The following is a 71147-nucleotide window of genomic DNA, read 5'->3' as shown; positions in this document are numbered from 1 at the left end:
ACAAACCACATGAGGTGTACGTCAACCATGTGAATATTCTGTGGGAAAAGTTCAAATAAAGGAGCTGAAAAATTAATTATTAATCATGCTGATCCTTCTCAGAAAACAAAATTTATGAGTAAAAAATTGTCATAGAACAACCAATAAATAAATAAGATAGTGTATTACAGTGTGCAAATCTAAAGCAGAAAACAAAACAATAAAAAAAAATGTCAGCAAAATATGGCTGGTAATCAAATTATGCAAAAAAAAAATATTATGTTAAATAAATAAATAAATAAATACATAAATAAATAAATGAATAAATAAATTATAAATAAAGTGAGAAAATCATCAGAAATGGGTGACAAAAACAAGTAATTGAGCAAAATCAGCAATTCACCTTGACTCAAGTGAGAAAAGAAAATCTCAAAAGCAACTCTGTGATAAAAACAACTCAGAATTCTGGATAATGATATTGGGAGCATAAGCAAGTGATCAGAATAGGGACCATTTATTGAAATAAGACAAGTTTTTTGGAATAAGGATGCTTGTTACAAAGTAGCTTAGTCTAAAGGCATTTAATTAATTGGGGTTACACTTGGGCTTGAGGATTCTGAATCGAATCATTGTGATTGTAAGATCTTGCATTTATTGTGACACCAGGTTATAACAGAAGTTATCAGCAAGAGTCCAGATGTCTACAATTTCTATTAAGTCTGTAAGTGCTATTGGTTGACACTTCAGCCATTATTTTGAAAATATGTTTGATAGCCAGCATCAATGTGGAAGTGAGATTCAAACCAACTAGAACCAAATCAAGAGGTTTTCTTCTCTTGCTCAACTCTGACTGCTTTGAAAGCTTTTTCACTTTGACAGTAGCAGAAGAAGAGCAAAAATCTATGTGACCAGGGTACAAAATGTGTAGACTTTTTTATAATAAATATAATATCAGTGATCAAGGCTCAATGAAGGCAGTAACCTGTAACACCTGTTATCACTGAGTATGTTTGATGACCTTTCAAGATGTGGATGAACTCGCCTGTTGTTGATATAATCAACCTCAAGCAACAAATTGGTTACTGCAGGGCTTTCAGCAACGTTTTCAACAGGAGGGCAGAGGGCAACTAGTTTTCAAAGGTGGGCAGGACTTTTTGAGCTGAACATCTTTATGAGAAAACTTTTCTCTACACGGTCCAACCAGGGAGGCAAAATGTCAGATCCTAACGGCCAGTCAATTTGTCCGGTGCCTGGCTCTCAATGAAACACTTGTTCGTTTGTTCATTCAAAAGCTTTATTGGGTTTCAATTATCTTATACATAATAACGTAAAAAAAAGAAAACACCACCCTAAGGGAAAAAAAGAATAATAAACAAAAGAAAAGATATAATACCCAAAGGGGCAAGCATGAACGAGACTAAAGTACCTATGCAAGGTGCGGCCTAAGCAGAAAATTTAGTTAAAAAAGCTATAAATTACACAATTATATCCAGCATATATGAATAGCAAAAGGAAAAATTTAGTGTGCACTATGAACGATGGCGTACACGGGATCTTACAAGTGACCAAGTGTATGGGCATTCCAGTCAAATTTTGTCATTGAGATTACTGAGGCATGAAGATCAGTGAAACAGGTGACTCAAATAGCTGCCCTGAAAACAGGGATAGAAACTGAAGGTGGTAAATTGGTGAGGAAACTGATAAAAATTCAGTTTACTGTAGTTAAGTTTTGCATTCCTACTTGCTGCTTTTATCTAGTAAACAACACAAAACAGTAACAAGATGGTAAAATAAAAAGACCTGTAATAACTATTTTGCAAAGTGCAACACTGCAAACAAAATTACATTTATTTCTGCACACAGATTGCCTATCATTTGTTAAGCATATGGTTATTACAACCCACACACCACCCCCACTCCCCACCCCCACCCCCTATCTAACCAAGCAAAGTATTTTTTTAAGTAATTAAACCCAATAGGTGTATTAATTACTGACTGAATTACTTAGTTCCAAGCACTGATCATATAAATTTTAAAATTAAAAATCATTTTTAAAATTGTTCAAATTTAAGACATCTTCCTGATCCATTACCTTTTCTAGAAAATACAATATTTGTAGATGGATATGCAATTTGTGATAATAATAATAAAGAAAATTGTATTTTTCAGGGAAACATTATCCATGATTTACATCTTGTGATGATCATCTCTTGCAAAACCATTCTTGCCATCTCAGCGGGGGACATGTAAACAACATTGGCCTGAATTTCAGGCCAACAGATAGTAACAGCTGGCATATGTCCTGACGTTTGTCACCAAAAAAAAAATATAGGACGAGTTTTACTCAGTACAGACCCGTCCATAATTGAAATGAATTTTCAAATTTAGTGCATTGAAATATTGGCTTTTCATATGTAAAGGGCTGATTCACCACGTATGTACAGAAATGAACTTACTTTTTTCAGAAAAGAAAAGAACAATGAAGAGTTGTTTTCATGAAAACTACTCGATAATTAACATCACAATTCATTTCCGCACTAAATGCCAACTGAGAAACGTACATAAATTCGAGATGGTAGTGATAATTAATTCTGATGAGGAAAAAAATTGAGACACGACTCGATGACGAATATACATCCTTGTCACGAAAATTTGGGCCCCTAAAATCTAGTCAAGCAACGTGAGGTTACTGAGCAGTTTTGTAAAGTTAATATTTATATTTAACCTTAATAATCAATGAATTGGAACACCCGGTATACTGAGTTTAAAGATAATCAATTTTGTAAACTCTGCGAACATGGCACGATAGCAGAATAATTATACGGACCTCGCTCTCTTTTGACAGTCAATCAATTTTTATGGATAGCAATCGGTTAAAAAGTGCACGTTCGTTTATCTAACGACCAGAATAAAATTTAGCCAAAATAAGACAAGCACCCACCGTTTTGTAGATATTGACATGTTGAAGTACAAGAGCGCTGACAAGATAGCAAAGGAATAGGACTTCGAAACCCATTGAGGTAAACACAGGCAAATTTGGATGAGGGTAGTGGTACAATGGAGGTATTGTCAATAATGAAGAAATCGAATGTATTCCACCACTAGATGGAGGAGATCCGTTCCTGTTGAAAAGAAATGAATCGAAACTGATAGTTAGCTTCTATTAGTGTGAATAACGCGCATTTGTGACTGAGGTTCTTTGAATTCTTATTCGCGCGCTCACTGAAAAGTGCAATATTCTTTTCAATTTGTGCTTAACTTATAACTTTAACCAACCAATGGAAGATTTCTTTTATATTTACCACGGTTAGCCACGAAGTGAACAAAGATGCGCTTAAAGATTTCACTCACCGATAACCTCGCACGGCGTTCTGAAGACTTCGAATACTCGGCGGGCAACTAGCCTTTAAAGTGGCAAATTTTCTCCCTCCCGGCATCAAACGACACAGCCAGAAGAAAATATGATCCAGAATGGAAGAGCTGGCGACCAGATAGAAGATGAACGGCCAAAGAAGCGTTCCAAACATCTACATTAGCGATTTCACTCCTTATAATGTTTCTTTATACTAACCACAAAGTCAGCCACCGTCTGCTCGAACTCTCTGGGGGCTACCCGCTGCTCAAACTAAATGCGGTTTCGCACAATTCTTGGAAATGCGGAATTCGCAAAAACCCCGAAGTAAGTAAAGTATCAGTAGGATCTGCAAGCGGAAATATTTTCAGGACATCTACCCTTGAAGGTCCTCGAGGGCAGAAAGTTATAATCAAGCTTAAGCGCATTTACAACCGAGTATTTCACGAGATTGCATTGAACGAGCTTTATTTTGGGAGGCAAGCCACAATCCCGGACAAAAAAGTTGGGACAGCAAGCAAGTTCTCCCCTCCCCCCACTTACAATGTTGATAATCGGGTGATTTTTTTCCTTTTTGTTGGAAAAAAACGCGATATTTTCCAACATTGATTAGGGGGGGTGGGGGATACGTGATCTAGCTCAAGTGTCCCAACTACTTTTGGCCGGGATTGCAGTTGGTGCATGAACGTAACAGAACTGTGATGCTCACAAACATAGTTAGTAGAGTCTAGTCTTAGTCTCCTCTACTAACTATGTCACAAAGTAGTACAAAATTTCAGTCGAGATGAAATTATGAACTACCCACCCATATGTCAGTAACTATCAGGAAGGCATGTTTAAAATATGAAATGGCGAAATTACGAAATGGCGCTTAACAATGTGGGATATGGTTAACCCGTGCAATTACTGAGAGCTTACCACCTTCAAGCCAGTGATATCAGGCCTTTCTAAGCAAGAGGGTAGGGGGTAGGGCGGGGGGGGGGGGGTGGAATTGAAGAGAAAGGCCTTGTAACGTCTGCAGCGACTGGCAAATTCCAAAACGAGACGAAACAAAACGAGCTCCAGGCGTGTCGCGACAAACTAGTGGGTGGGACTACTTTACAGGTCGTCTTCAAGGGTAGACAAGTAAACCACGGAAAACCAAAGTTGACGGTTACCGGCGATTTATTGCATCAACATAAACGATCGTAAACTGAAATAACAATATGTAACGAATTTCTATCAATTTAGCGGAAAAGTTGTGTAACAAATAGTCAAAACTTACACGAGACAAACTAACGATTTGGAATCGATAACATAACGAAATTGAATAACAATACATCAAAAAATAGCCAGCGTAAATACTACGCTAAGATACTAAATAAGATTCGATCACAGAAGTACACAATAAAAGGAACTAATTAACAGCTCAATGCTTTCGAGCCTAAAAGGTGGGCGTTCACTCTAGTAACGTTCAGAACACTTTCTAATTTAGACGATTATAAATCAATCAACATTGTACAAATGTTCCTTTGTATTCCTTCGCCCATAGCTATAAAAAACGTAACCTAATCAAAATGACAAAGTACTCACATATCGGTCCCGCTTGAGCCAAGGGTTAGGAAATCAAAAAACATCAAGAGTTCAAGGTTGACAAGACCACGCGAGATGGAAAGAAAAACTACTTTAAAGGGACGCTAAATCAGCTTTTATACGCGCGTGGTGACGCTTAAAGGTCCGATTACAAAACCAGTAAAAAAGAAGTAAACATTGTAACTACGTTCGTAACTAAGATAAAGAGACAATTATTAACTAATCAAAATTGACCTTTGTCTAGCGTCCTTAACAGGCCTGACACAAACGTTTTAATTGGCTTATGTCGAACATCCAAAATCTAGATGTTACGCTGATTGGATACACAACTGATGCAACATAATGTCACACTACCGGAAGTGAAAGCATTTCGATTGGTGGTAAATTCTCTCTATCGGGATATTCATCAGGCTTGTTATTTCATCGTCGAACTCACAATATTGGTCAGAAAACAGAGCTCTCTTTGTTGAAGGTCTTCGCTGAACTCCTTCAGCTTAATTTTTACAAGGGCTTTTTTTGTCGCTTCGCCTTTGGATTCACTTCAGTTGGGGATCGCTATCCTCGAACAGGAATTGAACCTATTGAACTGGTTCTCGAAGGAGGTCGTGGAGCGCTTTCCTTCGCCTCGTCGAGTGCCCTACCACCCGCCAATGCCTCCCGTAATTCCGTGAACATTCTGTAGCAATTCACTATTTTCCTAGCGCATTTTTTTGCCAACAGACCTTTTGCCTTCTTCACTATCTTGAATGACAACAATTCTCAACTCGAGCAATAATTTCACAAAAATGACAGGTTTTTCACACAAAACATTAGAAAACTCTTTGTTAGAAGTTTCAGAAAACAGCGGTACTGTGGCGACACACTTTCCATACTCTGTGTGAAAATTTCCGACGCAAATTGTGCAAATATTCTCGGAAACCATTACAAACATGGACGAAACTTGCTCAAATTCCCGCCGTTGTGATCTGTGACACATGCAGGTAAACATGACAGCCAGAAATGATTCTGATTGGTTAATACGTACACTGACGCTTGTCACGCTTTGTGTCAGGCTTTTCTTTGCCGGGTGGCGCGAGTAAGAAAGGCTAGTGATATTTAGGCTAACATGAGTGCAACTGTAGGCTAACCTGTAGTCACCGTAGTGACATTTCGTCATTTTGCCATTTCGTGTTTAAACACTGATCCCCTTTCAGGACATTAGACAAGGCTACCAATTGGCTAATTGCATCAGTATTTGGGTACGGTAATATCATGCCGGTAACAGTCGCTTCCCATCCGTGAGCGAGGGACTGGGGACTTAAGCTTGGACGGGGCGCACTTTATAATACGGCACGTCCGAGCTGCCGAGCAAACGATGATTGCTTTGGCTGCATGCATCTTTATTGATGAGTTTTGTTACTTCTTCTCCGCAACGTTAAAATACTAACATAGCGACGTGTCTTTCGTAGCGTTTGCCCGAAGAAAACTTGAAAATGCAAAATGAAGGCGACAGTCCCGGGGACCGGGGGAGGGGGACTACAATGAAAGAAAAGAGGCTGTAGTTCTAAAAAGAAAATCCACCATCTTCTTCGGAAGTATTAACAGTAGCCCAGGACTTCTGAATAACATGTTGAAATTATTACTCGGAGTGCTGCCTTTACTGATCGCGAAAAATTTCAATTTCACACACAAAAGAGGGAACTGGGAATGAGCCTCCTGTGGAGTCCCCTCGTCGCGCTACGTCATAATGCTTACTGTGACGTCAAACTTGCGCGTCTTTCTTTTACGTGCAACGGTACAACGAACAAACTGTACGTGCGTTTTTCGTGAGAAGAAAAACAGTTTTTCGGTGATTACGCTCATTGCGCTTTCATTCTTCTTGCTGTTATCGATATCAAACAAACTGCTCAAGCGACAAAAATTTCCTAAAGTTTACAAAATATTTTGAGTCCATTCGCTTTTGTCGCACTCAAACGTTAAGCTGCATAAGCTTGTAAGAAATATTATAGTTTCATTCTCGTTGTCAAGTATTTCACTTTTCACCACAAATCATGGGCTTTTTAAAATTAGTTCGCTTAAGGGATAAGAGTAGTAAACCCCAGCGTCTAATGAACAAGTATTTCTAAACTGATAGTAAACTTTTACAAACTCTCTTCAAATGAATTTTTAGCTTTTCGTAAGCCGAGGAAGTTTTCGGTTACCATGGCGATTTCAACGAATTAGAGCGCCTATTTTTGTTTTGAAGCGAATGCTAATTCATTGATCAGTTTTGGTCAAGATACTCGTCACAATTCATGTTACTTAGAATGGTAATTGAACTGAATGGAGTCTAATTTGGTCTGAAATCATACAGTGATTTCAAAATTGAACGATCGCCTAGCGCGAGTTCGACTTGAAATTACAAGTATGATTTCAGGCTGAAATTGCACGACACGAAGTTCAGTTATCATTCTAAATAACATCAATTGTGATGAGTATCTTGACCAAAGCCGGTTTGTTGAAAGCAGAACCAGGAACGCTTTTACATCTCATTTTGTGTGCAAAACAGAAAAAAGATGCAATTTAGGGCACAAAATAGTGTGATTCGTGAATACTGGTTGCTCTGGTTTTCCTATAATTTCATTTCTAGCCTTGAAATCTCACTGTTTTTTAAGTGTTCCATTCTCATTGGCTGGGAAAAACGATGTGATTTAGAGCACAAAAATAATGCGACTCTAGAATAAATCGCACTGCTGAAAGCCAATCAGATTGCAAGGATCACCAGTGATTTCAAAATGGATGTAATAAAGAGGAAAATCGCGACAGGTGCCAGACGAAGTGCAGAATTAGACTAAGACAACGTATAAAGAACAGAAGACTAACAGAATTTTTTAAAGACCAACAAAACTACTGGTGTTTAATGTAAAATAACTTAAATGCGTACAACTGTACAAGTAGTCTTGCTTTATTTTGTATTCAATGACATTTACTAGTAATTATTTTACGTTTGTGCTCGTGTAAGAGTGTACGTTTGGTCGTGTTTGCAATCTGTGAGATCGGAGCTCATTTCTGTCTCATCAGAAAACTGGATGTTCAGGGTATCTAGAAAATAGAGCGAAACGGGCTTAGAAAACGGTTACTGATAAAAACTCCTTCAGAAGCCACAAAGGCAAAGGAGTTAACTGAATGGCAAATAAAAGGATGAAGAGTCAGGTTTCATGATGGCATTGTTTGGAATTGAGAAGAATGCCTTACCAGGGGGAGAAAACGAGGTGAAAAAAGTACTCACGGCCACTCTTTTCCATAGCGTTTCGTCGGTTTGGGTGAATTATTAGGACCAAGGAGTGAGAATTCTTAAATTAAGGACAATGCCCTCTTTTGTCAGTCCACTCATCTGCGTATCACGGGCTTTTCAGCTCCCGTAAAGAACCTTGTTTATGTTTGTTTTTCCGTGATTTCAAATAAATAAATAAATGAATAAATATAACATTATTCTTTTAAATGCGTTATTTTACCTTAAACGACATGCTTTCGGAAATGTAATGTAAACTCTGAAAATCTATGTGATTGAACAGAATAAACGATATCAAGAAAGCTCAAGAACTCGGGTTTCTCGCGGGATCATCTCGAGGTGCGCAGAACGTGTGCGCAGTGATAAGAGGAGCCAGGTTCCTTGACAGAGTACCACATTAAGAGTTGTTGTTGAACTTTGTTATTAAACAGTTTTAGTTTAATTTTTGCAGCTGTTTAAGATAGAGGGAAATTTCGGTTCCTTTCCAAGAAGACTATGGTTACGTTGTCACTGCAGGATGAAGTTTGTTCGTTCTAATGCGTGAGAAGAACGTCCGAGTACTTGCCCACATAGTTTTAAATTCTCGTTTTATAATTCTATTTAAATATCCGTATAAATATGGATTTATAACTCCGGTGGCGTAGTAAAGCCCTGACACTATGGACTGAAGTAATTCAGATGCGTTTTGTCCTGAATGAAAAGACCAGAGATTCACTACCATGTATGGCGTCCAGGAAATAAACAGTGCTCCGACAATGGCAGCCATTGTCAAAGCAGTCTTGATGTCCGCGCGTAGAGCAGAATGGGGTTTGCGCATGCAATATTGTCCCGATATGACCGCCGCTGACACTTGTCCTGTCAGCTCGGGCTCAAGTACTGCAGTCATTTCTCTTTGGCGCAGCGCTTTGACTTCGCGCGCAATCTGTCTGGAATGACGCAAGGCAACACGCAGTATGCTGATGTAAATAAAAATGATCGAAACCAGCGGAAGGAAGAACATCGTGGCTAGTTTAAAGTACGTAAAACTGACGGAAATGTGATAGTCGGACTCGCACAACCAGAGACCAGGGATGTTCTGGTAACGACTCCAACCTATGAGCGGGTAACAAGCTGAAAACAAGGCGTAGAACCAGATAGCAAGGATACTTAAGACAGTCTTATTTTGAGTCACCCAGCCTTTGTATTTGAGCGGCATAAGAATGGCTAGATATCTGTCTATGCTGACTGACAACAGCGTCAATACTGATACGGTGCTTGTGGCGTGTTGAAAGAACCCAATAATGTTGCATCCAGTCCCACCCACAACACGGAAATCATGAATTATCGATACAATGCTGAAAGGCAACAGAAAAATTGCGACCACAATGTCATTTATGGCCAAATTGACCAAGAAAAGGCACGAAGGGCAGTGAAGTCGCCTCACGCGATAAATAATATAACAGATCGTGGTATTGCCAACTACTGTAAACACAATCATAAACACAATAACAACAACCAGCGCGGTAACCATGGTGACAGTGCTCCTTATGACAATGTCAGGTTGTATATTCCTTCATCAGTAATCCATTAGCGAAAATTTCAGCAAAGCTTTATTTTCTGTTGAGCTTGTTGGAGACCTGCTGAAATACAAAGAAGTGTCAACTAAACCAACGCAATAATTATCACCATACAGATAGTGAAATAGAATGATGAGCCATGTTTACTTTGCTTATGATAGAGTTTGGAAATTTTTAAGTTTTTATTAAGTCGAGCCGTAGGCGAGGCTGTACGTAAATTAATAGGAAATTAAGGTAATTAGTTAAGTCCTTAACTAAGAGGTTTCTGTATTACGGGAGTGTCTGTTAGGAGGGCTTTGACTGTATAATTAAAAATGTACGAGTGGAATCGAATAAAGAGCTACTATAGTACTGTAAGTGGCAAATGGATTGTATGCACTTTCTCTAGCGGCTCTGATAAATTTTTTCTTTGATCAGGGACACAAACTGTGAGGAAATCGATAAATGTGGAGAACTGGCTTTAGTGTCCTTATATTATTTCGCAGAGTAATTTATCTAAGGAGTTTTTACCACTCTTGAGGTAAATTACTTTTTGAAATAGTTTACGCTAAAACTTCGCCAGAGAGCACTAAAATTTCGCCAGGTTTACCAAAATTTTAAAAAAATTGTAAACTAAATATACCCAGCAAAGGAGATATGTGTAGGTCTGACCATAGCGAGAAATCAGCCTGTTCAGTCGTTAGTTAAACTGTTACTAACTCCGCGAGAAAATTTTAACAAAATTTCTCCAATTCCAAGAGACAATTTGATTATTAGAAAGGAGAGTTATGTAGATAAATTAAAGTAAATACACACTCCGTAAGTTGTGTTGCAGAATCAGTGGTGAATTTTGCTGACACATCTATTATCTATTCCGTTTGTCGAATTGAAAGGAAAAGTATAAAATAGCATTAAGCACCTCGAGAAAGCCGCGAAAAAAAAAGCTACAAATTCGAGTTACCTGCAAACACACTCTTGCCCAAATGTCGTCTTTTGCAGTCGAATGTATCGTAAAACTACCGCCAGAAATTGTTTCAAGATTTAATACCGTTTTCATTCCGCGAAAATCGTGCTGCGAGAGATCATAAGCCCTACTGAAAATTCCTTCTTGGAGCTAAACGATTTGTAAAGCACTCGGTGGAACATTAGAATGCGGACGTGGGAATCAAGCAGCCATAAACAGCTTTCAATAGCTTTTATCCCGCATCTACTTCCCAATAAATAAGGTTAAGCTTGTTTCATTTGCGCAACCTCGTTTCCAGGGTACCTCATCTTCCCAGGTTGTCGTTTGCGTCACTTCCACAATAAATTGGACTTTTAAGGTTTGATGTTATCAGCGATTCAAGGAAAGTAGTAATACGGTATAAACGAGAATATGGCTGCATAATCTTGCTAAATAAGCCTTTTTCCCAATAGGACCATTACAAAACTGACCACCAAAGAAAATCACATTGTATTTATTCGATTCTAGCTTTCGATAACTTCCAGCTGTTCTTTACGATTGCTCAATTCAAGAGCGCGATTGTTGCAGTTTTAATATCTTAATCAGTGCGATGGATCTTTGTAAAACCACGCTCATCCGGTCATGTGCAAATGAGAGCTTGTCACATACGGTGTAAAGTTTCTAGAAGGAAAATTTTTATTAGTTTAATTAGCCGACATACGTCAGACGGGTTCTAAATTTTTGCTCCTCGCTGGAACTTTTGGTTTTGTATAGGTCACGGCCGTAGCCCGGCTAAAATTCTCACGAGGTAGTATATATAAAAAATGCCCGCTTCTTTTATTTTGAATTTTTTTTAATGGGCAGCCTCTTACGGGAACTTGAAATAAGTAACTAAATAAATTCAAAATTATTACTAGCTGCGGTCCTGGGTGAAAGGACATTTACACTTGTTAACTTCCCTTTTATGCCTTTAACTGACTGTAAGTTATCTTGCTGGCACAATGCTTGTGAAAAAAACCTCCGAAACATTTTCAGCTAAGATTTTTTTCATAAGCACGATTTCTTGTGAATGTAATGGAGTTGGTAGCTTGGAAGAAATTCGGTGAAACTCTACAAGCACAATTTTGAACTTCAATTCGCTTAGCCATAATTCGCAAGTTACCGGGAGACAGTGTGCTTAATTATTTAATTTATAATACCCAGGAGAAATTTACTTTAACTGGGATCCTTTTTTATGTAGCTGTAAACATTTGAGTAAAGATGTGTGTTGTTTCCGCTGAAGTGAGACCAGACTACTTAACAAAGACGGCGTGTAGGCTACTAGTGTGATGATAGATCAAAGTTCATATATTAAAACAAATACTCTTATTTGCTTTTCATTGCCTATGTTGTAAAAGTGACTTTCAGTTTACTTTCATTATATAAAAATGTCAACGTCACTTGAGCGGCGATTCAAAGTGTCTTTACACAATATTCGGCTGAAATCGATTCCGATTCTGTAAGTGTACTTCAAGGGCACGGGTTTCCGTTTGTGCAAGCCCGTAACATGTTCGACAGATTGCTCTGAAGACCTATGGCACACACTTTTGTGAAAAAGAAGGAATGAAAAGCGAACGCTCGAGAGACATTAAAAAGTAAATATTAAATATTCACAAACTTCAAGTTGTTCTGGGTGGTAGCTAATTAATTAAGCCTCTTAGTAAACAAAGCTAGGCGAAAAATGAAACAAATGATAGAGGATTGTTTTTCAACCTCAAATCCGCGGGCAGAACTTCGTTTCTTAAAACGCGTTTCGATTTCTCGAACTTTACTAACACCTCAAATATGAAGAGTAAATATAATAAAATACAGTTTACCATATCTTAAGAAACAGCAGGTGGCTTAAAATACGGACATTTGTGATACTGCCTTCCCGCTTTCAAGCATGAAAATATTGCTCGAGGTGTTCTAGATGTTTCGTTTTCATCTGTATACATAGTTTTCCTGAACATCGCTTTCCATGCACTCGCAAACGGTTGGCATTAACACGGATAGGAATTGCACACAAAACACAGTTGAGTAAGAATTAGAGCTTTACAAAGTTGACAGAATTCGCATGTACGTGCTGAATGAATTGATAAAAATTAATTGCTCTCGCACTCGTACAACATACGCCGTAGGAGTTCTACAATTGAAATTGCTTTGTCCCTCGAAGGCGCCTTACCTTATGTGCATGGGAAACATCATTTAATGCGAAGTGAAAATAACGCGCAGCAAAACGCATATAGAGCATGTAGACATAACTTCAATTGGTCACATGCCTTTCCTATAAACGTTTTTTCTTTTGCTTAAAATGGATAATACAGTCCAAGGAATATAACATGGATTTTTCAAAGGTAAATAGCTTACTTGACTTAACTTAACATAATCCCGCAAAAAACATTAACAAAGAAAAGATTCTATAATTCTCACCTATAATTTAGTCTTTTTCCGTACTAGAACTCAGTTTAAAAATCCAACTTCCTTCCCCCGTCAAGAAACCTGATAAATTTTCCAGGATTCATAGCTTGAAACAGTCACTATTTATTCGGCGAGGCTGGCAAAACGTTTCATTTCACCTGGTGCGTCAATTAGCGACTCTCACCCAAGCTTGCTTTATAACACAGCCAATCAGTGCGTCAATAGGACCACATCGCGTAAGCTGATCTTTCTTTTGTCGTATATTTCCGGTAAGATACGGTGCCACGGATTATAAGCTATATTAGTCACCTGCGGTTGGTTCTTTTGAAGGGAAATACCAGTTTAAGTGCGTTGTGGCAATGGAATAAAATCACCTTTTTGACGCACTGTTTCGCTGAAACAAACATAGGTCCGCAAAGCATACACATAAGAGCCCGTTGTTCTGTACAAAATCATCTAGCGATGACAACAACTCACGTTTGATGAGTGCTAAAAATAGTTCATTCAGTGTATAAATAAACTTCAGGTTTTAGGATATGTGTTTATCCGTTTAATACTGAATTTATCAGACTTCTGTATAGGCTTATTAACCAAGAGATTCTCTCTTTCAAGGGATAATAATTATGTTCTCCATGAATTAAACAGGAATTTGAATTTCAGGGAGTAAATCCTTAGTGTATTAACTTCTTCCGTTACGATAATCACGGGCCACTGAGAACAAAGGAAAAGAGCTAGCTTGGTAGTTAAATCTGCAAGACTTTGTCATTTCGCCTCGAAATATTACATAATTATTCTTATTAATCAGAAAACATTTGTTCCAATGTTTGAGCTTAAGCTTTTCCCTTTTGTATAGAGATAGGGAGATGAGCTCAATCACGTCTACAGCAAATGTCGTTCTGACGATTCGGTTAGTTCCGCTTGCGTAATGAACTACTGGACGAGGTCTTTTCGTGGCCGTTGCTGTATCGCGCGTCTCGAAACCCCTTGCAACGAAACCGCCAGCTACGCACAGGTGACTCGCTTCTTAATACACTGACTGAAAATGTGTCATTTGTTCCACACACTCGGTAAGTAATACCCGTTACAGTAGATAACTTTTTCACACTTAAGAGACTCGCCAAAAGTTTTCAGGTTTGGAATTTCAAGCGAGCCGACGATCAATTTGTTCTCTTTAAGAAAGAGTAACAAATGCCACCCACTGAATAATCAAACTTGATTTTGCTGCTGCCATGTTTTACTTTGCTGTTTGATTTTGTTGCTATACAAGTTTGAATGAGGTGTATGTATTTTGTAATGTACTGTAGCTTAGCTAAATTAATTTCTTATGCTGCCATTTACTTGACCATGGCGGTGTCCAACCATAAAGCTCTTGCCACTTTGGCCACCGCTCACATATAAATTTTTTTCCTTACAGCTTTATATTTCTTAACTTTTTTACTATTTCTTTTACATTACTATACATTGAATCTGTATAATGAAAATAAGAAAATTGAATCGAATTGAATTGACCAGTCCATTGAACGGTTATGGCGACAGTACTAGTAAATTTAGGTTTATTTCATGCCATACTGTTAACATCGCACAAACTGGGTCTAATTTTGAAGTTTCTGGATATACTCTGACTGATCTACAGTAAAATCATTCTTTCCTATGGTTATATTTATTTAAGTGAGACAATTTGTTTTCTTTGGAGTAAGTTGACCAAATCCCAGTATGTGACCATTCCATTTAAGGTTACTGAGCAGTTATTTCTTCATGTGTTTAAGTGTTTATCATGCTGAGTAGAACATGAACTCGACTTGAGTCAACAGTTACCAAATCAACCTATATTAGCTGCAGTAGCTACGTACTCGCAGCCGAGATAAAAACGACTGCCTTGATTTTAAGTTAACAATACGTTTGGACGGATTTGAGTGATTCCTTAACTAAAGTAGAGTTTTCGCCAAGGTTGTGAAGTATAGAGTCTTGGGATAAAATCGGGCAGCCATTTTCGTTTCTTGTATATAGCGAGTGCCAAAAGTGCAAGCGTTTTCGGGTCTGGGATTTTAATTAGGGATTTTAAGAAAACCACGACGGCAACGGCAACGGGAACGTCGCTAAACAAAAGATTTAATTAGGAGAACAATGGCTTTGCATGCGCGTTATAATTCTTGGCACATTTCTTTACCGTCCTCGGCAAAACAACAACGTGAAATGACCAAATTCTGCGTTGTCTGGAGAACGTGAACCACGACGGCTAATTTTTTTAAATTTTTATTTCGAGTTTATCGCTGTGTCCCAGATTCAGTTTCGTGAAAGTTTTGTCAGTGATAAACAAAGTAAATGACTTTAGGGTATCGCGAGATTCGTAGGTAAAATATAAAGTCATTTTTTAATCGACGCTGTCCTCGCCGTCGTCGTCGTGGTTACTTAAACTCCCTATTAAATAACTCTCTAAAACCCCGTTTCCGTCGTTCATGACGGTGAAAACGTTCTTGTGTTGTCAAGCTACAAATTCAAAAACATGTCCTGATATGTCCTGGTACTGATATTCACCTTTAACAACACCTTCGCCCAAATTTACATTTTGTTGTAAGACTAATATCGTATTTTTGTTAGGATATATGACTCTGCAAAGAAAATGTTAGTCTTTCATTGAGAGCGACGATAACAGATTAAGAATAAATGTCACTTCTTCCCGAATGAATTTCTTTCTTGACCTTTACTTACTTCTGTGATTCAAAGAGTTTTTCAGATTTTGTTTTCTGAGTGCACGAGTTTTGTTTTTTCTTTCCCTCACCGCATGCAAGAGCTATTCGTGGTTTATATATTAATTATTAATTGCTATTTGTCAAGTTTTATTTCTCCCTACCAGCAGAGGACACGCAGAGGTTATTAAAAATGATGGTGTATTAGCTTTATGTAAATGATAAAGTGAGATAGTGTTTTAAGTTTCGAGAAAATGTCCCCTCTTGACATTCTGTTTCTTAGTCTTTTGTTAGATGAGTTGAAATCATCAACCCCTACCCGGAGATAAATTAAATACAAGTTTTTTATCTGTTCATTATGTCTGTCCACTATTGCTTGTAAAATGTTTTCTCTGAATTTATCATGTTTCTATTTTAGCTTTATTTTCATATATTCATTACATCAATTTACTTTATCGTTTTCAAGTTCTTTAGGTTAGTTGCTATTCGAAGAAAACTGAGACCTGACCGTTTTATCTCTGTATCATATCATGAACCGAAAGGAAAACAAAAGAAATGACGTAAAGATTTTATTGAATTTCATCGGTCTCAAACGGAAAACGCAGAGGTAATTTTAGCCGTAGGTATAGAAAGTATTCTTTCCATCGAAGAGAATTATGAAAACAGTTATTAAAAACCATTAAAGTTGTATAAAAAGGAAGCTTTAGACTAGGTTTTGTCAAAACATAGATGTCCCATGCAACGGCATCAATAATTTAAAGTTAGAGCTAAGCTCTAGACAAAATCATTCGCGTCCAGAACGCCAGTCGCGAACACAGTCACCGACATGCGTGCAGAAATAAAAAAATAATTGGAGGTTACAGTTGTATATTTTTACGTAATTAATATTTCCACCAGAAGGCGCCATGCACAGTATGAATACCTCAGAAATTCAACGTTTTCAGGAAATTATTTGACATGAGTTTTCATAGAAACGTCACTACTTCGCGCGTCTTGTTTGTATCCTTTGAAAATGGCGCGGAAAGAAAAAATACGCAAAATGTTTATGTCTTGTATTGCAACATGAGCGCCGGCGAGATGCAGGTTCTTAACTGAAACTAATCCTGTCGAAATATTATATCTTATCTTTAATATAGGAGCCGAGGAACTTTGAAATAAATTCTGACATTTTGCTGGTGAAATACTTTTTGGAATACATCCTTTTTCAATGGTAACTTTTCAATTAATCATGACGTTTGCAGATATTTTCCTTAATTTGCAAAGATTATTGAAGGAGGTTGTGTAGTTTTGAAAGGAACACCAATGGAAATCATTCAGTGCAATTTCCTTATAAACAAATGACTTGTCACTTTTTCATTATTTGCCCTGAGTTTGTCACGGAAAATTTATTCGGAGTCAGCAGTGATCAAACGCGGCAAATAGGCTTTCCTTGAGCAGCTGTAAAACCAAGATGTCTCCGCCTGATGGCTTTGTTCATATTTTCCTCCATCTATTTGTGAATTAGGAATTTTCTTTTTATCCCAGTTGTTTGAGAAAGTCTGAAATCCTGCCTCCGACCTCAAATATTTTGACATAAATACGATCTTTTCCGCTTCCTCTGGTAAATATATATAGCTTGATTCTGAATTTTGTTTGCAAATTTGTCCTGTTACATAACAGTTTTACCAACAACATTTTCTTGCTTCAGTAACCGAGCTAAACATACGTTCCAAGAAAATATTTACAACCCACACTAATGCCTATGTATTATAAGTAGCTTGTAAAAATAGCAATGTTTTATTATGGTCACATCGGACTGATTTACACGCTAGCTATCTGTGAAGATTTCATAAACATGATAAACATTTTCAAGCTTAGCTTAACGTTAACGTGACGAATACAAAGAAAGATATAAAGAATGCGACTATATATGTAGTAAACCATATTTTTGATATAGGAAGTACCACGAATTCTGCGACAGAAATATTGATGGGCCGTGACAAAGACATCTTAACACACACCAACTTGTTAAAAAAATAACATACCTTTCAAATTTAAGTTCAAGTTATCTCAACAGTAAATCGTGATCTCGACTTTTTTTCGTCAGTAACGTTTAACAGCGCCAATGTCTCTTGCGGAGCAATGGAGATTTCTCTGTTTCGTACGGGGATCTGACAACTCATTTTGTGTGATATTTGCCTGTATCTTCACCGTTTGACGTCAACCCGTCAAATAACAGTTGTTTTTACAAGAGCTTTGTCATGATTAATAATAGAACGTATTTCAATATAAAGGTGTCATAACTTTCTTTAGAGTGCTGCCAAGTAAACAAACCACAAAAGCAATTTTTAACCCTTTAAACTTTATTTGAAATTTGGATTATTTTACGATAAGACTCACTTCAGGGCATTCTCGTTTTAAGGAAAACTTCGAAACCCAAGTGCAGACATGAAAACTAGGTAATCAAAAATATCTGTTTCACGTTTGTCTGGAGGTTTCCCAAAGTGTTAAAAATAACTGATTTAAATGGAAGGAAGTCTTATGGAGAAAATCGAAGAAGACTAACAAGATCTATGATCTCTTGACACAGAGGAAATAACAGAGAACTGATTACAAAAGGAAGTGCATGTTAAAATACCCAAGTAAGGAACAACAGTTACTTGTACAAACAAATGAGATCTTGAACCTCTAGTTCCACATTCGTGTAAAGCACTCCTTACAATTGCCTTTCCGTTCACCAATACATTTTTACATGAGCGAGTTATATTCAGAGATGCATAAGTTCCTCAACCGGTTCTGGTTTGCGTCTTCAAACTCGCTCTCAGGCCCCTTGTTAAGTGATCTTGGATCAAAAATCAAATCAAATCAAAATTTCCCTTAAAAAGCCGAAACCTTTACATGCGCCCACAAATGATCGTTTTACATTTGATGATCGAGAACTGAAATATAGTGAAAATAGCTGGGCTTGGAGAGAAAATATCCAAAACATAATCAGTGTGTGATTAAGCTGATAAGTTGTCATACTACCATATGGATCTCTGACGCAAACTAAGCACAACGAGTTGGCGTGTTTCACGTTGGCTGGTTGACGCGAGCCAATTCGGAAACCCGCACCCCTCACCGACGTCAGGTTCTCATTTACTGGGAACACAATTCAACGCTAACTAAACTTTTTCACAACTTTCCACCCACATCAAAAAATTAAAGGTGGCACATATCCTAAAAAAAACTTAATGAACGAGTTAAATCGAGTAAGCAGTAATTCATTTGGTTCACGTTCACGGTGCTGTCCTGAAAAGAAAAAAACGAAAGTGAAAAAGAAAAATTCCGATTTGTTTTACTGTGGGACGAAATTTACACTTCAATATCGTTCATTCTCTTAAGCTTTCCAGAAAGACGAAAGAAAATTTCAATAACAGAGGTTTGCTTATAGTACTTCAAGACGTCTTTAAATGACAAAAGAAGTGGGCGTTTATTTTTATGATTCGACCTAAAAGAGAACTGTTCTTTGAGGGAGGTGATTATTCAGCGAGAAAAATGATTTGCCATTCAATCCCTAATATTGAATTATTCTTAGAAAATGCCCTTTAAAAGGTGCCATCTTTCTATTTAACAACCATACCGCGAGTCCAAGTAGTTTATGCGGGAACAACCAATCTATCGCTCTAACAAAACGACAACGAATAGACTCTGTAAGGTCTGTGGTTCAGTGTACTTTATAATTTTACGAACTTATTTATAAACAAGAAAAATTTCAGACCAGAAAAGAGAATTTATACTTTGACAATCACGATAAACTGAAACGTTTCTTTCTTTTTTTGTCAGCAGTTTTTCTAAAGGGGATTAGCAACTGCATTTATTTTTTCCGTGTTTCTGCCTGGTTATAGAAACACTCGTGAAAGATCGAGAGAACTCCCCTGTGGCTTGTCATCCCACAACATTTTTTGTTCTCTTAAATTTCCACTTGTGTTCCTACAGTAGGACAGAAACAGGGAAAATGTTTTCTATTGTAATCCTCAATAAGTAAAATTGAGGCCCGTCATGGTTAACATTAGATCTATTGCAACAAAAATGCGTGGCGTTAAAGGAAGAGATAGGTAAATGTACTTTGGAGAGCTGGTATTCTATTTATAAATGTACAGAGATCACTACATGCATATTGTTTTAGTTGTGGTTGATCGCTCCATGTCATTTGTAATCAAGAGAGGATGAAGAGGAACAGAATTAATCTTGCTTATTACTGGCTAGCCCCGTGAGCGGGCAGGATGAATCAAATCCTGTGTTGTGATTGGCTACCCGAGCGGGCAAGATGGAGCTATCTTGCCCGCTCGGGACTACCCGCCGTGTCCCGCAAGAAAAATTTCCCCGAAAGCCATATAATAAATCCTTTATTGACCAAGCTTGTTCGGTCAAGATGGCTGGATATTGGTCTCGTTCTTTTTTCGCGAGTTTATGGACCTCGACTCCGTCTCGGTCCATAAACACGCAAAAAAAAGAACTTGGCCAATATCCAGCCATCTTGACCTCACACTTGGTCAATAACCCATACATATTGGCCATTTTCCCAAAGTAATCTCTCTCAAGTTATTTTTAGACTTGGTTTCCAGTTTCCCGCGGATAATCTTACTACGAGCAGCAAAAAATATCTTAAGTCGTTTACATTCACCATTATCAATGATACAAGTAAATGAGGATATTTTCGAGCAATAAGAAGTATTTTGGATTTCAAAACTGATGTAAATTATTAATACAGGATCTAGAAGTGGAGTCTGAAACAATAGTTTCCTTACATAAAATTTATCATATGAATATTTTATGGCAGTTAGCGCAAAAATCTTTTAATAAACTAAATTTTTTTCGTTTAGTACAGCTTGATAGTGAGTCACACGCCTCAATAGATAACGCGTGTGAAAAGCTACATGATTTGACAAAATGGCTCAAGAAACTCGCATTTTATACAGGTGGGTCTGTTGCTTCAACAAGCTCAAATGTTTCCATTCTTTCTAACACCTTGCCCCTTTGAAATGTCGTGCAGCTAAAAACGAATCGGAATTTGATGGCGCGTTAGACAAAATTTTCAAACTCTAATGCAAAAATTATTTTCAGTTTTTTCATACAACGCAGAGAAACGGCAGAGCGAGAGATCTGGAAACGAGATTAGACGTGACGTACAAAGTCCGTGCGCAGCAAGAATGCTCACAAACAATGAGCGCGAGAATTACATATATTGACAGTATGATACCCGTTTTATTATGCAGCTAGGCCATTAATAGTTATTTGAAAGATTAAAAAAGCCGACAATAGCAAACAAGACGGTTTGAAATTATGAGATCTGGTCAGATGTTCGGAACAAGAGCACCCTTATGAAAATTATGTACCTTCTGCATGTAGAATACTGCAATTTATGGCTGAGATGGACATTTCGATTTAAAAGAAATATTAAGTCCCACTGTTTTGCAACTTTTCAGCTCATAACTGAAGACCTTTAGGTTTGTATTTAAATTTGCCGATCTAAAGTTTTGAAAAGCAATCTTTTTTCTGCTGTGCTTTTGCAGTTGGCAGGAAAGAGTTTCACCATATCAGAGAACCAATTAACGTTGGATATGTAAGTAGAATTGTAAAATACAAGAACGAAAACAAGAAGACAACAACTCATTTCGTAGATTATCGGCCCTTACTAATGTGTTTAGCTTTGCAACGGTACCATCAGTGAACACAGCAAGCAACGAACTCACCTTCAGCTCTTGTGAGAAGCTTCTTCTAAGATATAAGTATCTTTGTTTTTTTCGTAAGCGGTCGCGTGCTTCGCGCGCTATGACGCCGCTGAACAGCAGATCGCGTGGAGGTATTCCGTGATGTATCACTGCGTGAAGTGTATGTTTTAAAACTCTATTTTGGCCTTTCTGCTCTCGTCTAAACATCAAGGGATTACAGTCATTTAAACAACTTGGAGAATTGATCATCGTTATTAAAAATAGGCTCGGATGACGTTTTGCAAGCTAGTTTGTAAATAGTGTCATGATCATGCGGTAAAAATAAATTAATTCGCGGCACCTGAGGTGTGGCGATTCATAAAGATAATAATTGTATAAGTTTCTGGCGTTAATCTCGCCCGGCGGTGTATCGTTTTATGTTTACCGACGGTGCTGCTGGTTGCCGGAGTCACGAAATGTTCTTGAAGAAATTCATATACGCTTGGCAAAAGTCACTTTTTTAAAAATTAATACTTAGGCGCTACGAATTGAAACAAAGCTAATAAAAGACGACGAATGTGTTGAAAAAGCGAAAACACCAGCAATGTTAACAAACTGAATACCCTGAGGCAGCGGACATTATACTTGTTATAATAATTCTAATAATCTATTGTAACTGCAAATTTACATTTTCAAAACTGAGCTAAAACGATTGGTAAAGAAAAACATTTGACCACATGTCAAGTTTTTAATGCCATATGCGCCATTTATAAATGTTTTGTGTATAAGAAATACAAAATTGTATTTTCGCCTGAATAATACATAAATCATTTTTTGAAGTTAAGGAAAGGTTGTTTTGTCTTACAAAAATTAACAACGTTGTTTCCGCAAGCCCCTTGTATTTGATATATTGAGAACTATCTGATCCCAGACGAAGACAAAACAGAAATCAAATGAATCAACTTACATCAAAAGTGTAACAGTTCTCTTCCAGCGCTAGCCTAGCCACCTGCAGTCAAATAAAATTTGCTCTCAAAAGACCCCCCTCCTCTCCCTACCTTTAAAATGACAAAAACATTTTATGATCGAATTTCTAAATTCTAATATAAAAAGTGACACGATCGTTTTTGAAAATATTTGTTATCTTTTCATGAGTTTAATAATGCCCATTTGAGGCTCGATATTGCTCGTTTGTGCGTCAGCTGATTTTTGTCTTGTTTTCTAGATTTTTGCTCAATTCAGAGCCGTAGTTAACAAATTTAAATTACGCCTTCCGGTGCGGAGATATTTCAGCTTCCCTTACCGGAAAATTAACGTTAATCTATATGAGGGTTGTAAACAGTATTTTTGCTATTCGTGAATGGCCCAAGATTTTTCCCGATGAAATAAGAATTGGGAAAAATTTTAAATCGATCTCTGGCTGAAACGATTAAGAAATTACAAGCTTTGGACTGCCTGAACTACAGTCTTCGACGGGTAAAATGTGAATGACAAGAAACGAAGAAAAAGAAAAAAAGAAAAATTCAATACTTTCACGAAATAAGAAATGCTCAGTTTTTCGCGTGAATCATGATGAGTTCTTAAGTAGCCGTGAACCGCGATTTCCCAAAATATTTTTTTTTTGTGAAATGAGAAATAAGCGTTTATAATTCGTTGTTTAGCGTTATTTTGATTATATCTTCTGTTGTTTTGAACAGCCATAACAACTGCAGGCCAATCTTTGATCTCTTTTCATACTCTTGCGGAACGCGATGTTTTTTTCCCTGGTGCAGAAAAAAAAGAAACGTAGTCAAAGCGGATGTCAAACTAGGCTGTGCTTTGGACATGAAGTTTCAAAATCTCGTTAATATGTAATTTGGTCTGGAAAATGTCCTTCTTATCGTGATTCGTGAAATGCCTATTTTTCGTGAATTGTCAGGGAAAGGACCGTTTTATTTTTCATGTAATGTGAGTTAGATCGTCAGCTTTTCCACTTGCTGAGCTCAATGTCGCCTTTGTGGGTATATAAGCAATAATTGTCTCCACTTAGTGCGAAAACATGCTCGGATATTTGTCCGCGGACATTAACTGTTCTGAGAAGCGAGAGCTTTATTATCCCTCGAGCTTTATTTTGCTACAAATTTTTTTTCGCAACACCCCTCATATCCAGTCACGTGACCATTGCTTAGACCAATCGCGAGCGTGCAAAAATATTTGATGGATTATAAATACTGACATAAATAATTGTTTCTTTTTGGCACTTTAAATGAATGCTTACCGTACCCGAGGGTTTTTGGTTATTTTAGAATGTTTTCTTCAGACTGTCAACTTCAAATTGAAATGGAAGTCTTACCAGTTGAATGAAAACCAAATCTCATTTATTTCGAAAAAAAAAAATATATATATATGTTGCAAATACGCAAAGTAGTTAATAAATTTTCCCGTCATTGCAATAGCTCCCACGTTCCATATATCAGAATTTTTTAATGACACCAAGGTTCTCTGCAAAACGTCTCTATTTGACAATGCTTTGCTTTGAGGCAAGTCTGTTTTAGGAATTTTTAGACAAATGAATCTTAGAAAATTTGCAATTTTGGACAGAATGCCTCGGAGTCATGTCATGCCAGTTTTGATGTACAGCTGTTTCGACGAGGTTTGTCCTACAAACAGGGTAAAAGGGTACGCGACAATGCCGGTTGTTGTTATCGCTGCTTGATTGAGGTTCACGGTGTTTCAGCAAAAAGGAAGAAGAAATCATGAATACAAGTATTTGTGCTGTCTTCCTTCTATCACGCTGAACTGAGGCACCTTGAGATTCAATCAAGCAACCGTGAACCATCGATACCCATAATACCTTTCGACACTGCGTACTCTTCGACGCTTTTGAAAGGACAACCGCTGTATTGAACTTAGCTTATTCAGCAGTAGTTGTATCAGGTGGATCGGGTTTCAAGTTTCGCGAGCAAGATATAAACAATAAGAGAGCCTAACAGCGGATTGCTGTAGAAGTAAGTCATCGTTATCGAATATTTCGAGTCGAATCAGGGGCTTCTCTCGAAAAGAGGAAGAGTTAAGTCCAGCGACATCAATATAGAATAGATTCTATTGACACTGAATCAGATAAGCGACATAGAGTAGAAGGATAGGGATTAAAATAAAATAATAACATCTAAACATCTAAGAATAAGTGTAGAAATGTGACACTCATAAATTCTTGAAACAAAAGAGACATGTTTTAATCCTGAAAGAAACCATATTGCTAATTTATTTTCCGGCCACAGGCAGCCACGTCAATAGTGTAGCTTTCTTTTAATATTGAATCACGTAAGTGCCTTAAAAGGATCGAAAATATAATAAAATGAAATAAAATAAAATAATCTAATCTAAACACGCAGGAATAGGTGCAACGTTCAGTATTATACTCGTACGTTGTTAAAACGAAATAAAAGAAACAAAAGTAAAACATTTTTATCTTGAAGGATACCATATTGCTGATTTTCTACAGGTTTATAGCGGGTTAGAATTTAACGCCTACGAACTCCGTTGTTTTTGGCGCTTCTGTTGTACTTATCTATCTATTTGGACCTATTTGGTATGTTCAGAAAAGGATTCCATGACCTATGACAATGGGTAAATATGATCTTGTTTGATCTGTATGTTGAACAGACTATTGTTTTCGTGAAACTATACGTTCGAACAGCGGGGGACATGAATCTGATTATAAAACGAACAAAAAAAAATTAACATTTCCCACACTTTAATTCTCTATATTATAAACTTAACTTAAATAGGACAAAAATGAATTTTTTTTTGCAAAAGATGCTTCGATTTAGCTGAAACAAATCAATGTGTTATAGTTTAAGCTCGTCTTTGGAAAAGCTGTGAAAAATGATACTTATGTACTCTCTTGAAAAAGTGAATACAAAAAGAGGAATATGAATTAACGATCAAGAGATAGAAGATCGTGGCATTGCAATATGTCCCTAACGAAATACATGTTATGACATATGCGAACTGTTTTGGATTGTTTTCATGTTTTTTAAGGTTGTTATCATTAAGCTAAAAGGAATTGTTTTTCATGTATTTATCCCGAAATCCAATAAAATCTTAGGAAAGATTTCCGACGCTTTGTTGCTTGTTTTTCATATCCTTCCGTTGAATTTAAGCTTTGCATCTTAGACTTAACTGGAAACGGTGAATGTTTTACCCAAAAACATTTCCCGAAATTCACAACGGGACATGGAAACATCGTTGGGGAGTTCCTGGAGTTTTTTTCTTGTGCCATCGTTATATTTTGCCAGCTTTCCACATGTCAACAAGGATTAATATTTACTGCTGGCAAATATCTCAAAGTAAACGACTTCTCTCACGTATATAATTTTGAATTTCATTTTCGACCTCGAGAGGCTGAATTGAGAAGTGTTTTTGTCACCTAAGCTTACGACCAATTCGTAAATCTTATAAAACAATATTCAGATTCGTTTCCACTTGTTGACGAATGCTTCAATTTTTCTTCTCCATGTAACAAAAGGTTTTGAGTGCGAAGCGCCAAAAAACACATAACAGAAAACTGAACCTGTACGTACCATTCTAATGCATCCTGAAGATTTTCTCTGTTCAGCACAGCATCATAAAACTTCTTGCGTTTGTAGCGGAAAAAATGGATAGCAAACTTGAATGCCTTAGTCGCGAGAGTTTTTAGGAACTTAAACGCTTATAACTTATTTATGTTTGTCGGCCTCGGAGTGATTTTATGCCAAAACATCCCGTTTGATGTTAGCTTGTTGTTGACCAGCCTTCCAAACTGAATTACGTTTACAATAAATGGATATATTTAGCTACTACTCACTAACGTAGGATTTTTTCTTTTATCAAAGTATCACTTTACATAACAAAACCATGATATCAGTTTGGCCGATACCTCCCGCTAGTAAACATGTAAACATTTAAAACAAACTAGACCAAAGCGGACGAGCTAGACAATGTAGAATGAGATGTTTATTCAGTTGTACGTATGACAAAAGATGAATTAAAGATGGCATTGGGTGTATAGGTAGAATTCAAAAACTTGGCAGATTTTTTCCTGGCTTGGGTTCATTTTTTCTTTTTTTGAAATCTCGTTTATTCTGAAAAGAATATTTTGGGAAATGAGCGGACTTGAAAAAGACGCCCACAAGACAGTACACATACAAATGAACAGAGACACATGCATATGATTATCACTACTTTTTCATCGCATTTGCAGAGTGAAAAAAAAAAATACTGATGATAAAATAACGAGCGCACAACATTTCAAATTCCTCATCACCCTCCAAAGCATTCATACATAGCACGCGAACATCTGCACGAAATCTTAATATCACAGTTATCTAAGTCTGATACGGCGTGAAAAGAACGCCTGGTTTATCAGCGAAATAAGCGGTTTATATTTTACAACACACTACTGGTTTCAGATGATCTGGTATGTAGAGCTGTCATATTCTTCACCCGAATTCTTGTGTTAAATAGTTGTATTCGTTTAAATTTTACTTATCCACAAAGCATCTTTGCATCAACAATTCCATTTCGCAAAAACCAACGTCTTGAAATTGTGTACATACGAATTTCACCTGCAAAAAATCCATCTTTTTGATCTTGAGCAGATTATTTCATTGTGGAATTAATGTAACGATATAGGTTTCGTTTCGGCAGGCGCTGCATGGTTGGAATAATTACGAAAGGAATCACAGCGACGGTCAATCGCAAATTTCGCGAAAGTCCCAATCGATCGCTGCATAGCGAAAGGAAATAATGTAAAAGTTACGACGGAGGTAAAGCAATTTCATTTCACTACAGCGCCTCTTAAGCAGTTTAAGTTTGAGTTGATTACTTTCTTCGTTTAGGTGAAGAGTCAACGCAATGTGTGCTTCAGTGGAATGAAAGTAGCCGATAGTTTTCCAAAGTGATACATGGCCGGTGGAAGGGTCGCAAACGGTAAAATTTAAAGGTCGCAAAAGACATGGCGAAAATTTTTTTCAAATTACTGCTATTGTAAAGCCCGATTAAATGACTATGTCGGTACGAAAACGCATTTCACTTCAAGACTGATAGAAAAGCCAAAGGAACAAGCACTGTTGTTTTTTCTCGCGACAAACATTCGTGACAGACTCGGAAAGCCTCGGATTCCCTCGGATTCGTATTGTCTGCCGTGACTCGCGGGAAGGATTCGGATTTTCATTGTCTATCGTTATAATTTAGCGCGAGCCCTTCCGAATGAGTTTTTTTAACGTCTCTCATTGATTTTAAGTCAAGGAGAAGATTAAATAATAACAAAAACAATAATAAAAGATTTCTATAACGCCAGTATTCTAATGCTCAAAGGCGCTTTACAATGATTATCAGCGAAAATCTAAAAAAATAATCTAAAAATTAAAATCATTAGTCTAACATTAAACCGACTTTGAGCTGATGGAACAAATTTTCTCTTGTGACAAATGGATTCAACTCTAGTCTTGGCGTGTATAAAGCATGAATTCGTTCCAAAAACAATAAATAAATAAAAAATAACTTAGTTGGCAACTCCCCGCGGGAGCTTTTCAGGGCCAATGTAAACAAACCCCGAAACGTATATAGTAAAACGTGAAAAACCCTCAACGGCACGAGAGAGGACAGTTAATTCTTTTGAAAGTCTCAATGAGGAAATAAAAAAAACTAGTCTACCCAGGGTAATACACACCTCCGAGTGAAGGACTTGAACAGAATGTGGAAACACCTGATTTTAAGCCCCACAAATTCCTACCTCTCCATTTACACGCATACGACCGTTACATCTCGCGCCTCACTTAGTTAAAAGTAAAACACATTTTACCTGTAAATTTGCTGCTGTACCTTCTTGTAAAATAGCGTCAGAAAACACCGTATAAACCGTGAAGATCTCTCTTGCAATAGTCCCTATGGCCGTGCCAGATGCAAAACAGGTTTTGTTTTCCACCGAGTTATTTAATAGTTGTTCTGTTTCATCTAACGTAATTAGCGTCTTGGACTCTGCTCTTCAAATTTGTCATATTTGTAATTGTGCCATTCATTAGCCATCGACCTGTTTGGAGTCACGAATCTTCATTTTACTCCAATCAGTGGAAAATTCACACCGAATACATCACTGCGATTGCCGCGAGGCCAGTTATAAGACAGATTTTGAAACGCCTCAACTCTGTCAATTTTTTTGGGTTGTATCGACCAAAGTGATAACTCCTTAATATTTTACGACGACAGTTCGTGTTGTAAACATAATGCAAGCAGTTTGAATCTGTCAAATATGTAGATACGTAAATATTGTCTTGCTGTAAAAAAATAGTAATTGCATCCAATTTTGATCTGCCAAAACGTATCTTTCTTCCGGTAAAAGAGAAACATTACATGGATTTAAGATACGCGGTGACTCATATCAAGGTTGAAGATGACATACAGATTGGAAAAAAAGAAATGATCTGTTTGAAGTCCAAAGCTATTCGTTTCAGTATTTTGAAAAAAAGTGAAAAAAAAGGTAAAACTGAAAACTTCGTTTACACGATTGGTAAGCGCTGTTTGTCATTCGATATTGTCACCATTAGTGACGTCACAACAGGACAGCTTCAAAACGTTTGAACTCCTGTACAAATATGGTTTATCGTTATTTTTGGCACGTATTTTTTCAATTATATGATGATATTAAATGACTGCTCAAAGGGAGCAACTCTAAGCTTTCTATCGGTAAGTCCAGTACTTTAGGTTGCAATGTAACTGCGCCTTGTGTTCAAGCTACGTTCAGGTTTCTGTATGACGCTATTTTTTCAGTTTTTCACTAAGTTCCACGTCTCATTGTCAGCTCTCCATTGTTTCTTTCACGGGCTGGTTGATCACGGGGTGGGGAGGGTGCAATTTTTTATCTCGTTTCGAACGGTTTTACGGCGAAGTAAGGATGTCGTGTTGAATTACGTATCGTTTGGTGCAGAGCTGCTATGTAGTATTCTTAAGGCGACTGAAAATGTTTTAAACGGTAATAAGCCTAACCAGTTTTTCAACCGCAAAAACCCTTACCATGGTGAGCTCACGATCTCCCTTCCCCCACGCGAAAATAAATCCATCAAGGCATAAAAAGTTTTAAAGCAAAAGTGAAGGCTTACTTTAGACCGGGGATATTACGGTAATTTCCTCTCATGGATCAGAAATAACAAATGTCGGATTAAAACATGTCAAACGCGATCGTGCCGACTAACATTTCCGAAGGCGGTATCAGATTCTGTTTCACGGAAAATAACAATCATTTCAGTCACGTTTTAACCAGTTGAACGATCTTTCACTTAAAGGAGAATCTAAAAACACGGCAAACAAAGAACTCGCTTCTTATTCCACGTTCAGTCATGCAAATAACGACTCACGATTACGTTTTGTGAAGATGAAAAGAGCGGCTTCAGATTTTACGCCAAAAAATGTTCAACAATGGATCATGAAGGTGCCCTTCATCCAATAACCAAAGATTGTTCAACCTAGCCAGGAATTTTTAAGTTCTTCGAATAACCTCGAGCGTATAGCTAGCGGCCCGATGGGATCCAAGCCATCAGTGGCATGCTTTAAACTGAAATACAGGAAACACAATTTGTGCAAGTTAACATCAAATCTCGATGACTTCCTGGAGAAAGACGGTGAACTCGTTCGCAACAACGTCAAAAGTTGTACCCTCCAGGATAATCAGTCAATAATCACAGCTGGTTAGGGGAACAAAATTCGCATGGAAACCTGTTTGGAGCTAGCGCTGTGAATAAGCACTTTGACACTAATATAATGGTAATGATAAAGCCCAGTATGACATGTTTTGTCCCTGAATTTTCATTTTGCACCGTGTAAACCACCACGAAAATTGCATTAAACATCGCCTGTGTGAAACGAGTCTTTGTAAACTATCATTTGACATTTTATTCATTTGAAAAAAGAAAAAAGATTGTTGGCCACCCCTAGCGTCCTACAGGCTTGTCTGCTTGTGAACAGTTTGGAGACAAGTCACAAAGCGATTACTCCTAGGCGTGACAAATCTAGAATCTTTTTTTCAGTCTCCATAGTTTAGCGAACCATTCGTCGATTTCTTTCTTTGTTTCTTCAGATTCAACATAGAGGGAAGGTTCCTCCGTGTACGGCAACGCCTTCATTTTCTCGTTCACCATGCTCATGGATGGCGGATAGTCTCTAAGGTAAAACAAGGCGTCTTCTTCCCTTCGCTCGTGTTTAATGACCTCGATACTCTGAATGAGTGGTGAGTAGAGCTGGAAGTTTATTTCCATGGGCTCTCCTTCTATCACGTTACGTAAAGTGAATGTCGCACCCAAGGTGTTCTGCCAACGACTCTTGTAGATACAGATTCCTACAAACCTAACAACAAGAAAACAAACCAGCTACGTAAAGCCATGTACCAAAGTACTCTGGAAATCTAATAAGAGATGAAAAACAATAAGTATATTTCACTTCTCTTAGGTCGTGTTGTATTGGGATCAACAGTTTCAACCGCAACCGGTTTGGGTTGATGAGGTTGTCGTCTCTCAATAGAACACTTTTCCAACCGTTATCGGCTGAAACGCGGTGACTCCTGGGAACAGTCTTTACGCGAGCTACAATCACGCCACATAATCACACAGATACTTTATCAACCGTTTCAGCTTGGTTTGAGGCCGGTTAAAAAAGTTGACCAACCAAACCAATCAAAAACGGTTTTTCCCCAATAGAACACGAAAATCCCAACCAGAAACGGTTGATCCCAGTAGAACACGACCTTAGCGTGCTTTTGTGTGGTTTTTTTGTTTTGCTTTTTTTTTTTTGTCAGTCTTTTACAAGAGCCTTTTTGGCTTTCCTGAGTTTCTTTGCCTTATCCTTTGATATTTTTGTAAATATATTTGCAAAAAATAAAACAAACAAACAAACCTGACTTGTCCTTTAGCAACGTGTGGATCTGATCTCGTCACAGCCACTATACTGCCGACACAGAAGTCTTTCACTTTAAGTGTCTGCAGCCTACGGTAGCAGTCTCTCTGTTCTAAGAATGTCATGACATCTGTTTTGGCCTCTTCAGGAGAGTCCGGGAATCCTTTAGGCCAATTCTTCTCTTTCCAGATAAACCGGGGTTCGGGTTTCTCGCCTTCTAGGGCTGTTTTAGCGTTTGGGAGTGTCTTGTAGATTGGTTTCACTCCCAGCTCTGCAGTGCGCTTCTGGTACCACTCATTAACATTCACTTTTATCTAAAAAGGTCAGAGAAGAATTGTTTGTGTTGCCACCTCAAAATCTCGAAATTAACGACCCTTACTACTTTCAGATTTAGCATCCTTCACCTATTGCTACTTTAAGCGGGATAAATTGTACTACTTTCGGGGAGCTAAAACGTACTACCGTTAATCGGTCCTCCCATTTCAATAAAATAAAAAAATGTTCCCAATGTATACAGAGCTGAAAGGATAGAATCAATCTTGCTAGAAGGAATCTACGGTACATTACATCAGAACTGGGTAACATATTGCCTTTGGATTAAAGATGATCTACATCAAATACCAGATCATTTTGGTACAGCTTGTTGAGTCTTTTATTTCCATTTTTTTCTCATAAGGTTTCTACTTTAGGAAAAACTGTTTCAGGCATGTAGTTAGTTGAAGGCAGTACAAAAACAGTCAGAGAAAACGTAGGAAAGAGGGAGGGGGGAGGGGGGGGGGGGGGGGGAAGAGCCTTTCCAGAAATGTACGCCTCCCTGCACTCCTCCCCTATGTTTTTCTCTTGCCATTTTTCACACTGCTCCTTACCTAACAGAACACCTAGAGAAGTCTACTTTAGGATGGTCATTACTTTTGTGGTGTTGCTGCTTTCAGCTTTATTTGCTATCAGTCAGCTTAAAAACAATAAAAATTACTTATTCATTTCACAAGTTTGCTCAAACCTTGTGTCCAGGTATTGTGCATGGGTATTCACAAAGGCTCACCCTTGCTTCACCATGGCAAATTCTCATACACTTACAATGTACATGTACTATTCAACTAGATGTGAAATTTTATGATACATAAAACAAGTACATGTAATACTAAATGTACATAAAACATTCTGATTAAAAAACAATTTAGGATAGTAAACCCAGACCTAGACTCAGAACCAGGGCTGTCATAAAGGGGTGTAACCTGTGACACCTGTTACAGGTTAACCCAGGACTTGTATGCTTGATGACTTCTTAACGTAATGCATGAAATTGCCATTTCTTGATACAATTCACCCACAAAGTAACACATTTGTGATGAGTGTGAACATAGTTAATAGAGGGGAATGGTTGTGAAGCCCGGTGAACATCAAAGGAACAAACAAAGATGCCAAGATTTATCTTTATGTTGAACTCCTAATTAACCGCTGCCTATGTACCGACCTGCGTAAACAAATAAATGATGTATGTATGTATGTATGTATGTATGTACATATGGTCCACAACCGTGCACAATCTTTTGTTTTGCCTTCATACACTATGCATGAGTTATGTAATCAAAACATTCCTATTGGTTAGTTTCTCGGTTAGTAGTAAACAACTATTATGTTTTGTGCATGGTCAAGGTCAAAAAAGAGAACAAAACATGCAACAAAGAACTTTGTCGAGTTTCATAACCATTCCCCTCTATTGACCATGGTGTGAAAAGCAAAGCAACAGGTGACTCAAAACGTAATGACAGCCCTGCTCAATACAATCCTAGAATAAGATCTCAATCAGTGTGTTTACAGAACCTACCATTGCCTTCTTGCTTGTCATGCTCTCTCCCTGAACAGTTTTTTCAGTTTGTTGTACTAGTGATGGCTGCTCATCACTACCAGTTTTCTCAGCACTATCGCTGCCCTTGTCGACTTGTTTCTCTACATAAAGAGTTGAAAAAAAAATTCAATGAAAGTAGCATTACAAGGACAAAGAGTCTCGATCCTCCTCAAATTGATGGGAAAAATCCTAAGACATATAAGTATGTGTATATCTTTGGATTTGCAAAGCTTTTCAATAATACCAATCTGATGCAAATCTCCTACAACCCCCCCCCCCTCCCCCCAGCCCCCCTCTAATAAGCCCTCTGTTCTACTAATTCTTCTTTTTGTTTTCTTAGTCTCCACCCCTTGGAAGATAATTCCTAGGGTCTTGGCACATGGGGGTAGGGTAGGGAGGCATCCCTACGGTTTGTTAATTAAATTGGGCTAACTCTGGGCCATTCCATATCAGTAATTTTTTCCCCTCCCCCATTGATGACATTTTCTGTGGAGAAGAAGGTCATTTCTGAGAGATTTGCTTCATCTACATCAGATGATCTTTTTGATATCACTGATGGTGGTTTGAAGAGAAATCTGTTTTGTTTTTTTTCTTGACAGGTAAGGAAATACTGGCCTATTACTGCTGGGAAGTGGGGGGGGGGGGGGTGACATTACTTCGACACTTGGGTCTCTTTTTGTTTGGGGGTATGTTTTGACTCACCTTGTCAATGGGACAGGGCAAGGCGTATTTAAGCCTAAAATGGGATGGTTCCCTCTTTTGCACGTACATGCTTTACATGAAAATAACCTTTGAAGATAATTACAGCCCACTGCTAAGTATCTCTAGGTTAAAGCTCTTTAATGTTTTTGAATCTAACGTAATGGATCCCATACAACCCCTGAAGTTCGCCCTTGTCCGCTAAAATGTCTGCCATGGGCATGTTGATGAAAGTCCTCCTGGGCATAAAGTCAACGCCAATACTTGAGCCACATATTTTTATGAAACCTACCTTTACTAGCTTCTAACTCCTGGGATGTTTTCCGTGGAGATACGCGTTTTTGAAGGCTTCTTAATATTTTTTCATCAACGTAAGGAGAAAAGAACTTTGGTCTCACCTTCGACGCCATGTTGCTAAAAGCATAGTTAGTGTCCAGTACCCACGCATTCAAGTGTTCAACCTTTATGAAGAGTCCGCTGGTCAGGTTCGTAGTTAGTCGTTGTCGAAGGGTCTTTTTTGTTTTTACTTGAATCCCTTCCTTCATCATACGGCCAGGCCATCCGAATTATATGATTATTTATTAAAAGGTCATTTTGAGTTCCTTTCTTCATATGCTATTCTTCATAAACAAATAAATAAAATGCACCGCGTATTTTTCACTTTAGGCCAAGTCGGATAGTGATACATTTCGTGCTGTTTACATAGATGTACTAAAGGCATGCTGGGAACTACAAGGACCTTGGCCATGTTGCTTCCTTGACACAAATTTCAAAGGAGTAGAACCTTGTTTAGATCTTTTGGATTTGGTCATTTGACCCCAGCTCGATCTTTATAAGAAGCCAATAACTTTACTGAACACCATGCCGCGAATCATTATCAAAGGTGGAGTGTGGAGAAACACTGAGGTAAGCTCACTTTCGTCTGCAAAGTCAACTGCGCAGTGTTTGGGATTATCCAGACCGGAATCATTGATCCAAGGTCACTGGCATCTTAGTACATCAAAGGAAACGATCAGTCCTGCCTCAGAGTGGAATCATCGGTTTCTTTGATGCTCTATGATCCGCGTGATCTTGGATTATTGATCCTGGTGTGGGTCTCAAAGAAATTCACCGTAAGCCTTAAGCTTAAGTTTATGTGTAGCCAGAGGTTTATAAACTTCTGATGTTACTAACCAAAAAGTTTGGTTCTCGAACTCATTCGATCATGAACCAAAACATGTGTGTACCTGTTTGTTTCTATCTTTCTAACAACATGGAGCCCTGATTGACTGTTAATTTGGTTCCTACATGTAGCTTCTGTACTGTAATTCAATTATTGATAAACTTTCTATAGAGGAATGAGATTTTTAAATTGTAAATTGTGTATTTTACTTTTGTTTTGTGAAATCTTAGGATGAAATTCTCAAGGCGGCAGTTATGAAATACGGAAAGAATCAGTGGTCTAGAATTGCATCTTTGCTGCACCGCAAGTCAGCCAAACAGTGCAAGGCCAGATGGTAAGTGTTAACAAATATATAAAGAGCGAGTTCCTTTTTCTTGGATGCATGTAAGTACTTACATGTATGTTTATAAGGTACTAACATTTATGTTACATTTATCAAAATATGTTTTTTTTCTTTTCAGGTATGAGTGGTTGGATCCTAGCATTAAAAAGGTATGAATATTGTTGTTTTAGCTGTGCTACATGTATATAAAGTAACAGACACACTCAAATATTTTATTTTGCTGTTGACAGACTGAATGGAGCAGAGAAGAAGACGAAAAGCTACTTCATTTGGCAAAGCTGATGCCAACACAGTGGCGAACAATTGCTCCTCTGATTGGCCGCACAGCATCACAGTGTCTGGAGAGATATGAATTTCTTTTGTAAGTTGTTTTATAATATAAATAGTATTACTGTATTTGTCATTTAGTGTAGGTGTACTGTCTTCACATATTTGGGCAGCACTATTATAAATAAAAGTAAAAAGTATAAATGAAAGTAAAAGTTTCAGTTAATCTTTTCCAGAGATCAAGCCCAAGCTAAAGAAGGAGAAAAAGATGAGGGCGAGGATCCACGGAAATTACGACCAGGAGAAATTGACCCTAACCCTGAAACAAAGCCAGCACGACCTGATCCCATTGACATGGATGAAGATGGTAAAGCCAATATTATCCATTCTTAAATTCATCTTTCACATTGATTACTATCAATTTAAATAACTGTTACATGCATGGTCAAGCCTTTTGTAGGAAGATGTCCCTGTGAGATTAGAAAAAAGTGTCCTCTCAGGAGAGAATAACTGACAGGAGATTAAAACTGTAGAAACCCTTGCTTGCTGTTCATATTTTGTTGGCTATTCATGTCATCTCAAACCTCTATTTGTGATTCTATAACTCAATAGAACTATAGAAAATGTTTTCAATTTCTTACATGTATAATTATAAAAAAGTGCGATTGAAGTATAGACAGTTCATATCTGTTTGCAATTATGACATTACTTCAATAGGGTACAACTGTTATATACTGTTGCTGTATTTCCCTTTGTTTCTTTGTAACTATCAGAGTTGGAAATGTTGTCAGAGGCCAGAGCTCGTCTGGCTAATACTCAGGGTAAAAAGGCCAAGAGGAAAGCCAGGGAGAAACAACTTGAGGAGGCCAGGTGAGTTTTATTAGGGCAGTACATTTTGGAAGAGTTAACCTAACTGTCACAGTCTAGCTTAGCTAGTCAGTTGGACCTTGTCAGTCTGTTGCTGACACTGTAGCATTGTATTCCGTAGGTAGTTTCATATCACTGGCTTGGACTATTTCCAAATATGAATTATTTTTGGAAAAAATATAATGCAGATTTTTTCTTTTTGAATTTTGAACTTGGGTCCATTTGTATTGCAGTGAAAGTTATTAATCAATTAAAAGTCTTGAAGAGTACATGTGCATAATACATGTACATGTTCCTTTAGTATTGCATGTTTACTTAAATAATATTCAATGTTTCGTCAAGAAACACTGTGCATTCGATAGTTGGACACATTTTGTTCTTATACTTAACTGAATTAAATTTATTTGTTTTTGGATCTACTAGCAATGATCCAATTTGTTGAGTGATCAAACAAACCTTGTTTTAACATTAGGCATATCAGGAAGACATACATGTTATCTTCCTTACAGTATCTAGTACTAACATATTAAACAATTTTTTTAGGCGTCTTGCTGCTTTGCAAAAGAGAAGGGAGTTGAGAGCTGCAGGAATAGAGTAAGCTGAAAATTACATGTTAAAGTTGCACATTTTTTTTCAACGAAGAATCTGGTCTTAGAGCTTAATGCAGGTTATAGATGTCCATGTGTATAGGGTACATACTGAATTATGAACTTCATTGAACAAGAGTGAATTAAACAGACAACTGAAGGAGGAGCAAAAATAACACTCAACGTACTAAATCTCTGTCTCAGACAAGTTTGATTCACATATGTGTTTGCACTACACGTGCATGCTCATGAAAGATTGTACTTTTGTCAATAAAATAAGATGAAATAAATAATACAAAGCACTCTTTTTTCTTAATTACAGGATAAGAAAACATCGAAAGAAAAGAAGAGGGGTGGATTATAATGCTGAAATACCATTTGAAAAGAAACCTGCTCAAGGTACTGAAAATACAAAGAAGTGGTATCTTTAACGCATTAATCAAAAATGTGTCTTAAAGGATGTTAAATCACTGATGTGTGATATGAAGAAATTGGCGTTAAGTGACAACCTTTTAGTGATCGATTCACACAGGCCAGAAGAAATTCCAGCTCTATTTTTGCTTGTAACATTCACTACTGAGAGCTGTTAGTGCATACACATACATGTATAAAGTTGACAGCTTTTCTTGTAAAGCTGCAATGTCTCATAACAGAGTTTTTTGTTGCAGTGTATGCCTTACAGTGTGTACAAGAGCTGATTAGTCAAATAGCAAGCTTGCTAAATAAATTATGCCCCACCAGAGGAGACTCAAGACTCTGGTCCAAAATGTTGAAAGTTGCAGTTAACTAGTGCTCTCAATCTGTCACTTGTAAACTTACACATAATACTTTCAGTGGTACTTTGCATGAATGTGCATATATGTACACCCTGTACATTGTGCAGTGTACTTGTAAGTGAAAGTCAGTCTTGTGTTGGACACTGTCAATAATCCCATTGTAGGTTTCTATGACACTGGTGAAGAGGAACTGCCTGATTATCAACCTGATTTTAAAAAGCTTCGTCAGGATCACCTGGACGGTAAAATGAGAGATGATCTTGAACAGGTGATTGCTGTTAACAATATGTTTGTCACATGTAGTTGTATTCATAAACATTTCTTAATGTCTGTCTTGATTTTCAATCCTCAGCTGCATTTGTTGTGTGCAAATGTATCCCATTGCACTTACATTATGCCCTTTTAAAATCTTCATTGTTGCACTTCAATAACAGGGCTCTGGTATTAGACCTTGATTTGAAGTGGTGTAAATTTTTAATTGTTTAAGCTTTCATATGATTACTCATTTATTATATGAGTGAGAATATCACGAACGCATGCAGGCTAATTTGCACTGTAGTGTAAACTAAAAATTATTGTTAAAATAATAATTGGCCTGCTCTCTACCAATCAAAATAATTAAAATAAAGTAATTTTCTCAGTCATATTTATAGTAATTGTTGTAACAGGAATGCTTACATGTATTTCTTCCTTCCATTTGCTTTTTTTCTGACAGCAAGAGAGAAAGAAAGATAAAGAAAAAATGAAGAAGAGAAAAGAGAGTGATCTTCCAGGAGCCGTCATGCAGATTAATAAGTAAGCTGCTCTCAGGATTGGTTTATGCTTGGTTTGCATGTATAACAACAAGATGATTTTGAATGAAATATTGGCTGTCCTTGCAATGTGAAAAACATGAAAGGTACATGTACAAATCTAAATACACACTCTACCATCATATAAATGAATAAACCTGAAATGATGTCAGTGTTTTTGTTGTCCTTTTAGGCTAAACAATCCTGATTCCGTAAAGAAGCGCAGCAAGCTTGTTCTTCCCAAGCCACAGATTTCTGACACAGAATTAGAAGAGGTACATAACTGTAATGGGTCTTAATATACAGGATCAAAAAATTAAGCCCAATGCAGTATTAAAACATTTATAATAGGAGATCATTGTACTCTTATAGCACTCATTATATGTCCATATTACAACAGTTAAACACCTGGGACAATTATTGACAGTTATAATACAATGCAGTTATTCAAATATGGCTATGGTACAACTATCAATGACTTAAAATGTTCTCCTGGTTGGCCATGTAACTCAGCCAGTCTTGAGTTGACAGCAAAGTTAAAATCTTTTCATTGTTGTTGTTAGATTGTCAAAATGGGCCAAGCTAGTGAGACGGCTCGTTTATCAGTGGAAGACAGTCACTTGGCATCAAATGCTCTCCTGAGTGAGTACTCAGTGACCCCTGCTGCAGCTCAGGCCCTGAGGACTCCTCGCACACCTGCAGAGCAGGACACAATATTGCAGGTACATGTATTCCTGGGTTGCTTGCATGTGGAAACTTGTGAATTTATGCATTGTTGTGGGAACTTCTGCTTAAGTGTGACAGTGACCTACAGAGCTTGTTCTTTTGGTGTAGCACTGGTATCCATCACCTTAATTGACCTGTGGTGTGTCATGAATACAGATCCACTGAACAGATGAAGTTCCAGTCTACCATACATGTGTGTCTCCCTCCAATTTTTGGGTTGCCTCGCCAATTTAGTGTTGTTATACTGAGAGAGCAGGCTCTGTGAGAGTTTTGCATTGTCTTGCACAAGAAAACAATCAAACCACTGTGATCAGCACTCAAAATGACTTGTAGTCCCTGAAGACCAATAGTGTTTTGTGCAAACTAATGAATACATTTACTTCTGGAATGATGGCAAATTCCAGCCCCATGTGCTATTGAAAGACCTGCACGAGTTAGACAAAACGCCTTAATCATTGCATACATGTAACTCTTCTATTTTCTCTATCTTTCCAGGAAGCTCAGAACATCTTGGCATTATCAAATGTGGACACTCCTTTAAAAGGTGGCATGAACACACCCATGAAACAGAGTGACTTTGAAGGTGTCACCCCAAGACATCAGGCTATTCAGACCCCAAACATGATGCTTGCTACACCTTACAGGACACCACAGGGAGAGGGGGGAGGTAAGCTGTCTGGGTTGTGTGCAAACTGATTGAATCCCAATGCAGCTATTTCAAAAGTGCCCTGTTGCTGCAGTTTCCATGTTTGTTTAGAATCTGGATTAAAGGAAGTAGGATCTGGTTATCTGTTATGGGTTAATTCATTTGCAAGCTGTTAATCTGAGAAAAAAATTAATGGTGAAATGATGGACATGTTTTTGTTGTGAATGACTCTTATTCACCCTTTGTTATTTTTGTTTTAGGGACCACCCCACGCAGTATGGGTGGAACCCCTCAGAGGGGAGGTGGTGGCAGCACCACACCCGGACGTGCATCAGTACGAGACAAGCTGAACATCAACCCAGAGGAGTCGCTGATGGAGGAGTACGAATCAGGTTATGGAGCTAAACAACAACAGGCAAGACTTATTACTCTTATAACAATCATGTTTTCCTCATTAGGAGACCAAACATGTACAGCTTGTCTTGTACCCTGGCTTGATTTAAGCTGTATGTATGCTTTGCTGTACAATTCAGTTAGAATCTTTCCTTGCACATGTAACCATGATGCTTCTTTCCATCTCTTGAGACCCAGATGCTTATTATATACAACGGGTTTCTCTGACTTCTTGAAATGATTTTTTTTCCACTGGTCAAACCATACGGAAACAACAAAGATTGAAATAATATAACAAAACGATGCTGCAAGTTGGTGAAGAAGAAACTTTTCACATGAAGTATTTTAAAATTACTGCATTCTAGGTTCTTCTCCATTATGTAGGGAAATTTGCCATGCAATGGCTTCGCTGTGCCACTGAACATTGCATGGAATATATGAGATGTTTCACTCATTTATCTGAGACCCGTGGTGTTTTGTTTATTTATTGTTTTCTTGTAGGAAGAGTTGAAGGCAGAGTTGAGAGCAGGACTAGCATCGCTTCCAACCCCTTCCAATGACTTTGAGATTGTGCTGCCTGAGGTAAGTAACCCGTTTTATGTCATCATGCATTGTTATTACCATCCAAGTAAACTAATTATCATGACAGCTTTTTAAATTACTTCCGGATCAACTATCCCTACATAAATGCTTTTTTAGGGTTGTAAAGGGGCAGTGTTTTTTTCTTTTCTTATGACTTGGCAATTGTGGATTCTTCGCCGCAAGGTCTTTTTCTTCCATTCATTTTGCTTCCTCATTGTAAGATCACTCTCCAGCCGTTTTCTAGGACACAGTGTCTCATTCTTGTTTAACGTGATGAACGGCTTTAGGGTCGTGGCGGTCGGGCTCAAACTTCTCCGGAGGAACTTATTGCAAATTATAGTGTTTGTATCAAATTGGCAATTGTGACCCTGTTACCTTTCACGAGCGTGATGGCCAGAATTTTTCAGGGGAGAGTTTTCTTGCTTACTGTTGCAGACTGCTGAAGAGGAGGTGGAGGAGACCAAAGATGAAAGCTTTGTTGAAGATGCAGCTGATATTGATGCGAGACGAATGGCCATGAAGGCAGCGGAAGGTCTGCATCCTAAGTTATTAAATTAGATACGACTGCTTTGCAATTCTGTTTGGTCAAATTGACGATTCTTTGGGTAGGGTTGATGAGGTGAAACTACAAATTTTGTTAAGTGACTCGTTAGTTTCCTCACTGTCAACGAGTATCTTCTTGATCAAACCTGCTGTGCTGGAAATCGGAGAATTAACTCTAGGAATTTAAAGTATGAACCACACATATAACCCTTGAATTTCCCTCCGAGTGTCAGCCCTGGGAAAGGAAACTGTCGACCAAACGTAACAAGCTGAAAATCAGATACTTAACGCTAGGAATAATCCTTGGGTTCGAATCGTACTGACGGAAAATGATTTTTTTTCCTTACCTTTTCCAGGCTGTCTCATATTGGTGCTTTGTGGCTCAACATTGCATTGCAAGTGTATCAACATTGCATTGCAAGTGTTTTGTTTCAAGCTAGTGATTTCGTTGATTTTGATTTCACATTACGCTTTTTTTGGGCAGAGTTGAGAGAGATTAGACGCCGCTCTCAAGCCGTACAACGAAACATGCCGCGCCCCTCAGATGCGAACGCTGCTGTTCTCCGGCCGGCTAACGTTGATCCACCCCTCACAGGATTACAGCAGGTAAAAAACAACAACAAACAAATAAACAGCAATAACAAAAAACAAAAGAAAAGAAAGCAAAACAAAAACACAGACAGACACTCCGTATTCATTTGACCTGCTGTGGTGCACTGACAAGTGAAATGAGCTATGCTGCTATACTTTTATAAACTTAATGAGTACAGTGGCCCGTTTCTGGAAGGTCCCGAAAGGTTTTCGCACCCTGAAAGTCGTAGCAAAATCTCAAGCCTTATGATTACAGATCTGTTTTATTCACATATTCTTAATATAAACAGAGGTTCCATTCCGTACAAGAAGTTTCAGGCGTATACACCACTCTGTCTTTAAATACCGATTAACTAACAATGGCTTTTCGGGCCCGAAACGTCTCCGGGGCTTTCGAGAAACAGGCCCCAGGTTCGGTGCCTGAAAATTGACTATTTAAGTTTTACGGAACTGTTTATATCGGAAAATTCGGTTCTTTTCGTCAGACACTTCGTGTTATCCAAGTTTATTGTGACGGGTTCATTCGTTCGTTTGTTTGTTCTTGGATGGAATCTGTGTTGCCTCAAACGTTGCATCAACATACCGCTTTCGGCCATGGAAATCTTCATGTGAGTTGCGCTTTTAACAAGACTGATGCATTGAGTAATATATTAACTGTTGCTTTAGGCGGAGGAACTTATCAAGCGGGAGATGGTCAGTATGATCAGACACGATATTGTCAATCACCCGACAGCACTGCAAATCGAAAACCTAACGCACAAGAAATCCAAAAGCGCTGCCCAGGCGGTCATCGCCGCTAACCAAGCGGCACTCGATACCAACCCTCTGGAAACGTTCACGGACAAAGAGATCGCTAACGCGAGGGAAGTCCTGGCGAACGAAATGGAATTTGTCAAGTCTAAAATGGCTCACGGTGATCTACCCATTGAAAGTTACACTAAAGTTTGGGAGGAATGCTATGCCCAGGTACTGTTCTTTTACGGTGCAGGTTCTGATTTTGAATCTTAAATTTGAACATTGCAGCTTTTGAGTAATGCCTTCCTTGCGATGGTATTTACTGTATTATGCTTCACAAGGTGGTTCTAACTTTTACGTCCGTTGCCGATGGTCATACACCGGCGTGTAATCGGATTAAACCCCGGTGTGCGACCATTCAAATAATAGCTACTGAGCAGTACATGTAATGTATGTTATGCTGTACCAGGTGGTTCAGAATTTAAACACTGTGGAAAACAACCGTCCGCGCTGTGTGACCTTTCAGATTTGAAAGTTACTGAAGAGCACTTTCATATGCTGTTGTTTATTTTACGGAGGTTTCCGCAAGATGTCCTCGTTTACACAGAGAAGGGATAAAGTTTGAAAATTTAGCTGTTATGGAAAAAATAATTTTGATTTACACTTTCGTAACACAAATGTTTTCGTGTCTTGTAGGTTTTGTTTCTACCGACACAACAGCGATTCACTAGGGCAGCTTTAGCCAGCAAGAAAGACAAACTGGAATCTTTAGAAAAACGACTCGAGGTATGAATTCTATTTTATAGATACAGAGACTTCCTTTCAGTAGAGGGCTTTACAGTACGTTTTCCGGTTGAGATCTGACTCAGCACATGTGCAAAGCCCAGCGTCACCCTACCTTCAAAGCAAGTGATCCTCCTGGCCCAAAAGCCAACTTTAGGAGGGTTGTCACAGGTCAGGAAATGGTCAGGAAATTTCTTCAAGGTCATGGTAAAGTCAGGGAAATTTATTTTGTGTCAGGGGAAATTGACATTTTGAAGAAAAGTCAGGGAAAATTGAATTATTTAACACGGCTGATTTAATACCATTGAAGGCCGGAAGAAACATTTGGGGTCACTGTGATCTCAACGGTAACTTAACTTAATGAAGTAGGAAAATCTGTTGAAAACTTATCAGTCTTACAGTAATGAAAGAGTGGAAAGGATGTAAAATGAGGCTAGACGCCGATATATCTGACATCTTGTAATAAATTGGCCAGGGAAATTTTATTTTTATCAGGGAAAAGTCAGGGAATTTTGAAAAGTTACAACTGTCGCAACCATTTTTAGGTTGGCGGCTTTCAGCTCCCCGGTGATTCAGTATGTCGGAGGGTGAACCTTGGGCATCGCTTCTTGGTATAAACAGGCCCTTGGCCTTCTTCGTTGATTGATTTTTCACTCATGCAGCTTGCTAATTGCCTTTTGTTTGTGTCTGTTTTAAGTTGAACCGAACTCACATGACCGAAGACGCAAAGAGAGCGGCCAAAATTGAAAAGAAGCTGAAAGTTCTTCTCGGTGGTTATCAGGTATGATCGATACTGTGTTTGGGCAATAGCTACAAGCATGCGGAGGCGTAACACAAGGATTTTATTTATGGAAGCGAACAGTTGTTTTTTCTTTCTTAAACTAGAGTTTCAATTGTTCTTACCCTCTCAAATAACGTCCCATAGATGTCTCCTTTTCTCGTGTAAATATTACCGTGTGTAGTGCCCCTATCTCACCCCCTTTTCACCCGGTCTGTTTGAAAAGCGCGAACTTGAACACCATCAGTGAGAACCTCATGTTTGGCCGTTCATGCTATTGTTTAGTTCTATGTCTTTCGTGAGCTAAGCATGTTCGATATTTTCCACCCTACAGAGTCGTGCTGTCGGCTTGACGAAACAAATTAACGACCTTTACGAGCAAGTTGAACAGACTCACACTGAGAAAGAAACATTCAGTTCCTTGAGAGAGCACGAACTGAGAGCTATCCCCAAGAGAATTGAGGTATGCTTGCCACTTTATTTGTAGTAGCCTCTTCCAGGCGTTCAGTTAGTTGGGTCTCAGCGCGAGAAAACGGCGGAGGGCAATAAAGGAGAGAGGCGCCTGGAAGAGGTTATACATGTAGTTCTAGAAATGCGTCAAAGCAAACTTTTAGGGAATCACTAGACTCGTAACTAAGAATTGCGTTGCTGTTATAAACACTTTAAAATCGAGAAAATTCTGAAAAAGTCGTCAGTAGATTGATTAATTTCTTCGCCAGTTCGCGGTCGCGAAATTTTCCTCGCGTATGTGGACAAGTTGCTGATTAGTTAAGGACGAAAAGGAATGTGTGTGAATAAAATATTCGTGAATTCACTATTTAACGTACACTCTCATCTTGTTCTCCTGGCAGGCCCTGAGAGAAGACGTAAGAAGGCAAACAGATCGTGAACATCAACTGCAGACGCGTTATTCTCATTTGTTGTACGAGAGAGATGCGGCTTATAATCACATGCAAAACCGCCACTGATGTTTTTACCTCAAGTAACGGACGTTCTTTATCACCAGTACCTCATTGACAAGATAAACACTCGAAATAGTGCTAGAGTGAAAGATGTTTTCAATTCAAAAATGGAAGACATGTCCAACTCAAAGTTCTGTAATAAAAATAACTTTAGTGGTTGTGTTACAGACGTGTTTCAGTGGCTCACTGAAAACACAGAACGTTGATTTTCAGTCGACGAAATGGGCTCACGAGACGTCTGACATTGGATCTTCTTCCATTACATCCTCCTTGTACGTAATAGGGAAAATGTGTTTGCGAATGTTTGTGGTATTTCGTCTTGAATTTTTTTTTGTGTAATTTTAACATTTACTTGTCTGTGGTGTTTGTTCTATTTGTTTGCCAATTATCGCAGCACAATTGTGAGCGCAAAATGTGATTGTTGAATTAAAACCAGAACTTTGATATATGCCTTGTGAATGCTACAAGTGACAATGGGGGCACCCAGGGTGGCTAAGTGGAAAATTTTCATCGAATGACGAAATTCAAAGTATAAGGGTGCTAATACAACCATGACAGATCTGAAAGGCCCAATACCAGAAAAAAATATTTATCAGTTGTTTTGATCTTATTGATTTTCTGTTTTAGCTCTCAACTGACTTCTTGATGACATTTCCCACAAAAATCATAATTTGGTCATTTGCAGCGGACGCCTAATAGAGGTTTAGCACGGAAGCCATGGTGCATGGCAGGAACAATACATGTAGATTCTTTTTCTTATGGGAAAAATGTTCTTTCTAATGCAAAACAGTTTCATTGTTGCTGCTATGCAACATGGCTGCCGTGCAAAACCTCTATAACAACCTCGTTCCTAGGGTCTCATATCTTTCCGTCCTCTCTCTTTGAGAGGGCAAAAGATGAGAGACCTGGGAACGAGATGGACCTATTAAGTATATAACGCGCGCGCGGAACCATTATAATGCGCAGCAAGCATCTTGATTGGTGAGACGTCCTAATTGAATTGCCATTGTCGCGGTTGCTAAGGCTACCTGTCAAACCAACATTTAAGGTACAAGGAGACAAACCGCCTCGTTCCCAAGGAGAGATATGACCCGGTGACGAGTGTGATTTACATGCGACGTCGTGGCGGCCATGTTGGTGGATGGACTTTGGTTGGTTGTTCCATAAACACACCCACCACATGGCTGCCATTCGACCTGTCGGGGATTGTTGACTAAGTATCAGCGCTTCGTAAATCAGATTTCAATTTCTTTTTTGAAGAAAATGCTAGTGCTATCACTCATCTCATCAAAATCAAAACACGACAACAGGATATTGTAGGAATAAAAAGTTGTTTATAAATTTGATGCGTTGCAAATATATTACAGATTTCCCTGACGTAACAAATACATACGTGTAAGTATGAAGTACAGTCAAGAGTGATCTCTTGTTTTACAAAGCCTTTGTGCAATATCCTCAAAAATTATTACACAAACTAGTTAACATTTGCCGAGAATAGAGCGGTTTTCAATTGAGTGTCGTATAACCAAAACCAAGGTAATCACTCCAGCCAATCACGAAGGCCGTAAACATTACATTGAACCAATCAAAACGCGAAGTAATTACATGTAGCTGACGCAAAGCGCGGGAAAACATGTGCGAACGAGTTACGATTGGTTTTGTTTTACATCTGATTGGATGAAAAAAATTGGTGCGTTCTTCTTTTAGCCAATCGTGAAGCGTAGTTGATGCAATACCAATTACGTTTCTACACCCAAATGAAAACCACTCTAAATGAGCGAGGTTTCGTTATTTCGGCTTTTTAAACAGCTCTTTTATAATATTAAGTTTTTCATAAATAGCAGTGCAGATTCTGTTATAATTCGTACAGTGGGACTCGAAATCGTAGGAAACATACGAGTTTTCAGAAAGGATATTTGATGATTACATAGAGATGACAAGACCGCGGATTGTAGATGAAGAAGCAGATCAGGAGCGAACCGAATCGATCCCGCTGAGGTGCGGGAAAGTACAAAATCAAACTGAATTTGAATCGCAGAAGCCAGTTGCGTGATATCACATGGGAATGAAAGCGCTTTGATTGGTTTGTAAAAACCCGTGTAAATTGTTTTAACCAAAGAGAGCCAGGTAATGTTTTTTTTAGACGTAGTTGCTCTAGCGACTTTTCACGCGCCTGCCAAGGGTCACATGTTTTACTTGTTTTTGTTTTTGTTTGTTTGTTGTTTTTTTTCGGTTGGAGCTCTGATTTGTTTTATTCGGCCTTGAGTGAAAACCAGTTTTATACAATCGGCGGTCTTAATTTCCTGTGCTATGCTTGTCGTAATAATGTATATACAGTCATCAATTAGCTTCTAGTTGGCAAGCAATATTGATAATAATTAACATTGACGATACAACGAAGGTTTCAGCTTAGTTCCGACGCATCGCCTCTGAGGCATTGGATTGCAGTCCATCCTTTACTTAGCTTTGAGACATGTCGAGTGACGTGTCCCGTTTTGGGGGTATGGTTCGGGTCAAACACTTACACTACATCTGTGAAGACCTCAAGTAAAAGGACCTCATTGGTTTCATGTTAATTAAGACATTTTTTCCCCTGAAGGAATTCACGTCATAGCTGTTAAGACGAAGTCGTTGTTCTTCTTCAATAAAACACTTTTCGACAATCTTGACGCTCGCTTGTCAACTTACAAATTCTCCCAACCTGTTTTTCAGACATTCTCATACGACCAACTTGGAGATTTTACCTACGTATCAACAAAATCGTCTTCCTATGATAGATTCCAATATTCTTTTAACGGATCTTTTGAGAAAAAGTAAAATGCTCACATATTGGAGAAGAAGGAGTAATAAAACGAAACAACCATATTTTCGTGTAATTTAGTTTTCAATCCACAGCGCGCTTATGTCTTGATAGTATTTTTTAGTGCTTTCATTATTCATCAATTCGGTTTCCAAAAAAAAAAAGTATTTTATATTCCACGTTCACAATAGCCGCCATGATTGTATTCATATTACAAACTTCGTAGACTGGCTCTCGCAAGCCGACTACCCCCAGGGGGTCATGGCAAGAAGTCAAGTGAAGACTGACTCACTTAGTCGGCGATAAACTCAAAGTCAGCTTTTTTCTCGAGCAGAGTAACGCATTCAGCACTAGGCTGATATAGGTGGGGCCCCGAGCGACGTACCACTGTATAAAAATATAACAATATAAAAAACAGAACAATGTAAAAAATTTAGCAATGTAAAAGTATAACAATGCAAAAACGCCTAATAAATATGTACGCCATGTACATATTTATGCGAGAGGCCAGAGGAGAGAGTAAAGCATGGGCAACCATTCCAAACAAGTATTAAAAAACAAACGCCTATCTCGATAAGAATGTTAATACTGTTGTTACATAAGTCTTGATAATTCCTCTCAAGTTATTTTTAGGTCACTCTCAGCTTCAGAAATCTAAGAAGCGTCTAGTAGTAGTCAACTCTATATATGAGGCGATCTTTACTCAAGTGGACAGCCCAACTGGCTTAACACGCATTTTCATGTTCCAAGAAAAATCTATGTAACACATATGGTATCGTTATCTGGGAGGAATGTGCGACCAAGTAAAAAAACTGTCTATGTGTATGTCTATGTCTATGGATACCGTATCTAAAAATAACGTGAGAGAGATTACCTTGAGAAAATGGCTAATATGCGAGATTAATTCTGTTTCTCTTCATCCTCTCTTGGTACAAATACTTTACGATGTCTGTCCCCTGGCCACAAGGGCAATTTACAATTTTTCAATATTAAGACCATCGTGACGGCTATCGTGAATGCGGCCTACTGCTTACGTAATACGACGCCAGGTTGATTTGCAAGCGCATTCTTGTGGGCTCGTCTCATTGGTTCGATCTTGATGGCAAAGCCGAGTCTGGTTTGCCACTACCATGTGGACTCGGTAATAACGACTTATCTAATGCAGGACACGTTCTGGCGCAATTCTGAAAACGCCACAGAGGACAGCTTTCAATCAGCGGCCTGCAGCTGGCCAAGCTTTTGCCGGAGGACTGGTACCATTCGTCTATAGCATCATTTAGGTTCTTACCACCTACCACGACTTTCAGCCAATCACTGTGGATTAGAACAAAATTGATAAAGAGCCACCATTAAACGTAAATCTCATCTGGGGTGGGGGAAAGTTACTCCCAGAAAAATTGGGTGGGGTGTGCGGTCCGATTCCCAAAACCCTTACCCTACTGATGGCCTATTTAAGGTCAAAATCTGCGATTTTGACCAAAAATCCGATACCCTATTTAAGAGCTGACTCTTCAATCAATACCCTGTTTTAGACCTGCCTTATAATTAGTTTGATAGCTTAGACAGTGTTAAAGGCAATATCTATATGCTTTTTTAGGTAGGATAGCAAATACAAAAAAGAAAATGGCCGGTGATTGTTGCGTTTTCAAATTTCTCCAGCGAACTGTGGGAACTAATTTTAAGCCACCCCCCTCGAGACGAAGACAAAGAATGGAGTGATCCGGCTATGAGTCTTGACTGGCGTCATTGTGTTATGTTCTGGGGCAAGACAACTAACTGTCGTGTCTGGTCCCTTGTTATGTGTTCCCGTGTAAGAACGCATTTAAACGCTTTGAAAAGCGCATCCTACCTATTCAGCCTGGGTTGTATAAACAAAAAGGGGATACAAAAATCGAGAGGACGACAGCCAGCGTTTCTCCCATTCAGCAGATAGGTTTAACCATAACAACAATACGAAGTTAAATAGCCATAACAAACATTTCAGTAATGTTTGAAGTACAAGAGTCGACTTAACACCATACTTACTCCCGCGTAAGGATTGTGTGAGCAATGCACGATGGAACAAATACGGAACTGCAAGAACGAATGAGATCAACTTGGTGTTAATGTTAACGAATCACATCTCACATCTACCGGGAATAAACTGAATTTAATATTAGTGCTCTAAACAAACAAACAAACAAACAAACAAACAAACAAACAAACAAACAAAGAAACAACATTCAAAACATTGACTACCATGCTAAGGCTACGGTAATAATAGTGGACTCTCTAAAAACCCGGTCGAAAACTTACCAAGCTAAGTCTTTAGTGCGATTGAGTGACTTTCTCAACTCAGACCCAAGTCGGAGAGCAATTTTGTGAATATGCTTTTGTTTGTGGGCATCGTCGGGCATTCGAAAAGTTCCTGACACGACCCAAGCTATTTGTGCTTGGTCGTACAACCACTGGAAAACGAACAACGGACCTGGTGAAATTTAAAAACAACACGGTTAGGGTTATGAGAAAGAGCAAGAGTTCGGTCTGATGCGCTCGGTTTGTAAATCAGTCACTCCTACTCACTAGGGACATATAAGGAGGGGGGGGGGGGAAGGGAAAGTGCTGTATGCTTTGGTTCGCCGTTTTGGCCTTGACCATGTTCAGAACACAACAGCTGTTTACTTATGTTTAAGGAAACAACCAACACAATATTCACGCGTAGTACATGGAAAGGAAAGCTAGAGGGGGGGCTTAGAACCGGATATATTTTTTGGTTTACAGGTAGATGCGCCTATAGCAGAGGGAGGCTCCTAAGCGCGGGGGGGGGGGGGGGTGGGCGGTGGCTTATAAGCGGCAGTTTACGGTACTCTCTAAGCCCTGTTCTCGGGGATCACGTAGAAACAGTTTAGAAAAGTAAGATAACTTTAGGATAACTTACTGGGTTTCGGAGATTTACTATCTGTGCGGTACACGTTCTCAGCGAAATAGCATTTCCACTTTCTTGTAGGATTTCGTCTTGCACAGTCTTCCGGAACTACACCGCGCCAATAACTGAAATAGAAGAGGAAGCAACGTAACCTCTATGCGCTCAGACAAGACGAATTGATTTAACTATATGTCTCATAAAACGGCTGGCCAGTTGATAGATTAATTAATTTATTCAATTCCATTATTTTGTATCCAACTGAATGATCTGAAGTTTTCCGGTGAATAGTTTTGTTCCGCCCAGCAGCAGAGTACTGGAGCAGCGAAGCCGAGAGGAGACTGGTAAAGTGAAGAGATCTGGAAACAAGGTCGGACAAAGGAAAACTTTCGATCACACGACATGTCACGTGGTTACTTACTCCATTCCCTGTTGAATCTGGTTGGTTTCTGGAATTGGCATGTCTAAGTACCACCCAGAATCGGCCAGACCTCGGACCTCAACTTTAAGGCCTGCCATCTTAATTCTTCGTGCCAATCTGTCCAAGTTAAGGATTACACCTATACCACCAGCACTGTCAAATAAATATTACATGTCATTCCTCATTTCTCGTTAGTGGCGCTGAAGTTTACCCTTAAGTTCATTTATGTTCGTTTCCTGGTTTGTTCGTTTAGGCACCCTCAGATTCACTTACTCGCTTGCAAGGCTCTTCCTTTACCTGTTTTTCTAGTTGTTCGTTTTTCCATTCTTCGTTTGTATTTGATTGCTTTTTCGTCGGTTTGTTTGTCAGTTTGTTGGTTGTTTGGTTCACTGGTTTTTGTCGCTTCCATGCTTGTATAACGCTGGACAAATTTATATTATGGCAAAAGACGTGCGAAAACTCGAAATAGCCCATGTTCTATATGTCAAAATTCTAAAATGGCCCTGAAGCTCTTTTCCCAAAATTGCAAATTTTCTAAGATTCTTTTGATTTCTTTTGCTCGGTAGTTCCTAAAAGACTTGATACATATAAACAAGGCCAAATCTGGCAGAAAGCCTCGGTGCCACGTGAGAATTTTGGTACATCGAACATGGGCTAACTGTAAGTGCTCCTGGTAAGTGCTCCCCGTTCCCTATTGGAGGCGCGGTGGCCAGGTAAGTGCTGCCCCTTCCCTAGTGAAGGCGCGGTGGCCTAGCAGTTAGTGCGCTCGACTTCAGATCGTTCGGAGTGCTGTGTTCTTGGGCAAGATCAACAGAGTAGGACACGGAGTTCCCGGTGTTGTGGTCTGACCTTGGCTAACGGGTTGGTGCTTCACATAGGGTTCATCTCATTGCGCATTTCCCCCTTAGACAAAATTGCCCACTGAGAAAACTGAATGGCTATGTGCATGTCTATATCTAAGACAATTCACTCTCACAGTGCCTCTCTTAACCCAGGCGTGTAAATGGGTATCAGTGAATTTAATGCTATAGGTAGCCCTACAATGGACTAGCATCCCATCAGGGGGGGAGGAAGTAGAAATACCCTATTCGCTTAAGGCTACACACACCGGGATAAAAACCGGCGATATGGACCACTTGCCCCCCCCCCCCCCCTCCCTTCAATGTCGGGGGATGGGGAAATGCGCTCATGAGTTAGTTGCAAGGTTTTTGACGACTTTCCACGGTAGTGGGGAGGAACAAAATATATAATAAACGCGGTTTTAACACAGTTGTTGCCACAGATAAAGTTTGATATTTTTTTTCTCACTTTTCCTTTGGCTGGTTGGATCGCTGGTTTGTCAGTCAGCAGGCCATCAAAAACAGATTAAAAAGGTAATCAGAATACACTTGCATTGTTCTTCAACATCGACGGAGTTGAACACAGAGATAAGAAATGCCAAAGAGACACAAACTGTAAGACCCTTATTTGCATGGTGGAGCAACGTTGCAAAAAGTTAATAACGACAATTAAAATGAGTTAAAATAATGTTTAAAGACCTGCTGCCGGCAAGAAGAAGACGCTTGGCTTCAGCAAGTCCCTTTCTCATTAATTCTTCGATGACCTTTTCCAATATTCTGGTTCCAAGAAATGAGAACCGTTCTGTAAAGAAAAAAAGAAAACTTAGTGGGAAACTCGAGAATTTGTTTCCAAGAAAAATGGCATGTATTTGACATTAAAAGGCAGCTTGGTTAACGCAAAGCACGAAAAAATAATCATTCTTATTTTTTTTTTTCATATCAGGCCTTAACTTTTTCCTCGGATAAAGACATCAACATAACTTTGTTTTCCTTCGGATCGACACTATGCTAATTTGTCGAGAATTATGTAATACCAAATTAAACCTGGATAGTTACGTAAATTGATGACAAGGTGTTTAAAAAAATCGTAAGGCAACAGCCCCTGAGTATTTTCTAACTCAGATTAAGCCAAAGTGAGTGTATGAGATTTTGGTAATTTTTAGAATGCAAGGTTTTGGAGCACAGAAAAAAAGAAACTTTTTGTTCCGAAATTTCACCGACCCAAGAGATAGAAGTACACCAGCAAACCACTGAACATGGTAAACTGGTGTACGATACTTTTGCTATAGGCAATAGGCAGACGACGGTTGGAAGGTACCATCAATTCTGTTACATGTCTAATGTACCTTTACACGGTACTGTGAAATGTGTTCGTTTTGATTGTACTTTCAATATGAGGCGAGTCCCATCCCGCAGTCACTTGAGGGATCGTTAATGGAGACAATAAACCTTCTCGTCTTTTGTCATGACTCCAGTAACTGTCCCAGAAGCCACAGCGAGAAGAGCCTTGCCCCAGGTTTCTTCTGGTTTCTGAAGAGGTCTATTTGTTCACCGCACAGCAAGAAAACAAAGACTTTGACTGTATCTTTGATTCTCATGTCTAAAAGAGGGAGGGGAGGGGAGGAGGCGACGTTGTTTAGGTATACCAAGCCTTTCCTTGCTCCAGTAGTATTAAGAAAACAACACAATCAATGTCAGGTTGATAATGCATACGATCTTACCTCCTGTTTCCCACTTAGATGCATTGCCACTCCAGGCGTCACTTGAGCAGTAAGGAACGTACCTGATGACAAATAACAATGATAAGATTAGTAGTTCGTGAGGGTGACTTTTGGACAAACTGAGCGGAAGTCATCTTCAGCGTCTACCTGAAAGTGTTTGTCAGTCGATGGTGTTACAAGTCCGGTCCTTTGAAACTGATTGGTCAGTTTAGCTGTGATGGTATTGGCTGTAAGATTCGCTGGTGTAAATTTCGCCAACAGTCATTGGTCGGTTCTAGTCCGTCTCGGTTGTTAGTCAAATTAACTCATTCTGTTTAAAGTCAGTCCGTCGCTTTTGTTTATGTCTTGAATAGGTCGTTTGTAGGCTTCTGATAGTTGTTAATGTCCATTGAGAGGAGTTTGTTCTCAAGTCATCCTCTTTGTTTGTTTGAAGTTTTTTGTTCCTACTTTGTACTGCAGGTTTAGCACTGAGCCTGGAGTATATTATCAGTCAATTCTGTGGTTTGCCGGTAAGGATTGGCTTCCATATGATCGCAACTATCGCCAATCTTTTGTTGTAGCGATCGTAGCTCTTTTGGTGTAGCATTGAAGGAGATGTTGGCTTTCGAAAACTGCATAATTTCTGGATGGAAAGCATTGCAGTTTTACACCCCGCGCAACACAAAGAAAGTGAGTATTAACACATAGGGCTCAAATTTGTCACGGCAGTTCATTGTACTAGGCTCTTTCAATTTTTATTACTCGATTAGAAACTGAAGAATTTAAGCTAATGAGGTAAATAGAGCAAAACAAAATTCCTCTGCAGTACCAATGACCTGAACGCCTGGAAAGAGTGTACACATGGTACTTACACATGGTTAGCATTCCACCAGCTTGGGTTTTCATGAGGGTCAGTTGATAGTATCCCACTGCCTGTTACAGAAATAAATGTGAAATAAGCTGTGGTTTCATCATTTAGATCCATAGAAATAATTTCTTTGCGAGTATTTGACAAAACGCGATAACATAGACTAAACTCAGTCGTAACACAGTTCCTTTACATCCAGGGTACAGTTCGAAAACTGTTGATTGAGGGCAAATCAAAGCACAAAGAGGAGTACAACTTCTCCGCTAGTCTACTCGCAAGGCTGCTTTTTCTGTCATAGGGGATCTGAAATCTCACAAAACCTGCTTAATGCCAGGAATCACAAAGGCCTTGTCGTCTCTGAAAAATTCATCTGGAGACACGAGGCTAGGAGTCTTCGAGGACCAAAATCCAGAGGAAGGTTAATGCCCAACATCCAGATAAGAAACGTATGCAACAATTTGCTAACAGTTTTAAAGCTTTTTTTGAACTTATATTTTTTTTGTTATCTGTTTAAAGTTGTAAAAAGCATTGACACATTCTTTAGATTATAATGCGATTTTACTGCGCCTTTCAATAACATGCGTACTCTAAAATTCAAAGTTCAACCGACAAATGCGCTTTTCGCTACCATCAATCAATGTTCGGCGGCTCTTCCCCGCAACTTCCGACTACTGCCGGCTGTTTCGTTGTCTGAACTGTGCTCAACGATTTGATTACCGCGCGGTCGGCAGTAGTCGGAAGCTGGGAGGAATTGACCGAGGACATGCTCATCATCAAGGAATCTACAGCAACATCACGAAACAAGTAAATAAACGAATAAACAAAAATATTTTGAGAGGAAGCAACGTCAGCCTTAGCTGGATTTCATGCGCGTCCCCTGTCCTGGTCGAATTGGAATTTGGAGATGTTGGTTTTTGTGGAGGGAGCAAAATTGGAGAACCGGGACAAAAGCTCTCAGAGCAAGGCGAGAACCAACAACAAAGTCAACCCATGTATGGCACCGGGCTGGAATCGAACCCGGACACATTAGTGGAGGGCGAGCGCTCTGACCACTGCGCCATCTCTGAGCTACGACTGCACCATCCCTGCTTCCCCATTATAAACAAGTCAAAGAGAACAGAACGGAGAATTCATAGTAGTTGCAGATTGAATTGGAGGTGGGTACGCTGGGAGGGAGGGTTGGGGGGCATTCGTACTACTGTAGAAAGATCAAACGGATCAGTGTCAACTTGTGACACCCACTGTTGAAAAGACTGCTGCATATTTAGAGCATGCGGCAAAATCAAACGGATTTACGAAGAGAGTGTTTCAAGGCGGTAAACATCGATCGTAGTTAGATCTTTATTATACCTATTCTCGTTTCATTCCAAGACCTTGACGACATCAGCTGTCTCACGTCTCTGTACCTTTTTCCACAAGATGCGCTACTGTCACAGAACTCACCACCTTAAGATAAAAAAAAGCAGAAGATAGAAAGAATCGAAGAGGAATTAAAAAGCTGCTAAACGTTACGCAGCAGGGGTAATCACATCGGCTTTGCTTTTGAAAATATTTTTTCAAATGAAAGAGTAAACATTTTAGCATTTAGTTTGACGAAAACAAGAACAAAGGCGTCGCAAGTTCATTTGGTGAAATAAATGTCCTGTGTGGTGTTAAAACGGTGGCCGGAAATATAATAAGGAAAAAAAAAAAACAGCATTGTTTTCGTAGAAATTGCGCTGCAATTTCGCTTTGAGGTTGTGGCTTTTTTTACGGCTCCTCTGGAATGAAAATCCAATCAAATTTATCGGCAAAGGTTGTGGAACAATCCCACAACAATTAACCTGGCGAACCAGCCGAGAATACCTTTTTTATCCACCTTACTGGAGATATTACGGAATATTCTTTGCATACTGGAATGACAGAAACACTAACTGACAACAGAAGGCAAATACCCCTTACGCACAACAAGCCGGATTACTTATTTTAACCCTCTAGATTTCAAACATGTATCTTTTCTTGAAAAACCAAACTATTCATTTAAGTAGATAGACACTGAGAGAAAGAGCAATTCACGCTATTTAAAGAACATGCTTAACCGCACACTTTATTCAAAACAGGGAGGCAGACGTAAATGTTGGCGCGAAAATCAAAGAATAGGCCGCATGCAAACTGATGTTGTTGTTGTTTTTTTTTACAAATTAGACCAAAACATTTAATTAAAGGTTTACAAAATGCCAAAAAGACAATAAGGACATACTCTGAGGGAGTCTTTTTAAGGAGTTCGGATGATTAAGGAAAAGATAAAGAGAGCTAATAATATATTTTCTATCGGATCGACAATAAGAATTAAATCTAGTCGTTGACGGTCGAGTTATAAGACACAATATTCTGTTATTTTTGTTCGATACCAGAAGCTGACATTTCTTGAGTTAGCGACTAATTTATTTTACTCTTAGTTTCGAAATCGAAATAGAAGAAAAGGGGCCAAAAATGCACCAGTCTGACCTAGAAAAATCTGCTTTGTGGTACAAAAAGGTAACATGTAAATGGGCATTTTGTCAGATTGAAGCTCTCTATATCAGTATCTGTGGATGACTTAACGACATTTCTCGTCATTTTGCAGATAATACCGTTGATCCCATTAGGCTCGTATTTGCCCCCTGACTTGTTAATCTGCTTGGAATTAGTTAATGTGATCAAATGTGAGCACCATTTCCGGTCAACGCGGTGATCGGTGCGTTTGCTAACTGCACTGATGTAGGTGGAAACAATGGCTGCGGTAGAAAAGGATAAGGAATTACCAGAAAAGACGTAATTCTGGCTAAATTGGGTCTATCGAAATGTCAAGTGCCTCCTCGTCGGCAAGAAAGATGTATTCAAATTTGAATTAACCTTTAAATAAATACAAGAGTCAAAGCTTAATTAGTTCCAAATTATCTGTGGACGTAATCTGAGGGTGCGTGACCATTGATAATAAAAGCTATTGAGCAATACTTCAATTGACGAAGTACTCTAGAAGTACTCTACAAGACGGTTCTAACTTTTCAAGTCTGTAGATAAAATTCTAGTGTCTGACTATTCAAAATGAAAGCTATTTAGCAATACTTAAGTACTTTACTTGTAAGACGGTTCCAACTTTGAAGGTGGGTGGTTGAAAACCTTATTGAGTAACCATTCAAACGAAAGCTTCAGAGGAGCGCTTTCATGTATTACTGTTTATTATGCTGTTAAATGAAAGCTGTCGAGATGCTTTTGCTTCTTTTGAACCTTTTTAGAGGGTGTGGGAAGGAGGAGGATAAATGAAATTTAAACTTGGGTAATCTTGACAGAAGGGGCAAAGCAGGCAGAGTCACCTTGGCTTTCTCTAACGATAGCGCTCCCCCACCCACAAAAAGCAGTTTTTATTTGTTATGTTGTTGTTTTTGTTGTCTATTTTATAGTCGGAGTCTTTTAAGTTCCTCTGTGAGTATTACTTACCGTCTAGATACACAATCCATCTTTTGCTCCCGTGAGCTTTCCTCAAATAGTATCTGAAACGAAGCAGAGATGACAAGACAAGAAAAGTTGTACATATCCGTACACTGTGTAACTCGTGAAAACCGACATATACATACCTGATATACAAGCAGTGTGAACACTATAATTATAGTATAACAAACAGAAATGTGAAGATTATCTCAGCAGTGAAACAGTTCAAATATTTTCAGGATTTGAATAAACTATGAAATTTCTTTTTTGGTTATTTATATACATGGATTCTGAAATCTCAGTTGACATGTAAACATGAAAGGAAGATAAAACGAGGAGGTTTATAAGCGCTTTTTGTCAGTTTTTGTAACCAAATTTGTTAATTTGGACAGTTAAATAAGCATAAAAATCGCTAGAAACTCGACCAGAGGGCGCCAATACAACCTTGAGAAAGCAACCACTGCTGAACAGAGCTCGCCATCAGCCAAAAGAGGTAATGACCTGGAAGATCGTCTCCACAGGAAAAGAAGACTGAATTATGCGATGAATTTTATGAGAATTGCGTACCACGACAGTGAATTTTCTTCGCTGTTTCTAGTTCTATTTCCATTCTACGCTACGTCTTCAACGATGTGCGATAGCTTTCTACAACCGCTATGCAAAATGATTTAATGATCTAGAGATGTCTACGGAGAGGGTCGAATTGATTGCGTATGCTTGAATAGCTTTCTTTGTCCTAAAATTACATTATTAATGGCACTTACAAAAAGGACTTAAGTGCAACCAATCAAGGTGCAAATGAATGAATTGAGAGCGCATTTGTAATACTTGTAATTAAGCCTAACATGAATTCATTTCGCGCTCTCCCATTTCCAAAGGTATCGTTTACAGCTCATGATCTTGTGCAAGGGTTTGACTCTCACTTTTGATCAAAAAAAGATGCCCATCGTAATTCTGGTAAAGGACAAACCCTATTTAAGCATTTAGAGCAGAGAATAATTAAAAGATAACAGGAAAGATATTGATATAAGCTTTGACATTTTTCGTGGAAAACTCTTTCTCTGATTACAAGGAACCCAACTGTACCGTGTGCCTGTTTAAAGGCTAAACTATGACAATTTTTTGGGGTGTTTCCGAGGAATTTAAAGTCGTCAATCACTGGCGTCGACGAAACGATGGTAGCAATGACTGGAGCAACAAGTGGCAAATAGCTAACACGAATAATGACCAATACAACAAAAAGGCCAGCAGGAATGGTAACTTTTAGATCCAAAAGAAGCGATTTTTGTTGTAAAATTACAACAGGCGCAGCGCTATAGAAAACGCCTGATCAATAGTTGTACAGGCTGCACAAGATCCATGAACTGAAAAGGAGAAAAACAAGAAAAACAACAATAGAGCTACTATCCGCGGCATATTTTGGATACCGTCTGTCATTGAGTAGACCTTTGGTCTTCTCAAGAACTAACCAGCTAACCCTAAGGTATTAGCAATTTGAAATTTTAGGATCTTAATTAACAAGGATTACAGTTCGTCATCAGTGATACTTCGGGCCGGGTAAGACCAGCACTCACTGAATCTCGCAATTCTTCCCATAGTTTCCCTTTTAAATATACTGAAATGAGTAACTTTCTGGCTCAAGAAATCAAACCTCTTTACCGAAATGTGTCCAATTGGCAAGAAGAATCAACTTCACTTAATTAATTGCTGTCAGTAGTTATTCACTTCAACAGCTTAAGCAATATAGTGTTCTGGTGATAGTCGTTTTAAGAACACTCCGTTGGCTCAATATAGCCAGATCGAGGTTGCACTCAAAAGCTTTCTACACTTTGTCCATGTGAGCTGAAACATGTCCATCATAAGCTGTGTAGTCGAAACTATAAAGAACAGTCGGTTCAGTTACAAGGGGCAACAGAACCGGACAAAACCACATTCATGCAAAACGCTGGCTCCAAACGTCTGCTGAAATCAGTTCGGTTTCTTCAGATGTACATCTTATCAAATCAAGCAGCCTTACGGAATCTTCCGGAACATTGTCAGTTCTGCTTTATGTTTGTTTATCTTGCCTTTATGAAAACCTGATCAGTGTAGTAACACCCTAGAAATATTTAGAACTTTTTTTCTTAGAAGGGCGTTTTTGTCCAGTATCGATCACCAACCAAATTAGGAAATTACCATAGTTTTGACAAGTTTGAGAAATACTTTTGCCTCTTATGGTGTCAAATTCGCCCTTTAGTTGGCAGTGTTTGGGTCAGGAAAGAGCACAATGGTGGCTGGGTGCCGTCTCAGATTTAGCGACGCCTGGAAGAGGCTAAGAACTCAGGGGAACCACGTGAAATAGCCCTAGACAGCAAAGCCGGAATGAGATACACGTTTTCTCAGACAACACAATGAAGTCAAAGCATATCGGCAAATCAGATCTTGTAACGTGTAATTTTTCAGTGTCGATATATACTTTTCGGACGCGAATATACATGTCAAGCTAATTTTGCGGGACCCCTCTAGACGAATAAATTTAAGTATCTATTATCGTGAATTAGGAGATTTATTTGATTGCTGTTTTCAGCGTCACTTCCTAGTATTAGTTCTAAACTATGACTGCTAGTTTCACATGAACAAGCCTTGTCTGAACATCGATATACTCGAGATAAAAAAAAGTCGAGGAAGGCCCAAAATAGAAGTTGAGATCTTCAAAGCACCGCAGACAAGTGTATGACTAATCCGAATGAATTCTCCCTGTGAGGCTATCCGAGTGCCAAGCTCGGCCCGCGCAAGGCATATGAAAGCGCTGTACGATTCTCATAGTGATGATTACGTAGATAAGTATTTCAACGGCACAAGTGTCACCGCAAACGATAACAGCTAATGAACCTAATGGTATTTGATGGCTGTAGTAGTTACTTACCCCGCCGGTGTACCATCGTTACAGGTCGTGTTTCTGTCACGGAGAAAATGCCTTTTAAGTTTAAAAGCATCACTTGAGAAACATCCTTTGTGAGCAAGATGCTTGATCTGGGCCGTAAGTTCTTCCACCGATTCCTTTAGATCTATAGAACATTTAACGGGCACAACTGACAAGAATGACAGCAAAAGCGCCGCTGTAGAAACACGGAACTGCAGGGCAAAACAGAGGAAAATATTAGTGTTATTTGTTTTCTAAACATTGTTCACACCCGGATTGCTTGCAAATAGTTTAAGTGCCACGAGTTTTGAAACAACGGTGGCCTTCGACGCGGCTTGACGGCTCGAGGACCTCCGGCGATACCATGGAACAAAAAATGTTTTAGCTATTTAGAACCGTCATTTCAGTTCCCGGGGTTTTAGCGTGAAAACAATTATTTTTACATGTGCTTTTTCGATTATTGGTTGCTTGCCATATCCATGGCGTGGCCGCATTTTCGTCAAGTCAAAACGAATTAGAGGTTCGTATTAATTGAATAAGTATTTCCAAAAGTCACAAATAGCTTTCTGCTAAATGCGATTAAACTTACGAACTCGCACAAACTGCTCGCCATAAATAAGCCTCACAAAGAAACTACAAACTCATTGATATTTTGGCATTTAAACTTACCATTTTCGACGCAGAAAAAACCGAAATCGTTGTCCTTTTACTCAATTCTTAGTAATTCTTTCAGCAATACGTCTTTAAGCTCCTGAATGAGAACTAGAGTAACCTACGTGTGCTCTTCAATACAGAGCGGTAATCAAAGAATGAACTCAACGAGCCTAAACCACGGGACACGGCAAACGACAACCCAGAAATAAATGGAAGTGTGCTCCAGGGGTGGACTATATAGCGATTAGCTTCCATACTGATGTGTGATTGGCCGCGGTGACTAAAAAGGCAACAGCTAATTGCTCAATTATTACAGTCTACGACCGTTCGAACCGCAGAGTTAATTCGAGCCCTCTTCAATTACAGGCTCGCGCACGTCATTGGAGCAGGCGCTAATTCTTTATGCAATGATAGCAATCTAATACAAATATTTACAAAGAAATGCCCTGAGGTTTTTTGGTTTACAGTAGTTTAATTGCTTGAATTAAAACGCAAATTGGAGCGCGTGCGTTAAAGAGGTACGCGTTTTTAAACACACGAGAATTTTTATTACCGCATGATTCGAAAAGAGAACGTTTTTCCTTTGAGAGGTACAAAACGCCGTGCTTTCTTGCTGAAAGCAATTAAGGCAATGGCGCTTCACTCGTCCATTCCCACTTGGGACCCCTTTGGCGGCCCTTCAAAAGAATGTTTTAATTGTAACCCGTAGGATCAAAGATAAACAGGCAAGAAACCGCAGTGGCGGGGCTTAAATCGTTTATGTAAGCAGCGAGTGAGTCTCTTGGAAGTTTTCGCAACAGTTAATTGAAAGACTGTTGTGCCACTTTCAGGAGGTTATTTAAACCCCCCTTGAGTAAATTCCGTCGGAATCCTCTTATTCTGCCGTCACGAAATGTGCCGCAGCATAACGTGTTTATTTGTGCAGTAATGCGAGAGAACAAAGGTGTTATCGTTAGTTTATCACATCAACACAATCGTGTATGACAATAGTAGACAACGTGTTTTTAATTGTTTGGAAGGCAAGCGCTTTTCAATTAAAGAAATTGCCAGTCATCTTTCACAAGAGAGTACTCGACGGAAAGCGCGATAAATATACAGAGCTTCAAACACTTGTAGTCTTTCGCGAACAATTTAGCTAAATAGCTAAAAGTTCTAAATCAGATAAACTATTGTGCTCGGCTAAAACACGTTAAATGGGCACTTTGACTTGTGTCTAAAGCTGACGGGCTTTACTGGCTCTTCGAGGCGATATTTTAGTGAATATAAGCTTTATGGAGGAGGATGAGAGGAACGAATAGAGTGGAACCTGGTATGACTGGGAAAGAAATATGCTTCATTGCCTAAGGGTTAGTAAAAGGGGCGTCAATATTTTTGTAAAAAGATATTTATGTCTGCAGCCAAAAAAGAACGTTTTGTCAAAGTGTTGCCGGTGGAATTTACTGTTGGTATGTTCTCAAAAGAATACTCTTACACTTGCAAAAGCGGCATGAAAAGATATCTCACAGCGTCCGAGAATAGTTCGGATTCTTAACTGGGGCGAAGCTGAGAAAATTGTCCTCCATAGTTGTGGGGCAACAATGTCTGAAGGTTCTCGATTTTTCCAACAATCGCACACGCAGTAAAAAAGGAAACGGCCATGAATTGACTCCGGCCAATATTATCCGGACTTTAAAAAGTAATATTTTCCTATAAAAGGTAAACTCTAATCCAGGTAAAAATAAGTCTAAATTGAAACAACATATTATGTTCACGAGTGGCGGTAATATGGACTGAGAATTTGGATACTTAGGAAAACACTTGCAGAAAAAGTTATTATTAACTACATTGATTTCCTCCTCATCTCAGCTGACTTTATCTCGGATAACAATGTTTAACCGCGGCGTATTTCAAAGTACATGAATGAATGATATGCAATGGTGGTGCGAGAACGATAATCTGTTCCAAAGTAATCTAAGCGCTGATTGCTTGACGACATCATATGGAGTTTAAAAGTCAGTTTTAGTTACAGCAAGGCGAAACACCTCGAAAGTAGTAGTAGTAGTAGTAGTAGTAGTAGTAGTAGTAGTAGTAGTAGTAGTAGGATACTTTATCTACCCTCGGATTGTAGAGTAGCTTTAACAGCTAATGTCTCCGAGCATTTCAACAGCACAATGGGCAGAGACCAGACCACAACACCGGGAACTTCGTGCCCTGCTCTTTACGATTAGTGTGTGGGTTCTTTAACGTCCCCTGCTGACCATAACTGTGAAGATGCAGGAGACGGGGCCTACGGTTTATCGTCCTTATCCGAGAAGACTAGAATATCTAACCATTTGCAGATGTCATTGCAAAGGCAGCATATTCTCCTCAGTTATTTTAAGACCCTGAGTGTTGGTCCGGTCTGGGGCTCGAACCCGAGACCTCCCGCATGGTAGTCCGACGCTCTACCAACTGAGCTAATCGGTCGAAAGGTTTTTAATGATTTATTTCTGGTGTCAAACTAGTATAAACTGTTGCCGCAACAAGTATTTTGTTATCCCAGTTTAGATCTACAATTGTAGTATCCCCCAACTAGGATATTTTACAAGTTTTATGATCAAGCATACACGTAAGCCATTCATGTTCAGTAAGCATGCAGCTTTCTGTCATGATTCTGATAATCTCCAAAATTAAGGTTGCTGAGTATGAATTTGTTTTATCAGTTCTTAAAATTCCAGAGTATTTAATTTTGGCGTCCTCTTTTTAAATTACAAAAAATAGCTTCACCTAACCGTGAGATGAAACTGCTCAAGCTTTGATTGATCTACGATGTACGTGCAAGAAAACTCTTACTTGAAAATGAAATCCTACGGATTCAAGACGAAGCATTTTTTCTTAAACGTCTACATAAAATTAGCCTAAAAATTACAAAAAGAAAAATCCCTGGTATTCTTTGGCACGAATAGCGTTGTCGTGGGAGAAACAAAACTATTAAATGTCTTCTAATTTTTAGTTTATAAACATAATAGAATGTGACCGTAATAACAAAGTTCAATAAAATGACAATGCTTGAACAAGCGGAGTTATCTGTGTGCAGTGAAATATTATTATTCCTCCCCCTCCAAACTTCTCCTACGTACTTCAAATTCAAGAAATGGTTTCTGCCCTTGCGGTTTGGAATGTAACGAGAACAATTCACGTAGAACAACTAACAAGTATGACTTAGTGTTTCAGGAAATCACTTGAACACCAGTCAGTAGAAAACGGAGGGGAAAAATTCCATCACAAAAGCTACCGGATTAGGGATTATCCCTCGAAATTAAGGAATGTTGTTGGTGTGGGATCCTTCCCGTAATTTACAACAGACTGAAACTAACAACATGCAATAACCGGTTCAACCAGCATTCACCCTGTGAGCACCTTCTCTGACAGAAATGCTTTGCTAGCATGTTGAAAGTGTTACGTAAGCCAGGGGGACCGGCGAAGACATAACAGTGGGCGGACCTACAAGCAAATTTCCGAGCCCTGTTTTTGAAGTTATACAACTTTTAATTACATCCCTCCTGTAGTGTACTTGCTAGAAACTAACCACAAGCTTTAATCTCTGTTACCACTCGCACGAAAGCGTGCCACTCATTTCCGTTTGATGCTCTCCTATTTCCTGCACTCAGCATACTCTGCACCGCAAATGAGAACATGAAAACATTTTGCGGTCGTGAAAATATAAAAACATTGTCAGGGCCTCCAATGTCAGGTATCTGTGAAGAAGTTTTTGACATCTACTATGTTACGGAAGAATTACCAGTTTCCACTGGTCGCAACAAACACAACAACAACAAAAAAAAAATAATAGCGAAGTGATATTTATAGCAGTCACGGCCTTCTACAAATAAACTTGTCGAGTACCGGGACGATCGATCACGAACATACAGACACAGAAAATTGCGCATAAAACGGAGCTAATTGCAGCAAAAAACTTTAATAGCTAAATTGTGCCGATTCATGAGTGCTTGAACTACTCTACTTGCATGTACCTAAGAGGCAGAGCAAACTAACGTGCGAGGCACGAAAAACAAAGGTACGGTTACGTTAACAAAATGCACGCAAGGAGGTGCTAGTTTCTGGAACCCTCATTTTTTTGGAACCTCCCGATAACTCGAACCAAAAACCGTTTCCCTCTCCTCAGTCGAACACTGTAATTTTACTCCCGATTTCTCGAACCATCCGATTTTTCAAACCGATTTTCGTGTCCCTTAGAGGTTCGAAAACCGGGATTTTACTGAATTTTAATATTATATAGCCGAAAGCTTTTCGTTTTTTTTTAAATTTCAGCTGAAGTGGCTTACTGCATTCTTTCTTATTCGGATGTTTTCATTTGTGTTTCGACCATCAATTCCATCGGATTATTCTGATTGTATAAGCTACAGGATTTGTACGCAGCATGAATTCATCTTGTGAAAATCTGCATCATAGTGCAGCGTTAAAATTATCTTAAGTCACTTATCTTTAAATTAGCTACCTGTCTTAAGTTTCTGGAAAGCAAGTTAACGCGCGGAAGCCGATTATATTTTTTAAGTGAAGTTAATGCCGGGTTTGATCAGTTGAGATTACAACATGGTGGAGAGCATTCCAAGAAGGTTCAGATGAGCGCTGCCTTGGTAAAGCTATCTAACCAGTCAGTCAGTCAGTCAGTCAGTCAGTCAGTCAGTCAGTCAGTCAGTCAGTCAGTCAGTCAGTCAGCCAGTCAGCCAGTCAGCCAGTCTAATTTTAACTAGAATGTAAATCGAGGAACGAGAATAAAAATTAAAAGATTGAAAATAAAAATTAAACATACAAAAATTGAAAGCCTTGGAATGCAGCGGCCATGTTTCGATGATGAGAGCCGGCTGAATTTTCAGCCTATGGTTTGGTTGGTTCACCTGATCTACTATTTGCCTATTTGAAGTTAGTTGTTTATCTATTTGAGTTTATTTGTTCTTGTATTTTGGTGACGAACTCATTGAACTAGACTTAACTGCTTTTCCTCAGAATGTTATATGTTAAACCTCTAAACTATGCCTTGGGTCACTTTTCCATCGAATAATATGAACAGCTTATAGGTTACTTAATTTCTAGTTTCATTTCAACATCAATGCCCAAGCTTTGCATAAACGCTGCATCGACTTGGAAGTACTCTGTTTAACAGGTATGGAACATTTTTCTTACCTTTATTGAGTTCAATTGGAATTCTACTCTAACCGGGCATCGTTCCGATCACAAAATGGCGGCTTTTCACGCGTCGACAACATTTTACTATTTTTGGTAGAAATATTTCTTGTTTATATTACTCAAATCCCTGTAGGACTAAACGAAGGATATTCACTGCTATGTGACTTGAAAACCTTAAAGCTATTGAACTGTAGAATTTGCTCACGATTTCTAGTTCATAACCTAGTTGTTATAAATAGAAACATGGCGAGAGGAAACGAAAAATGTTGTGCAAACACTAGCCCCACGCGAGTGTTACCGCGGCTTTTTCAAGTTCTCCCAAACTCTATCGAGTGTTTAAAACACGATACAAAAACGGAAAAAATGCTTTCTATTTCTTTTAGAAGATATTACATGTTATAACATAGCGCGCGCGCTAGTCCTACCTAATTCCTATTGAGCTATCATGAACAAAATCTTTATGTTCGCACGGCCGTGCTCAATAAAATGACGTGTGCAGTTTCATTTCAGCTGAAAATTTCCGTCGAGTTTGTGCGAGTTCCTTTTGTTTAGGTTTTAGCAATGTGAAGATTATTCTAACAATCCAAACCCTTCTTCGAGCATTTGACTTTTGCCAAGCTAAGATGCTTCCTTGAACTTGAGTATTTTGACTTTGTTTGTCTATATTTTCATTGAGTATTTTTGACTTTGTTTGCCTACATTTTCATTATAATTAATTCGAAGAAGCGAATTTTTCGTTGACAATTTTAGAAACCAAGTCAAGTGTTTTCGTTCAACTGATTGTGGCGTCTTAGGATCCTAATGACCTTTGTTTTCCTTCACCGTGTATTGTGAGAACTTTGTAGTTAGTCACAAATAAAACATGTTTTAGCGCCCAATATGTTGTCGCCATGTTTTAAAAGAATTGGTTCATAGTTTAAGCTGTGCATGCGTATATCGAGTTATGGATGCACTTGGAAAGTTTGGAGAGCACTCAAGAAGCTAGAGTTGCTCTCAGCTATCGCCTCGAGCAACTCTTACGCTTCTTTCGTGCTCTCCAAACTTCCCGCGTGCATCCATAACTCGATATACGCACGCTAAGCGTGAACCAATTCTTTAATGTACGCACGGCCGTGCTCAATAAAATGACGTGTGCAGTTTCATTTCAGCTGCAAAATTTCCGTCGAGTTTGTGCGAGTTCCTTTTGTTTAAGTTTCGGCAATGTGAAGATTATTCTAACAATCCAAACCCTTCTTCGAGCATTTGACTTTTGCCGAGCTAAGATATTAAACTTGAGTATTTTGACTTTGTTTGTCTATATTTTCATTATAATTAAATCGAAGTAGCGAATTTTTCGTTGACAGTTTTAGAAACCAAGTTAAGCGTTTTCGTTCAACTGATTGTGGCGTGTTAGGATCCTAATGACCTTTGTTTTCCTTCACGGTTAATCACAAATAAAACATGTTTTAGCGTCCAATATGCTGTCGCCATGTTATAAAAAAATTGGTTCATACTTTTAGCTGTGCGTATATTTAGTTATGGATGCACTTGGAAAGTTCGGAGAGCACTCAAGAAGCTAGAGTCGCACTCGGCTGTCGCCTCGAGCAACTCTTACGCTTCTTTCGTGCTCTCCAAACTTCCCGCGTACATCCATAACTCGATATACGCACGCCAAGCATGAACCAATTCTTTAACAAAGAAGGGAAATTACGGCAATATTAATTCTCTTTGTTCGCGCCATCATAACGTCAAATTCGTGCTATTTCTGTGTTTCTCGAAGCACGGGTTTTGGCAGAGTATTTAGTATTAAGTGTCAGAGTGTTTAGCTTAAATAAATAAATGATTGTAGACACTCAACTGAATAGATAAATGAATAAGATATACAAATAAATTTGTACACAAATGTTAAAATTGTTCTAAAGTAAGAACGTAAAATGATGAGTACGAAGTTATCAATCTATTTATAATCATGATAAAGGTATTTGTGACTGCTCATTCCATTAGGCAGACTAACTCGGTGGGTGGGGGGGGGGGGGGGGGGGCATGGGGTCAGACCCTCCCGCCTCCCGTACCCTGCTCTCCCGCTTCCCGTACCTTTATCTCCCACCTCCCGCTCTTTTCAGTGCTGCTCCCGGCCCCTGTAAATTGGCAGAATCAAAACACATCCTAGTCATTTAGCTTCGCAATTCTTAATCATTTCCTTTGCTTTTAATAATGTAACAAGATTACCACTGCCATATGTTTCAATTCAATGAAGTATCTTCTTCAGTTTGAGTTTCACCATTTCAGTCCATTTTCATCGGCTCTTCAGATTTGTTTCTGAAATCCGTTTTCAGTGACGACGGTCTCAAAAGTTAAATTTAAATTGTCTCGTGTTCTGATAAAGTATACGTATTTCCAGTGACCAGTCCGGCTATTATTGGGATCAGACAATTAAATCATGGAAGTGGGATTTGACGGAATTGCAGCCAAACGTCCCAGGCGGATTTCAGATATGCGTATTTATTGTTCGGGACAAAAGTCTTCCATATGCCTAGGTGGGCGCACTGGTCTCCTTCTGCTCCAAATGGTCGTTAGACCTGTTAAGTCTCCTTCCTCTTCCGAGTCGCGAGGGATTTCGTGATTTTCTCCAATTTCATCAGATTCCATATCACGTTCTCCTGGGCAGTCTGAAAGGATCTTGCAGAACGTTTCTTCACCAAGTTGCAAGCGGCTGTCAAATAGTCTTACGTCTCCCTTGTCTATTTCACAAAAGATGTCACTTTTCTTGGAAGATGTAAGTGCTCCTTCGCCAGCTGTTGCGAAGATAAATGAACTTTCGTCCATGACAACATATTCAGTGTCAAAGACATCATTTTGTTCCATTTCGCTCGAAATGAATACGGAGAAAACATTGGATCTTCCTCTAATGGCATATTCCAGTGTGTGGAAGACGCACGTCATGACCGCTTTCATTTCCACCTTCGGGTTCAGGTACGGCATCTAAGTCACTAATATCACTGTTATCTGCTGCAGATAACTGGTTATGTGTTGTCTGTGTAACGGTTTCCCATGTAGACCGTGTAGAACTGACTGATGTAAACAGTTCTTGGACTGTCGCTTCAGCTAGGTCATGGCTTGTTCCAGCCGCCTCCGAGTCTAAATTGACTGATGTATACATGTAGAACGGAAGAGTACCGGCTCTGTCCTTTTCAGCCCAAGCGCAAATTTACGTTTGCTCGTTTGCTCAGAAGTCTCAGAAGTGACTGAGAAGACGTTAAATGCAAGTCAAATATATTTTGGGTTCTTGTTTTTGAAAGTATTCTAACGCATTGTTGAATTTAAAAAATTAGCGTTTCGCATTTCTCTCCCACTTCCCGCCCTCTTAGAACTCCCGCTTCCCGCCCTTTCCTCTCCCGCCTCCCATACCCCTCCCGCCCCCTATTCTCCCGGGCTCCCGCCCCAACTCGCGCAGCTTCCAGGAGGAAGAAAAATGTAAAGAGGTGCACCCTGGCAACCAGACCACACACTGCGCTAACAAAAAGAAAAGCAGAACAGCTTTCCCTCAGCTAAAATCAATTTAGTTTGGGCCGGTTTAGCCTTAACTCTGATAGGAACGATGAACTTTGCAGAATAACGACACTGAAGCAGGAAAAATGTTGCCATCTTTCGGCTGGGCAAATATTCCAAGGCCACAACTTGCACAGGAAATTCCTCGCGAACACTAATTAATCACGAAACTTCGAGGTCATGTCTGTTGTAATCCACAGGCTAGGCCTGTTAAACCAGGAAATTGGCAAGTCCGAAGACCGTCAAAATTGGAAGAGGCCAGCCAAGTCCAATTTGGCAGACAAATGAAGTTTTTGAAATCAAATATTTTCCAAATTGGACTAGGATGTATCCGTATTACCTGTTAATGATATCGCACACGAAACTGTTCAAATCACTTGTTAATTTGGATACTATCCAAACAAGAGACAATAGATCATCGTCTCTTGATCGAAATCAAGATAATTTGGACTGTCAGTAACATTATGAAATAATCGTGCGGGCGCTTGTGTAAGGGATTTGG

At 38.9% G+C, this 71147-nt stretch overlaps 5 protein-coding genes across 9 annotated transcripts in view; 1 reads left to right on the top strand and 4 right to left on the bottom strand.

Moving 5' to 3' along the window:
* LOC110057901 (transmembrane protein 39A-like) overlaps positions 1-3596 on the bottom strand; it is an 8550-nt gene extending 4954 nt beyond the window's left edge. For both annotated transcript variants that reach the window (XM_020764511.2, XM_020764512.2), the window contains exons 1-3: positions 3331-3596; positions 2921-3101; positions 1-38 (exon numbers count right to left, since the gene is read on the bottom strand). The exon at positions 1-38 is cut by the window's left edge and continues 46 nt beyond it. In XM_020764511.2, the coding sequence (XP_020620170.1) occupies positions 1-38; positions 2921-3101; positions 3331-3506 (395 nt within the window). In that variant the 5' untranslated portion in view covers positions 3507-3596. The remainder of the gene's footprint in view (positions 39-2920; positions 3102-3330) is intronic.
* A 4209-nt stretch (positions 3597-7805) lies between these two features.
* On the bottom strand, positions 7806-18765 carry LOC149117600 (G protein-coupled receptor 161B-like). Of its 4 annotated transcripts, none has more exons than XM_089283380.1 (2): positions 17782-18765; positions 7806-9772 (listed from the first exon to the last, which is right to left on the bottom strand). In XM_089283380.1, the coding sequence occupies exon 2, from the start codon at positions 9661-9663 to the stop codon at positions 8653-8655; it is 1011 nt and encodes a 336-aa protein (XP_089139506.1). In that variant the 5' UTR covers positions 9664-9772; positions 17782-18765; the 3' UTR covers positions 7806-8652. The 4 variants fall into 4 exon arrangements, with proteins under 4 accessions (XP_089139506.1, XP_089139505.1, XP_089139507.1 ...); XM_089283379.1 differs by having other exon boundaries at positions 7806-9769; XM_089283381.1 differs by lacking the exon at positions 17782-18765 and adding an exon at positions 13083-13584.
* Positions 18766-30324: 11559 nt separating this feature from the next.
* On the bottom strand, positions 30325-34347 carry LOC110057905 (large ribosomal subunit protein bL19m-like). The gene is made up of 4 exons (XM_020764516.2): positions 34176-34347; positions 33164-33285; positions 31336-31649; positions 30325-30789 (listed from the first exon to the last, which is right to left on the bottom strand). The coding sequence occupies exons 1-4, from the start codon at positions 34291-34293 to the stop codon at positions 30456-30458; spliced, it is 888 nt and encodes a 295-aa protein (XP_020620175.1). The 5' UTR covers positions 34294-34347; the 3' UTR covers positions 30325-30455.
* Positions 34348-34580: 233 nt separating this feature from the next.
* Positions 34581-45861, top strand: LOC110057830 (cell division cycle 5-related protein-like). The gene is made up of 22 exons (XM_020764433.2): positions 34581-34789; positions 35276-35379; positions 35507-35537; positions 35619-35749; positions 35892-36022; positions 36429-36525; positions 37066-37116; positions 37432-37508; positions 38050-38153; positions 38601-38680; positions 38870-38951; positions 39240-39398; positions 39898-40069; positions 40309-40463; positions 40943-41023; positions 41459-41555; positions 42051-42172; positions 42824-43123; positions 43589-43678; positions 44373-44456; positions 44788-44916; positions 45305-45861. The coding sequence occupies exons 1-22, from the start codon at positions 34745-34747 to the stop codon at positions 45419-45421; spliced, it is 2439 nt and encodes an 812-aa protein (XP_020620092.1). The 5' UTR covers positions 34581-34744; the 3' UTR covers positions 45422-45861.
* Positions 45862-46729: 868 nt separating this feature from the next.
* Positions 46730-62289, bottom strand: LOC110057831 (palmitoleoyl-protein carboxylesterase notum1a-like). Its single transcript, XM_020764434.2, has 12 exons — positions 61967-62289; positions 61301-61509; positions 58405-58457; positions 56296-56391; positions 54950-55010; positions 54099-54160; positions 53077-53179; positions 51539-51691; positions 51133-51245; positions 50511-50682; positions 50241-50288; positions 46730-49529 (listed from the first exon to the last, which is right to left on the bottom strand). The coding sequence occupies exons 1-12, from the start codon at positions 61967-61969 to the stop codon at positions 49298-49300; spliced, it is 1305 nt and encodes a 434-aa protein (XP_020620093.1). The 5' UTR covers positions 61970-62289; the 3' UTR covers positions 46730-49297.
* Between the last annotated feature and the right edge of the window lie 8858 nt (positions 62290-71147).

This window comes from Orbicella faveolata, unplaced genomic scaffold (assembly GCF_042242905.1).
Source record: "Orbicella faveolata isolate gen_17 unplaced genomic scaffold, um_ofav_v1 contig_12, whole genome shotgun sequence".
NCBI lineage: Eukaryota > Metazoa > Cnidaria > Anthozoa > Scleractinia > Merulinidae > Orbicella > Orbicella faveolata.
Note: the sequence above shows the minus strand (reverse complement) of the source record. Positions and strands in the feature narration are given on the sequence as shown.

Bases quoted from the DNA above. Each gene is read 5' to 3' on its own strand.
- LOC149117600 (XM_089283380.1), bottom strand. From the start codon at position 9,663: ATGGTTACCGCGCTGGTTGTTGTTATTGTGTTTATGATTGTGTTTACA.
- LOC110057905 (XM_020764516.2), bottom strand. From the start codon at position 34,293: ATGGCGTCGAAGGTGAGACCAAAGTTCTTTTCTCCTTACGTTGATGAA. The intron at 33,286-34,175 runs GTAGGTTTCATA...CTCTTTATGTAG, and splicing joins GGAGTTAGAAGCTAGTAAAG to AGAAACAAGTCGACAAGGGC. The intron at 30,790-31,335 runs GTTTGTTTGTTT...TCTTGTTGTTAG, and splicing joins GTTGCTAAAGGACAAGTCAG to GTTTGTAGGAATCTGTATCT.
- LOC110057830 (XM_020764433.2), top strand. From the start codon at position 34,745: ATGCCGCGAATCATTATCAAAGGTGGAGTGTGGAGAAACACTGAG. The intron at 42,173-42,823 runs GTAAAAAACAAC...CTGTTGCTTTAG, and splicing joins CCCTCACAGGATTACAGCAG to GCGGAGGAACTTATCAAGCG. The intron at 44,917-45,304 runs GTATGCTTGCCA...TTCTCCTGGCAG, and splicing joins CTATCCCCAAGAGAATTGAG to GCCCTGAGAGAAGACGTAAG.
- LOC110057831 (XM_020764434.2), bottom strand. The intron at 55,011-56,295 runs GTATAATAAAGA...TTTCTGTAACAG, and splicing joins TTGGAATGAAACGAGAATAG to GCAGTGGGATACTATCAACT. The intron at 50,683-51,132 runs GTAAGTTATCCT...AAATTTCACCAG, and splicing joins TAGTAAATCTCCGAAACCCA to GTCCGTTGTTCGTTTTCCAG.